Source organism: Ranitomeya variabilis, chromosome 3 (genome assembly GCF_051348905.1).
Source record: "Ranitomeya variabilis isolate aRanVar5 chromosome 3, aRanVar5.hap1, whole genome shotgun sequence".
Classification (NCBI taxonomy): domain Eukaryota; kingdom Metazoa; phylum Chordata; class Amphibia; order Anura; family Dendrobatidae; genus Ranitomeya; species Ranitomeya variabilis.
In genome coordinates, this window is record NC_135234.1 from 227,226,764 (window position 1) to 227,298,852 (window position 72,089).

A 72,089-nucleotide genomic window follows, 5' to 3' on the forward strand; every position below is an offset into this window, starting at 1 on the left:
CCAATATTTGGATCAAAACAATAGCGGAGAGGTCTCAGCTTCGATTTTAAGGGAAGCACATAAATCTGTAATTAAGAGAGAACTAATCTCGATCTCATCGTATCTCAATAAGCAGAGACAACAGCAGTTAAGAACCCTATACGATGAGATACACGATCTAGAAACTCAACATAAAAAACAGGTAGAGCAGCAGTTATTAATCTAATTAACCAAAACAACACAACATCTGAAAGGAATTTTAAACTTAAAATCAGTGAAATGGTACACCTCGTGGCGAACCAGAATGTTTGTGCATGGCCCGTACTTACATACACTCCATCAAATCTTCAAGTGGCCTAAGCATTCAAAACTATAAACAAATAGAGGCAGAATTCTTAAACTATTACAAACAACTCTATAATTTACGTCCAAAAGAAACTAACCCCGATAAATCCAAAAGAAAACATACTATTAAAGCCTTTTTAACCCGTTTGAAATTACCCCAACTAACAGCCCCTCAACAACATCATCTTGTGTTGCTTTAATTATTGTATTGTTAACATTGTTACTTATGACTGTTGTGTTTGAAACTGTTAAACTGTAAAGCGCTGCGGAATATTTTGGCGCTATATAATTAAAGATTATTATTATCTATTAACCAAACCATTCCGGCTGGATGAGCTTCGGTCCACCCTGTCAAAGAGCCCATTAGGTAAAGCCCCACATCCTAATGGATTACCAACAGTTTACTATAAAGGTACCTTCACACTAAGCAACTTTACAACGAGAACGACAGTGATCCGTGACATTGCAGCGTCCTGGATAGCGATCTCGTTGTGTTTGACACGCAGCAGCGATCTGGATCCCGCTGTGATATCGCTGGTCGGAGCTAGAAGTCCAGAACTTTATTTCGTCGCTGATCACCCGCTGTCATCGCTGGATCGGTGTGTGTGACACCGATCCAGCGATGTGTTCACTTGTAACCAGGGTAAATATCGGGTTACTAAGCGCAGGGCCGCGCTTAGTAACCCGATTTTTACCCTGGTTACCATTGTAAAAGTAAAAAAAAAAAAACTACATACTCACCTTCTGATGTTTGTCACGTCCCCCGCCGGCGGCTTCCCTGCACTGAATGTGTCAGCGCCGGCCGGCCGTAAAGCAGAGCACAGCGGTGACGTCACCGCTGCTGCCGGCGCTGACACATTCAGTCAGTGCAGGAAGCTCTCGGCAGCAGCGCATAACCCTGTGGACGCCGGGGAACGTGACAGACATCAGAATGTGAGTATGTAGTGGTTTTTTTTAACTTTTACAATGGTAACCAGGGTTACTAAGCGCGGCCCTGCACTTAGTAACTCGATGTTTACCCTGGTTACCCGGGTGCTGCAGGGGGACTTCGGCATCGTTGAAGACAGTTTCAACAATGCCGAAGTCGTTCCCCTGATCGTTGGTCACTGGAGAGAGCTGTCTGTGTGACAGCTCCCCAGCGACCACACAACGACTTACCAACGATCGCATCGCTGTTCGTGATCGTTGGTAAGTCGTTTAGTGTAACGGTACCTTAAGACCTTTCCTCTAGTGCTCCTCCCACGCCTGTTAAACATGTGCAACTCAGTACTGAATGGAGACCAATTTCCCACACAAGCACTAGAAGCTAAAATATCATTAATATATAAAGAAGGCAAGGACCAAGAGCAATGTAGTAGCTATAGGCCAATCTCACTGTTAAATGTTGATTTCAAACTATTTGCTAGTATGATAGCACGTAGAATAGCAGAGTTCTTGCCAGAACTGATATCTACGAACCAGACAGGCTTTGTTGTGGGTAGACAACGCCTATAAGATACTACATCTTATGCACTATGCGAAGCAAAGAAAGCTCCCCATAGTACTACTCGGGACTAATGCAGAGAAAGCCTTTGACAGGGTGGACTGGACCTATTTAGAGGAAACTATGGTTGGATTCGGCTTTCCACAACAATTCACAATAATGAAGATGTACAGTGATCCCATGCCCCGTATAAGAATAAATGGCTCACTGACCAAAACATTTACAATTAATAATGGCACACGTCAGGGTTGCCCCCTGTCGCCGATACTTTTCGTGCTGGCAATGGAGCCCTTGCTGAGGGCCGTACAGCAGAACTCAAATATTGAAGGCATCAAAATAGGTAAAATACAATATAAAACAGCGGCCTTCGCCAACGATCTTCTCGTACTGATGACGAGGCCACTCAGAAGCTTCCCTGCCTTGACGAAAAGTTTAGAGGAATATAGCATTCTTACAAATTTTAAAGTAAATTTGTCTAAGTCAGAGGCACTGGACCTCAATGTCCCCTCACATACTCTCGCTACATTAAAGAAATTATACCCTTATTTATGGCCCAAACATTCTATCACGTACCTGGGAATTAAAATATGCAGAAATCATAAAGAGCTATTTGCACTTAACTACTACCCTCTATTTGATAAAGTTAAATCTATCATAAAATCTTGGAGAGACCACTTTCTATCTTGGACTGGGAGGAAAAATCTAATAAAAAGCTTAATACTCCTTTAATGTATCTATTTGTTTCAATTGTTACCCATACATATACCAGACTCCTTCCTTGGTAAGATAAACTCTTTATTCCTCCAATATATATGGAAAAATGTTAAACCATTAATAGGTTATCGCACGCTGACACTATCTAAATCAGACGGTGGGATGGGTGCTCCTGACATAAGGAAATATTATTATGCCGCAGTACTGTCACGGACAGTTGACCTAATCCGAGGCACGCAGACTAAACAGTGGTGTGTGGTGGAGGGAGAACTTTCGCCTTTACCTATCAGACCACTTTTGTTGACTTGTGCTAGGGAGCAACCACCCCCCGCACACCCCAATCCGCTCACTAGAACACTTATTAAGATCTGGACGAAAACATATAATATCCTCCTCCCACCCTCGTCCCCATTACTAACTCTTTCGGACATTCTAACCCGCACAATTAAAACAACAGCAAAAAGGGAAAGCAACAGGCAATAAGGACTCGGTACACCTATAGACCAAGTAATGGCAGATGGAGTGCTTCTTCCACTATCAGACATTAAAAAACTAACAGGCTTTTCGAACCTTAATTTTATACAATACTCGACTCTTAAAAAGTCATTGAAACAACTACATTATAACACAGATCCTACTCGAAATCTTACACCTTTTGAAACTCTATGTGCTAAAATATCTAGACCCTTAAAAATATTTTCCACAATATACCAAACCCTTCTATCTGAGAATCTTTACTTAAAAAGAGCTTACATAACCAAATGGGAGAAGGACCTGGGCTACCTATTTTCTAATGAACAAGTGCTGCATATCTATAAACACTCACACGGTCCTACAAGCTGTGTGAAAACCCAGGCAAACTCCTATAAAATAATTTCTAGGTGTTATATATCACCGACGCAAATTCAGACCTGGAAAGTAAATACTCCAATCATGTGTTGGAGATGTGAAAAAGGAACTGGAGATTACATACACTTATGGTGGTCATGTCCGATTATAAAACTTTTCTGGTCATTAGTAGAGGCGGTCATCCGAGATATCACTGTGAAAAAACTGAAACTGACGACCGAGATTGCACTACTAAACTTCCCTATAGGGCCCGATCATCCTCGTTCCTCTGCTTTAGCCTACAATACTATAGCGGCTGCTAAACGTTTGATCCCGACATATTGGAAGTCAACAAATTTACCTACCCATTCTCAATTATGATCGAAAATAGACCAATTATACCGAATGGCAGAATTAGTTGCCTCAGTAAATCATACAAAGCCAACATTTGAGGAGATATGGCGCCCATGGGTTCTTTATAGGTCTAAACGTCATCTGGAAATGACTACTATCTAAAGTCATTATATGGTGCTTACCCCTCTCATCCCCCTCCCTCCCACTTTATCCTCTAAAGTTACCCCCCCCCTTATCTCCTCTCTAATCTCTTCTTTTTACTTCATTACTAATAATTTTCTCTTTGTTTTTCTAGCTGATAGTAATTTAAGGACAAGTTATAATGGGGACCTGGTCCCATTTTCCTTTGTCTCCCTTTGTTTAATGACGTGACTAATGACAGTTTTTTATGCTTGACACTTAAATGTCATCTGCCGAAAATACAGAGTACCAAATATAACAATTCATATTCATGCTCAAGATCCTCTGTATTTGATTTAAACTCTTATACCTGTCTGAATGTCAACAGTTACTACTGGTCACTACTCGTTATTACTTGTTGTTACTTGTTATTACTTGTTTAAATTTAATAAAAAGAACATTGAAAATAAAGAAAAAGAATGCTACTCTCGTGCATGCAGCACTACAGAAGCTGTGCACAACACACTTGTAGGAACTGTGCCCTGCTGGCTTTGTCTGAGAACTCGAGAACCTCAGTAACACCACAAAAAAATAAAAATTCCGGAAGGTAAATTTTACAGCCACACTGGACACTATCTAGCTACACTGTCTGACTGATATACAACTGTCTAACTAAATAGCTGAAATCTTGCTAGTAACAGTGGCAGCATCAGGAGCAGCCTCTCTATGCTGTTACAGTGTCAAAATGGCGCTAAAACCACATGTCAGATATTTATATGGAGAGGAACATGTGATTTCAGCAGCCAATGACACAAGCCATGGTGTCAGGATATTGTGAGTGTTTTCTGAGCCCTGATTGGCTGATTTGCTAGCCGCAATGTGCACACATAAAGTTAGGAGAAAAAAATGACTGCTGTGCGTGCTTACAAGAACGCCGCGCCTCTGAGCTCTGAAAACTCCCTCCCCTCATCAAACATGTGCCAAACACCCAGAAAACATCACCATTATCATTGCTAAAGTGCTGACATAGCTGAGCTAGAGTGGGTGCAGAGAAGAGTGAAAATGGTTATTAGAGTATTGGGGGGTCTGCAATACCAAGATAGGTTATTACACTTGCGGTTATTTAGTTTGGAAAACGAAGGCTTAGGGGTGATCTTATTACAATGTATAAATACATGAGGGGACAGTACAAAGACCTTTCTAATGATCTATTAACTCTTAGCCCTGAAACGGGGAAAATGGGGCATCCTCTACGTCTGGAGGAAAGAAGGCTTAAACATAATAGCAGACGCAAATTCTTTACTGTAAGACTATGGAACTCTCTGAAGAATGATCTTTTAATGAGTGATTCATTACTAAAATGGAAGAAGGGACTGGATGCCTTTCTTGAAAAGTGTAATGTTACAGGTTATATAAGTATATAAAGAAAGTAGCGGGCACCACAAAGCATAAGTGAGTCAGGGATCAACCATATGCATATGAGAAAAACTATCAAGGAAAACTAAGAAAAAGGATATGCATAACACTGGGATCGACCATCAAAAGATAACTTTATTCATACAAAAAGGCACATCAAAACAAGACATACATTTAAAAGCATTTAAAAACGGAAAAAACAGCACATGGCTAGTAAGCTACATGCAACCCCCCAGACAGTTGGAGACAAATATCATTTTAGCACTGAACAATATGACAAATATTTAGGGAAGGTGCGTGCATATGAATTGAAACACGTACACTAATATATACTCATATACCACCAACGTATACCCTACAGACATCAAACAGTATTGAGGACAAAGGTATAATATATACAAAATTTAGGCTCAGAGTATGCCCCCTCATGCACCCTAAAAATTCCAATGAAAGCAAAACAATATATAAGATGTTAACCAGAAAACTGGGGGTAGGATAATCATATACTAAATCAAGATATACCACCCAGAAACAATAGCCAAGTTATAAAGGAATATACCACCTAAAGACCAGGAGCGAGGCAGATAGTGAACTTCAAAGGAGCCTAAAGTGCAGAGATGCCAAGTAGAGATGAGGTAGTTCAAATATAAAGTGCTAGTACTGGGGAGAGCTTGAGCCCCACGCGTATCGATGCTACAAGGGCATCTTCCTCAGGGGAAATGTGAAGTAAACAGCCTAGACTTGTTTTAATATAGTCTAATAATCATGCAAAATAAATATCACCTGTGAGTATTGCTATGGCGTGCAGAGATCTGGAGGCATGTACCAGCCGGCATACACTTCCGGTTTACCAGGTTAATCCCACTGCACTTGCGCAGTGGAAGCAAGCAGGGAGAGGAGACCATAGAATGACTCACACGATCCCAGCTAAGTGGTTGTCATAGAAGCATTGGCTGAAGTGCCTGTATAGTTGAAGCAGGCTACAAAAGGAGACCGCAGAGTAATACAACAGACCCGGCTAGATGATTGCCGAAATGATATTAACACTCAAATGCCTGCACAAATAAGGCAGGCAAGGAGAGGAGACTGAAATACTGCACGCAATCCCAGCAGAGTAGTTTACATGCAGACAAAAGGCGCTAAGTTGATTAAAAGAGGAATATATATATATATATATATATATATATATATATATATATATATGCAAAGGTAGTAAAAAGAAGGCAGCACTCCAAGACTTTCCAGTAGAAAAAATGTGAAGTTTTAATCGACCCACATCACTGCGCGACGTTTCAGCTCCATTAGCCTTTTTCAGCCGAAACGTCGCGCAGTGATGTGGGTCGATTAAAACTTCACATTTTTTTTTATATATATATATATATATATATATATATATATATATATATATATTTTTTTTTTTTTTTTTTTCTATATATATACATATACATATACATATACATACATACACATACACATAGCTTAATGTAGTATAAAGGCGCATACACAAACAATGAGGAATCACAATCACATAAGACCAAAGGTAGAAGTCTAAACAGCGCTTTCTGCTGGTTTGAAGGGCACACACCATGCATGAAATTTGGAATAAAGTCAAAAAGATTATTTCCGTTGTTCTACTAAATTTACAAATAGGAGACGCAGTCCCAATTTACAGGTTACTAAGTTCACACACAAGAGACGCAGACCCAACTTACAAGTTGCTAAATTCACACATAAGAGACGCAGTCCCAACTTACAAATTTACCAAGTTCCCAAATAAGAGAAATAGTCCCAACTTACAAGTAACTAAGTTCTCAAATAAGAGACGTAGTCCCAGTTTGCAATTTGCTGAGTTTACGGACAAAAGACGCAGTCCCAACTTGAGGTCTCCCACAAATATGTGTATGGCAACTGCAAATGAATCAGGAATTGTGCATGTGTCAGTGCACCGAACCGTGATGAATAGGCTCACATCAAATATGGAGCCCAAGAGAATATATATATATATATATATATATATATATATATATATATATATAAGCGCCTGCGCAATATGGCAAACTCACTCACTCAGCTAGTGCACACATGGATACAATATGCTCAAAGTACTGAGTAAGTATATGCGTAAATTGATAGAAGAACGTACATATGGTCAAACTCGATTGATATACCCATTAAAGGTGAAGACGCACATACCATATGCTGTAATAGAGGAGAATATGCCCAAGAGGACCTACAACAGTCAACTCGCCCAGTGCCGGTGTATGCACATGCCATAGTTTAATTAGGACAATATGTCCAAAAGAAGCCCAAGAAAAATATAGATCAAACCCACCAGACTAAGTTGGTATGCCGAAGCATAGAAGAAGAACACAGCAAATAGGTTCATAGGGTCAGGGAGATGTATCCAGATCCCAGAAGGACATACTACTAGGACCCTTGACATTCATACCAATAGTTAGTGGTTATCAGTTATGAGCAACACTCACCTTCCCTAAATAGGCTGGGGATACTGAAGCAAACCCCTCTTGTCACCAAACTAGATACAAAAATGCATCTCACATAACATACATGTATTATTTATTACCCTAGAGCAAAAATATGCATGGTAAAAGTCCTATGACTCTAAGGCAGACAACAACCGTTCAGAGATGCATAATATGTAGCAAAAGCCAGAAAAGGACATTAATCTTTGATGAACAAGGTAAGCGGCTAATCACGAGATGTCCTGAAGCTGATGATCCGGTGAATGGGGGACCAGCGATTCTAGTAGTCCATGGTGTCTCTCCGTTTGCCGCCTAGGAGTGAATCAAGAATGCCCAACAGATCTAAAACAGGATATAAAAAACACCAAAGATAAGTACTGATGGAGGGAGAAGGGGTGGGAAAGCAGAGAGGGAGACCTATTATCTCATGCTTGCTTATAAAAACCCGTATATAGAAGTTCCTCGTTCATACCTGCTGGAGTCAAGGTGTTGAGATCATAGATCCACTTAGACTCCTTCCTTAGGAGTTTGGGTATTATACTCCCACCCCTGATGTCCATTTTGCCTTATTTGTGCAGGCATTTGAGTGTTAAAGAAGTTGTCCACTACTATAACCTTTTTTTTTTTTTTTCATAAATCTTGCTATTATGGGCCACTGAAAACATCTACTGTGTTTATTTTAGCAATATTACCTTTTATCATGCTGTAGCAGCACATCTTTAGTGCTGGATTCAGCTCTCATGGGGTTAATCAACAACTTCCTTTCTCCTGAGTTACTGTGCTCTAATACTACAAGTTCCATGATGCATTGCACTGCTACTAAGCACGAACCTACCACACCCACTCCAAAACACACCCCAACCCCTCCCTCCTCTCCCTCCTCTAGCTTCAGAAAGATTTGTGATGTCATTTCTGTCCAACCTCCTCTTTTACATTTGTCCAACCCACACTCCATTACACACAGATAGATGGACAGATAGATAGATAGATAGATAGATAGATAGATAGATAGATAGATAGATAGATAGTTAGATAGATATGGGATAGATAGATAGGTAGATAGATAGATAGATAGATAGATAGATAGATATGGGATAGATAGATAGATAGATAGATAGATAGATAGATAGATAGATAGATAGATAGATATGGGATAGATAGATAGGAGATAGATAGATAGATAGATATGGGATAGACAGACAGATAGATAGATAGATAGATAGATAGATAGATAGATAGATAGATAGATAGATAGATAGATACAGATATATCTATATATCTATGTCTATTTCTATACATATGTCCATATCCATGTTTCTAAACCCCTTCACCCCTGGAGCTTTTTTGTGTTCGTTTATCGCGTCCCTTCTTTCCAGAGCCATAATTTTTCCGTCAATATGGCCATGTGATCTTTTGCGTGACAAGTTCTACTTTTGAACGACACCATTGGTTTTACCATGTCGTGTAGCAGAAAATGTGAAAAAAATTCAAAGTGCAATGAAATGGCAAAAAAGTGCAATCCCACACTTGTTTTTTGCTTGGCTTTTTGGCTGGGTTCACTAAATGCTTAGGCTGTGTGCACCCGTTGCGGATCTGATTGCAGATCCGCAGCGTTTTTTGCTGCACTGAATTGCATCAAATCCGCAGTGTAGTGTACAACCAATGTAAGTCTATGGGAGCCGCAGACTTGTTGTGCACATGCTGCGGAAAAAGCCGCACCAAAACCACACCAAGAACTGCATCAAAACTGCACCAAAAACTGTATCAAAACCGCACCAAAACTGCAAAACTGCAAAACTGCACCAGGTTTTGATGCAGTTTTTGGTGCAGTTTTGATGCAGTTTTTGGTGCAGTTTTGATGCTTTTTTTGGTGCGGTTTATGCGCGGTTTTAATGCCGTTTTTGGAAATAAGTAAATAAACGGAAAATGTGCATGATTTGAATGGAAACGTGCATGAAAAAACGGATTCCAAGGCCGGATTCATCATTTAACAGCTCAGTTTCATATGTTTTTTTGCCGGATCCGTCGCTGTGCGTTTTTTCGCCGGACAGAAAAAACGTTCCTCTGTATGTGTTTTCCATCCGGCGGAAACAGCTTTTTTGACGGATCCGGCAAAAAACGGATGAAACTCTATGAGAAAAAAACGGATCCGAGGGAAAAAATGGATCCGTTTTTTTCAAAACTCGCCGGATTGTGCCTCACGGCAAAAACCTGATGTGTGAAAGCACCCAAATATATGGATAGATACATCTATGTATCTATAGATATATCTATAGATAAATATATCTATAGATAGATATATCCATAGATCTATAATAGAAAGGCCGATGTTTCTAAGGCTACTTTCACACTTGCGTTTTCCGCAATCCGTCTTTTTGGGAAAAAAACGGATCCTGCAAATGTGCTCGCAGGATGCGTTTTTTACCCATAGACGTGTATTAGTGAAGGATCGCGACGGATGGCCACACGTCGCGTCCATCGTGCAATGGATGCGTCGTATTTTGGCGGACCATTGGCACGTCCGTCGCGTCTGCCATTTTCTACCGCGCATGCACGGCCAAAACTCCGCCCCCTCCTCCCCGGACTTCAGAATGGGCAGCAGATGCGTTGAAAAACTGCATCCGCTGCCCACGACATGCACAAATTTCACAACGTGCGTCGGTACATCGGCCCAACGCATAGCGATGGTCCCGTGCCGACGCAAGTGTGAAACAGGCCTTAATGAGCGTTTAATTTAATAAAAAACTGAAAAAAAGGGCGTGGGCTCCCGCGCAATTTTCTGCACAAGAGGGGGAAAGCCGACGGCCGGGGGCCAATATTTGTAGCCTGCTATGAATATCAGCCCGCAGCTGTCTGCGTAGCCTTTACTGGCTATTAAAATAGGGGGACCCCCCCCAAAAAAATGACGTGGGGTCCCCCTATATTTTATAGCCAGAAAGGCTATGCAGACAGCTGCGGGCTGATATTCATAGCCTAGAGAAGGGCCATGGATATTGGTCCCCCCCTGCTACAAATACCAGTTCGCAGACACCCCAGAAATGGCGCCTTTTATAAGATGCGCCAATTCCGGCACTGAGGCTGGTTTCACACTTGCGTTTTTGGACGCTGCGTTTTAGCGCTAAAAAACGCATGCGTTTTTTTTCTATACTTAACATTAAATACGCATGCGTTGCGTTTTGACACGTTTTCGTCAACACATGCGTTTTTGTACGCGCGCGTTCATTTGCAGAAATGCAACCTGTAGTAATTTTTAGCGGCGTTTTTTGCCGCAAAAAAACGCATGCGTTTATTTGCGGCAAAAAAATGCATTGCTGTCTATGTAAAAACATGTGTTTTTAAGCACATGCATTTGCGTTAAAAACGCATGCGTTTTTATAGAAAAAAACAGAAAAAAACACTGAAACACCACCCACCACCATCAGGGTGATAAAGGGATCCAAACCCTAACCCTAACCCTACCCCTAACCTCACCCCTAACCGTTTAATGAACATTTTCTGACAGTCATAGTGCCACGATATTTCAGTGCCACGTATTTCAGTGCCACGTAAATAAGTGCCACGTATATAAGTGCCACGTATGTAAGTGCCACGTGCCACGTATATAAGTGCCACGTATGTAAGTGCCACGTGTCATGCATGTAAGTGCCACGTATGTAAGTGCCACGTATTTAAGTACCATGTGACACGTATTTCAGTGCCACGGATTTAAGTGCCACGTATTTCAGTGCCACGTGCCACATATTTCAGTGCCACGGATTTAAGTGCCACCTATGTAAGTGCCACGTATTTCAGTGCCACGTATTTAAGTGCCACGTATGTAAGTGCCATGTGCCACGTATTTCAGTGTCACGTATTAAAGTGCCACGTATTTCTGTCACGTTTACGGTTAGGGTTAGGGTTGATGTCACCGCTCTATAGGACTCTTAGTGACACTGACAGGAGACAATGGCTCCTGCAGTGTATCACTGAGGTTACTAAAGTTCACTGGTCTCACTTTATGGCAAAAAGCTGCGTGGGAACTTTCTCATACAGCATGCCATAAAGTGAGACTAGGGACTATTTTCTCACAGGGGCGTAGGAATACATTGTGGGGAATACATTGTGGAAGGATACCTTCCTCCCCTCATTGTGTTCCTGGTGCCCCTGTTGAGTGGTTGCGTCAGCTGATGCTCCTGCTCTCAACGGGAGATCGTCGAGGGACACTAGTTTTAATTGGATTTCTGCGGATCAGGGAGTATAGTGTTTGTTTATTATTTTAATATTTTTTACAGATGACAATGGCTTCGGGGATCAAAGTGACAAGTGATGGTGAGTATGTAATCTATGTTACATGTACTGTATGTCTATATGTATGTTGTATGTCTGTACTGTATGTATGTACTGTATGTATGTACTGTATGCGGCATGTCGCATGTTGTCGCATGCTGCATGTCGTCGCATGGCGCATGTCGTCGCATGGTGCATGTTGCATGCTGAATGTTGTCGCATGTCGCATGCCGTCGCATGCCGCCGCATGGTGAGTGTCGTCGCATGGTGCATGTCGTCGCATGCTGCATGTCGTCGCGTGGCGCATGTCGTCGCATGCTGCATGTCGTCGCATGGCGCATGTCGTCGCATGGTGCATGTCGCATGCTGCATGCCGTCGCATGCTGCATGCCGTCGCATGTCGCATGCCGTCGCATGTCGCCGCATGGTGAGTGTCGTTGCACGGTGCATGTCGCCGCATGGTGCATGTCGTCGCATGCTGCATGTCTCGCATGTCGCATGTCATCGCATGGCGCATGTCGTCGCATGGCGCATGTCGTCGCATGGCGCATGTCGTCGCATGCTGCATGTCGCATGTTGTTGCATGGCGCATGTCGTTGCATGCTGCATGTCGCATGTTGTTGCATGGCGCATGTCGCCGCATGTCGTGTGTTGTATGTATGTATGTATGTATGTATGTACTTTATATGTGTATTTTTTTTTTTTTAAGACTCAACACATTAGCTGGATGATGGGACTACTACTGTCCCATCATTGGCTAATGTGTCACTCACTGCCACTGTAGCAGGCAGAGCCCGATGGGACTTGTTGTCCCATCAGACGATGCCTGCACACAGAGACAGAGACAGACACACACACACACCACCCCCCAGCACATACCGGTCCGCACATCGCCGGCGCCCGGGACCGCACGGTGCCCGGGACCGCACAGCGCCGGGGACCGGGACCGCACAGCGCCGGCGCTCGGGACCGCACGGCGCCCGGGACTGGGACCGCACAGCGCCGGGGACCGGGACCGCACAGCGCCGGGGACCGGGACCGCACAGCCCCGGCGCCCGGGACCGCACAGCGCCGGCGACCGCCCGCACATCCCTGCCTAGTCCCGCCCGCCCCCAGCACAGCCCCGCAGGCAGCCTCAGCCCCGCCCACAGCCCAGTCACTCTTTATGAGTGACTGCTGTCTGTGGAGCCTGGGGACACGCCTGCTACTGACGTCACGTCAATTTCCAGAGTCTGGAAATTGACGTGACGTCGGCGGAAATAAGCGGTGGCTGAAGCCTGGGGGTCACATGACCCTGATTCAGGCACCAGCATAGCGCCGCTCACAGGGGAAAAAGGCAACGCAAGGTATTTACACAATTCATCAGGGGCCCCGGGGGGATACATTGGGGGGTTAATTGAAAGTAGTGGACAACCCCTTTAATATAATTTCGGCAATCATCTAGCCGGGTCTGTTGTATTACTCTGCGGTCTCCTTTTGTAGCCTGCTTCAACTATACAGGCACTTCAGCCAATGCTTCTATGACAACCACTTAGCTGGGATCGTGTGAGTCATTCTATGGTCTCCTCTCCCTGCTTGCTTCCACTGCGCAAGTGCGGTGGGATTAACCTGGTAAACCGGAAGTGTATGCCGGCTGGTACATGCCTCCAGATCTCTGCACGCCATAGCAATACTCACAGGTGATATTTATTTTGCATGATTATTAGACTATATTAAAACAAGTCTAGGCTGTTTACTTCACATTTCCCCTGAGGAAGATGCCCTTGTAGCATCGATACGCGTGGGGCTCAAGTTCTCCCCAGTACTAGCACTTTATATTTGAACTACCTCATCTCTACTTGGCATCTCTGCACTTTAGGCTCCTTTGAAGTTCACTATCTGCCTCGCTCCTGGTCTTTAGGTGATATATTCCTTTATAACTTGGCTATTGTTTCTGGGTGGTATATCTTGATTTAGTATATGATTATCCTACCCCCAGTTTTCTGGTTAACATCTTATATATTGTTTTGCTTTCATTGGAATTTTTAGGGTGCATGAGGGGGCATACTCTGAGCCTAAATTTTGTATATATTATACCTTTGTCCTCAATACTGTTTGATGTCTGTAGGGTATACGTTGGTGGTATATGAGTATATATTAGTGTACGTGTTTCAATTCATATGCACGCACCTTCCCTAAATATTTGTCATATTGTTCAGTGCTAAAATGACATTTGTCTCCAACTGTCTGGGGGGTTGCATGTAGCTTACTAGCCATGTGCTGTTTTTTCCGTTTTTAAATGCTTTTAAATGTATGTCTTGTTTTGATGTGCCTTTTTGTATGAATAAAGTTATCTTTTGATGGTCGATCCCAGTGTTATGCATATCCTTTTTCTTAGTTTTCCGTTACAGGTTATATACACTAGATTCCTTGATAGGGCGTTGATCTAGGGAACTAGTCTGATTGCTGTATGTGGAGTCAGGAAGGAATTTTTTTCCCCAATGTGGAGCTTACTGTTTGCCACATGGTTTTTTTTTGCCTTCCTCTGGATTAACATGTAAGGGCATGTTAGATTACAGTAGGATATTGGTTGAACTAGATGGACTAAAAGTCTTCCTTCAACCTTAAAAATTATGTTACTATATTACTATGTATTATCTACAAGCATGTTTCGATACTTCAACATGCACACGTCTATCCCTAAGAATATGGGCATCATGTTAAAGATAGTGCAGCAAGAAGATTCTCATGTGTGGAGTGGTTACATGAGGTCCAAGTCCATGGTGTGTTGGTGGCGGGGTAACACTCAAGTTGGCTTCCTCTATCCCCTCCACAGACAACAGAGAGGGGGTCATTATCCTCTTCATCACCTGACTATTGCAAGTAAATCACCTCTTCCTCCTCGTCTATTTGTTCCTCATCTTCTGCACTTTCACTAAACCTTTGTCTGGTACCATGAACCTCCCTTGATAGCTGTAATCCACCCTCCCATGGCACCCACCTGTTCGATAACAGTCCACAACTTAGAGATATTGTTATCCCTTCCGCATTCTTCTCTTATTCCACCTCTTCCTCTGGGACCACATGACCTCTTGCAGACTATTCACAGTGTGCTCTAGCATGTAGATGACTGGAAGATTGAAGCTGATGATGGCATATTCAGCACTAACCCGCTTAGTAGCCATTTCAAAACTGTACAGAAGATTGCAGAGGTCCTTCATCTGTGCACACTCTGCAAGTGTGATTTGCAAAATTTCCTTACTGTGTTGGCCTAGGCTATGCAAAAGGACATACTGCACGAGGGTTCGTCACTGTTGTCACAGTTACTGCAACATGGAATTCCACTGTAGTGGCACACCACAAATCAAATGGTTAACCAATAGGCTGAAAGACCTCTGCAGTGATGCAAGTCGATGACCTGTGCGGTGTGAACGGCAAAAGTGATCACACAGCAACCGCTCCTTGTGCAACAGTGCATCCAGGCCAGGATAGTGGCAGAGAAATTGCTGTACAACCAGGTTGAGGACATGAGCCGTGCAAAGTACATGTGTGAGATTGCCCCTGTGTAGGACCGCCACCAGGTTTCACACCGTTATCGCACATGACCTTCCCTGGCTCCAGGTTCTGTGGAGACAGCTATTGCTCTAATACAACCTGGATAGCTGTCCACAACTCTTGAGCTGTGCAAATGTGATCTCAGAGGCATAATAGTTTAAACACTGCCTGATTGCGTTGAGCCCTGGGTGTGCAGTATGGAGGTGGGAGATTCACTCTGCACTATTGGAAAGTGTGTCTCATTAAGAGAGATGTTGAGGGCACAGGCGGAGGCCCTAGAGGAGGGGGAGGAGCCCGAGTCAGTGGAGAAAATGATAGATACAGAAGTTTGTATAGCAAACCTTGGGGATTCCAAGACTTGGGGAGCAGCCCCTTGATCGCAAGCCCTCACAGCCACCAGAGTCACCCAGTGCCCAGTCAGCAAGATGTTAAGCCCCTATCCATGATTGCTTGTCCAAGTGTGTAAGTGGTGAAATGCACCCTGACAGACATAGATTTTTTTCTGGGAACGGTTGATGTTGTCAGCAGCATGCTGGTCTAGTGCAGACACAGCTTTCTTAGAAAAGTAATGGTGACTGGGCAACTAGTATTAGGGAATTGTGATGGCTATCAACTCTCTGAAACCATCTGTATTCACCAGACGGAATAGCAGCATTTCCATGGCCAACAGATTGTAGATGGTGGAGTTCAAGCTCTTAGCTTTGGCATGTGTAGGAGGAAACATACTTTACGTGACCACAATTGTGGGACTGCAGGCTGTCTGCTGTGCTGAGAGAGGGTGGAGAAGAGGCAACAGTACTAATTGCTGGACTGTGTGTATGGTGCAGGAGGAGATGTTATGGTAGTTTGAGAAAGATGTAGTGTGCTTGGTGAAACAAAAACAGCAGGCATCTCCACTTCTGTAACAGACAGGCTCTGAATAACCCCTACTGGAAGGTAAACAAATGGAGGTTGTAAACAAGTGGAGGTTCTGCGGTCGGAGACCTATGTGAGAACACTTGGTGCAGTGATGGAGGAGGAAGAAGCAGCAGATTCTGTTGATGGGATGGCCTGTGATTGGCGAGACCCGCTAATTCACATTTTAGCACAGTGTGGTTCCCAGACTGATATGTTGATTGCGCATATGCTGGTTAAAGCATGTAGCAGTCAAATTATTGCAATATTAGACTCTATTGAGTTGTTTTTTGCTAAGTTGGCAGATAACGTGAGTTGGATCATCCTTTGTGGTCTCAAAAAAGCCACAGACTAGGCAACCATTGCTGTCCCTGCAAGCTGCAGACTTATGACCAGTACTGGCTACAGCTACAGTTGTGGCTGAGGATACAGTGCTGTTGTGGTTGCATCACTCCATGTCTGTGCGAGATGCCACAAAGTAATCTCCTCATCTTCCTCCTCCTCCACCCTCTGTGCTGAGCTAATCAGCTGCATGCTTCTGGGTTCACACCAAGTGAGATCTACAACTCTTTCATCATCCTCTCTGTTCTCCCACTCCTCACCCTGAGAGTCACCCTTCTCCTGCCCACAGTCCTAGTGCTCCTTTGGTATCTGAGTCCCATCAGTATCACCTCCACTCCAGGGGTTAATGTCTGATGATGAGAGCCTGGAATCTGCTCAGACCCTTCCTTGTCCAGCTCCGGATACAACAGGCATTGGTGCAGATGATTTCCTCTTCTGGATTCTATGAATCTTTGGAGCAGACCTCTGATGCCCATGGAATAGAATGTGTGAACAGCTGTGCAAACTGGCCCATATGTGGTTCCCCATCATAAGTTGGGTGGTTGGAAATGTTTGATGTCAATGTGGAGAAAGAGGAGGAGAGGCCACTTGATGCAGCATTTGCCATCCACTAGAGCACATGCTCTTTCTGACTCTCATCTACAAGGTGTACCACTGTGCGGCTGCCAAAGAAAGGGAGTCGAGTAGCCCATCCAGTAACAGATGTTGTCAGTGGACTTCGGATAGGACGAGATGATGTTTGCTCAAGTGATCTTTCATTAACATTAACACCTAACCCACGTACACGTCGAACTCCAAGCTTTTTCCCCCTTCCAGAATCACCTCACTTTTTTGCACTCATGTTGTATGCACCATTCCCCTCTTTTAACCTGCTGTTTCTCAACCTTAAGGTACCTTCACACTAAGCAACTTTGCAGCGAGAACGACGTCGATCCATGACGTTGCAGCGTCCTGGATAGCGATCTCGTTGTGTTTGACACGCAGCAGCGATCTGGATCCCGCTGTGATATCGCTGGTCGGAGCTAGAAGTCCAGAACTTTATTTCGTCGCTAGATCACCCGCTGTCATTGCTGGATTGGCGTGTGTGACGCCTATCCAGCGATGTGTTCACTTGTAACCAGGGTAAATATCGGGTTACTAAGCGGCCCTGCACTTAGTAACCCGATGTTTACCCTGGTTACCCGGGTGCTGCAGGGGGACTTCGGCATCGTTGAAGACAGTTTCAACGATGCCGAAGTCGTTCCCCTGATCGTTGGTCGCTGGAGAGAGCTGTCTGTGTGACAGCTCCCCAGCGACCACACAACGACTTACCAACGATCACGGCCAGGTCGTATCGCTAGTCATGATAAGTTGTTTAGTGTAACGGTACCTTTAGGCCCAGACCTGTCACTAAATAAACAATCTGTATTTATTTTCTTAGATAATGTGTCTGAACAACACTCTTAGACCGAATGATTTAGGTTAGCAAATGGGGCCTCCTTATTCCTGACTGCAACATAGTTTTAGCCCAAACAATTTGAATTTTCACATTCAAAGCGCCATGGAGTAAATGGTCCTTTAATAATAAATAATAATAGTAATAATTAACAAATAGGACCTCCTGGCTTAAGCCTAATATTAGGCCTAACACTTTTGATTAGCAAATGGGGCCTCCTGATTCCTGACTGCAACTTACTGTAGTTTTGGCCAAACCGATTTGAATTATCAAATGGGGCCTCCTGACTGCAACACAATTTTAGCACAAACGATTTGGATTAGCAAATATGACCTCCTGGTTGAATCTCAATATTAGGCCTAACAATTTAGATTAGCAAATGAGGCCTCCTGATTCCTCACTGCAACACAATTTTAGTCCAAATGATTTGGATTAGCAAATGGGGCCTCCTGTTATGATCCTAGTGGCAAGGATCGCAGGTCGGACTAGCTAAGTAACTGAACAGACTACTAGCTCTGGGGAAGTGGTAACTAGATTGACCGCAACCTGATCCTATCCACAAACAACTATAGGCAGCCGTGGAACGTTACCTGAAAAATCCTAGACGTCTCATCACGGCCTGAGAAACTGACTATTCCTGGAGGGAAAGTAAGTCCTCACTTGCCTCAGTGGAAGACCCCAAAGATATAGAATAGCCCCCCACAAATATTAACGGTGAGTTAAGGGGAAAGCACAAACGCAGAGATGAAATCAGATTTAGCAAATGAGGCCCGCTAATACTAGATAGCAGAAAATAGGAAGGAAACTGTGCGGTCAATAAAAAAACCCTATTCAAAATATCCACGCAGAGATCGCTCGAGCCCCCGCACCAACTAACGGTGCGGGGGAAGCAACTCCGTACCCCAGAGCTTACCAGCAAAAAGAAATCACATGTTAGCAAGCTGGACTAGACTCATCATACACAGAAATCATATTGCAGGCAGATGAGCAAAAAATATTCAAACAGAACTTAGCTTATCCTGAAGAGGCAGAAAACGAGATAATCAGGAGTAATCAGAATAGCACTGAATATATTGACAGCCGGCAACAAGTGGAAGTGAAGCAGAGCTAAATAGGAGCCTCCCTGGTGAATAACGAGGCAGCTGATCCAGCAGACCCACAGGATAATAAACCAAACCACCAGGGGGAGCCAAAAAACCAAAGTCACACAATACCATCTGTGACCACAAGAGGGAGCCTGAAAACGGAGTTCACAACAGTACCCCCCCTTGAGGAGGGGTCACCGAACCCTCATCAAAACCCCCAGGGCGATCAGGGTGAGCCACATGGAAGGCACGAACCAAATCGGCCGCATGAACATCAGAGGCGACAACCCAGGAATTATCCTCCTGACCATAGCCTTTCCACTTAACCAAATACTGAAGCCTCCGTCTAGAAATACGAGAATCCAAGATCTTCTCCACCACGTATTCCAATTCTCCCTCAACCAGCACCGGGGCAGGAGGCTCAACCGAAGGAACCACAGGCACCACATACCTCCACAACAACGACCGATGGAACACATTATGAATAGCAAACGATGCCGGGAGGTCCAAACGAAATTACACAGGGTTAAGGACTTCCAAAATCTTATAAGGACCGATAAACCGAGGCTTAAACTTAGGAGAGGAGACCTTCATAGGAACAAAGCGAGAAGACAACCACACCAAATCCCCAATGCGAAGTCGGGGACCCACACAGCGACGGCGGTTGGCAAAGCGCTGAGCCTTCTCCTGTGACAACTTCAAATTGTCCACCACATGATTCCAAATCTGATGCAACCTATCCACCACAACATCCACTCCAGGACAGTCAGAAGACTCCACCTGACCCGAGGAAAAACGAGGATGAAACCCTGAATTACAAAAAAAAGGCGAAACCAAAGTAGCAGAACTAGCCCGATTATTAAGGGCAAACTCGGCCAATGGCAAAAAAGTCACCCAGTCGTCCTGATCAGCAGAAACAAAACATCTTAAATAGGTTTCCAAAGTCTGATTAGTGCGCTCGGTTTGGCCATTCGTCTGAGGATGGAAGGCCGACGAAAAAGACAAATTAATGCCCATCTTAGCACAAAAGGTCCGCCAAAATCTAGACACAAACTGGGATCCTCTGTCGGAAACAATATTTTCAGGGATCCCGTGCAAACGAACCACATTTTGAAAAAACAGAGGAACCACTCGGAGGAGGAAGGCAACTTAGGCAAGCGCACCAAATGGACCATTTTAGAAAAACGATCACACACCACCCAAATGACCAACATTCTCTGAGAGACAGGGAGATCTGAAATAAAATCCATGGAAATGTGCGTCCAAGGCCTCTTCGGGACAGGCAAAGGCAACAACAAGCCACTGGCACGAGAACAGCAAGGCTTAGCCCGAGCACAAATTCCACAAGACTGCACAAAGGAACGCAAATCCCGCGACAAGGAAGGCCACCAGAAGGACCTAGCCACCAAGTCTCTGGTACCAAAAATCCCAGGATGGCCTGCCAACACCGAAGAATGAACCTCGGAAATAACTCTGCTGGTCCATCTATCCGGGACAAACAGTCTCTCCGGTGGACAACGGTCAGGTCTATCCGCCTGAAACTCCTGCAGCCCTCGTCGCAAATCTGGGGAGATGGCAGACAAAATCACCCCTTCTCTGAGGATACCAGCTGGCTGTGAGTCACCAGGAGAGTCAGGCACAGAACTCCTAGAAAGAGCATCAGACTTCACATTCTTCGAACCAGGCAGGTGTGAGACCACGAAATCAAAACGAGAGAAAAACAACGACCAACGAGCTTGTCTAGGATTCAGCCGCTTGGCCGACTCGAGATAAATCAAATTCTTGTGATCAGTCAAGACCACCACACGATGCTTAGCTCCCTCGAGCCAATGTCACCACTCCTCAAATGCCCACTTCATAGCCAACAACTCCCGATTACCAACATCATAATTCCGCTCGGAAGGCAAAAACTTTCTTGAAAAGAAAGCACATGGCTTCATCACAGAGCCATCAGAGCTTCTCTGCGACAAAACAGCCCCCGCTCCAATCTCAGAAGCATCAACCTCGACCTGGAAAGGAAGGGAGACGTCTGGCTGACATAAGACCGGAGCCGAAGAAAACCGGCGCTTCAGCTCCCGAAAGGCCTCCACAGCCGCAGGAGACCAATTAGTAACATCAGAACCCTTCTTGGTCAAATCCGTCAATGGCTTAACAACACCAGAAAAATTAGCGATGAAGCGACGGTAAAAATTAGCAAAACCCAAGAACTTCTGAAGACTCTTAACAGATGTAGGCTGAGTCCAGTCATGAATAGCCTGAACCTTGACTGGGTCCATCTCAATAGCAGAAGGAGAAAAAATGAAACCCAAAAAAGAGACCTTCTGGACTCCAAAAAGACATTTTGAGCCCTTCACAAATAAAGCATTGGCACGCAGGACCTGAAACACCATCCTGACCTGCTTAACATGGGACTCCCAATCATCCGAAAAAACCAGAATATCATCCAGATACACAATCATAAATTTATCCAGATATTCGCGGAAGGTGTCGTTCATAAAGGACTGAAAGACAGAAGGAGCGTTAGAAAGTCCAAAAGGCATCACCAAGTACTCAAAATGGCCTTCGGGCGTATTAAATGCAGTTTTCCATTCATCACCCTGCTTAATACGCACAAGGTTATACGCACCACGAAGATCTATCTTGGTGAACCAACTAGACCCCTTAATGCGAGCAAACAGATCAGATAACAATGGCAAAGGATACTGAAATTTGACCGTGATTTTGTTTAGAAGGCGATAATCAATATAAGGTCTCAAGGAACCATCCTTCTTAGCCACAAAAAAGAACCCCGCACCAAGAGGGGAGGAGGAGGGGCGAATAAGTCCTTTCTCCAAAGACTCCTTTATATAACTCCGCATAGCAGCATGCTCTGGCACTGACAAATTGAAAAGTCGTCCTTTAGGAAACTTACTACCAGGAATCAAATTTATAGCACAATCACAATCCCTATGAGGAGGTAGAGAACTGAGCTTGGGCTCATCAAATACATCCTGGTAATCTGACAAAAACGCAGGGACCTCAGAAGGAGTGGATGAAGCAATTGACACCACAGGAGCGTCGCCATGAATTCCCTGACAACCCCAACTTGACACAGACATTGCTTTCCAATCCAGGACTGGATTATGAGTCTGCAACCATGGCAGGCCCAACACGACAACATCATGCAAATTATGCAATACAAGAAAGCGAATCACCTCCTGATGAACAGGAGTCATGCACATGGTCACTTGTGTCCAGTACTGAGGTTTATTCGTAGCCAATGGTGTAGCATCAATTCCCCTTAGTGGAATAGGGAATTTTAAGGGCTCCAAAACAGAACCACAGCGCCTGGCAAATGACAAATCCATCAGACTCAGGGCAGCACCTGAATCCACAAAAGCCATAACTGGGTAAGATGATAGGGAACAAATCAGGGTAACAGACAAAATAAACTTAGGCTGTAAAGTACCGATGGTGACAGATTTATCAATCTTTTTTGTGCGCTTAGAGCATGCTGAGATAACATGAGCTGAGTCACCACAGTAAAAGCACAACCCATTTTGCCGTCTATAATTTTGCCATTCACTTCTGGTCAGAATTCTATCACATTGCATAGACTCAGGTGTCTGTTCAGAAGACACCGCCAAATGGTGCGCAGGTTTGCGCTCCCACAAACGCCAATCAATCTGAATGGCCAGAGTCATTGACTCATTCAGACCTGCAGGCGTAGGGAACCCCACCATGACATTCTTAATGGCTTCAGAAAGACCTTTTCTGAAATTTGCAGCCAGGGCACACTCATTCCATTGAGTAAGCACCGACCATTTCTGAAATTTCTGGCAGTACACCTCTGCATTATCTTGCCCCTGAGAGAGGGCCAACAATGCTTTTTCAGCCTGGTTCTCAAGATTAGGTTCCTCATAGAGCAATCCAAGGGCCAGAAAAAACGCATCCACACTGAGCAACGCAGGATCCCCTGGAGCCAATGCGAAAGCCCAATCTTGAGGATCGCCACGCAAGAAAGAAATAATAATCTTAACTTGCTGAACAGAATTCCCAGAGGAACGAGGTTTCAAAGAAAGAAACAACTTGCAATTGTTCTTAAAATTCAGGAACCTAGATCTATCTCCAGAAAACAACTCCGGAATAGGTATTCTAGGCTCTGACATAGGACTGTGCACAACAAAATCCTGAATACTTTGTACCCTTGCAGCAAGATGATCTACACTGGAGGCTAAACTCTGGATATCCATATCAGCAGCTGAACTCAGAGCCACACCAAGATTAAGAGGAGGAGAGAAGCCAGACACACAGCAGCTAGACACACAGCAGCAAAAAAAAAAAAAAAAAATATCTCCAAGCTTCTTATCTCCTGCTTCTGCCATGCAATTAACACTTTATAGGCTGGCTGTACTGTTATGATCCTAGTGGCAAGGATCGCAGGTCGGACTAGCTAAGTAACTGAACAGACTACTAGCTCTGGGGAAGTGGTAACTAGATTGACCGCAACCTGATCCTATCCGCAAACAACTATAGGCAGCCGTGGAACGTTACCTAAAAAATCCTAGACGTCTCGTCACGGCCTGAGAAACTGACTATTCCTGGAGGGAAAGTAAGTCCTCACTTGCCTCAGTGGAAGACCCCAAAGATATAGAATAGCCCCCCACAAATATTAACGGTGAGTTAAGGGGAAAGCACAAACGCAGAGATGAAATCAGATTTAGCAAATGAGGCCCGCTAATACTAGATAGCAGAAAATAGGAAGGAAACTGTGCAGTCAATAAAAAAACCCTATTCAAAATATCCACGCAGAGATCGCTCGAGCCCCCGCACCAACTAACGGTGCGGGGGAAGCAACTCCGTACCCCAGAGCTTACCAGCAAAAAGAAATCACATGTTAGCAAGCTGGACTAGACTCATCATACACAGAAATCATATTGCAGGCAGATGAGCAAAAAATATTCAAACAGAACTTAGCTTATCCTGAAGAGGCAGAAAACGAGATAATCAGGAGTAATCAGAATAGCACTGAATACATTGACAGCCGGCAACAAATGGAAGTGAAGCAGAGCTAAATAGGAGCCTCCCTGGTGAATAACGAGGCAGCTGATCCAGCAGACCCGCAGGATAATAAACCAAACCACCAGGGGGAGCCAAAAAACCAGTCACACAATACCATCTGTGACCACAAGAGGGAGCCTGAAAACGGAGTTCACAACAGCCTCCTGACTTCAACACAGTTTTAGCACAATCTAGTTAGATGTAAGTTCACTTGCAGCAGCAGGAGCCTCTCTACACTTTTACACTGAGATAATGGCACTAGAAAAACAAGGTGTCCACTTCTTATATGGAGATATACATGTGACTTTGGCAGCCAATCACAGAAGCCCATGTGTTATGATGTTGTGGATGGTTTTTGCACCCTGATTGGCTGCCAAAATGTACACAAATTAAGTTATTAAAGAAAAAAAAATAAAATTACATTCTGCCGCTCCTCTGACCTAGACACACGCCCTTACCTCATAAAATGCGTCCGCCCTGCTCATCATACAGCACTACTATCCTAGACAAAGTCAAAACAAAGGCATTAGAGGAAACGTGATCATTTACCGATCTTTGACCAAATGTTACTGACTTTGAGGAAAAAAGCTCGGAAAGCCAAACACCAATCCGAATGTGCTACGTTCGTGCCGAATTTGAGATTGGCAAAACTTTTTTGAACAAGTTAGCTGATCTCTAATTGTACAGGCACGGCTGTGTTTACCATGCAAAATAAAAGTATGCGTGGGTTGGGTCACGTTATTTGACTAAGTCAGCTTCGGAAAATCTGTCATGGGCTTTTATTTTTGGCGAGATCTTTAGAATGGATCACTCCCTCTAGCCTGGGTCTTACTAGTGGTCCCACTGTTTTCATTTAAACCTACAGTAAAGGTTTGAGTGTGTCAGCTTTATGTTTGGATTGCACATGTAGCAGAGCTGAAGGTGCTGTGGACATATGCCTGGCTGTGTGAAGCTAACACAGACCAGAGCCAGCAACGTAGGCAACCATTATAGCCCCCGTGAACCTTCCCAGAGTGCAAGAGCCAGTGGCATGGACTTTATTTACATGTTCCCTGCTGCGATCCAGAGGTGACCAATTTCATATGTGCAGTTTTTGGACAATAAAGGACATTTATATGTATAAGGAATACTATTATAATAACTAGTATGTGTCATTCACAATAAATTATAAAAAAAATAAACTGATTTGTTGATTGCATTACTTGTTTTTCTTTATCTTTTTTTTACTAATGATGATGACAATACTATCTCTAGCAGTTTCCCCTGAGAAAAAAATGTGTTTGTAATTATTTCACACAGTTGATTGACTAACTTAATTGATCACATTATGGTAGATAATCCCAAGTGAAATAATGAAGTCAGTAAAGTATATATTGCATTCTAGTACATATAGTACTTGTATGGTGGAAGCTGGGTGAACAGGTAGGTTAAAAATATAACTCACAAGGTATAATCTAATTTATCATAAAATAATATTATGGTATAATTTAAGAGAAAACAAGGTACACTTCTATGAGAGCCCCAAAATTAGCAAATGATGGCATGTCCTCTTTATGTGTAGCAAGACACCTCTGTGGTATTTTTCAAAGGAAATGTAACATCAGAAATGTACTGCTGTGTAGGAAAAAATATAGTTATAAAGAACATGAGTATTGTCATAAAGGAAATATGTTAGCTGCAACCCGTGTATCAAAAATGTCTTTTAAATTTTCATCACTTTTCAAATAACAAGCTTTATTGAATATTTTTTACAGCTATAATAAAATACTATTTACCTTCATTTTTTTAATGGCAAATGTATACTACAGTATAGGCAGTATAGGCATAATGTTTCAGATGTGTAGAAGCAACAAAGGGCTAATAAACAACCTGTAGACTATATACCCTTTAAAATTGAATTATATTTAGAATAATTAAAATAAATAAGGAAATCGAATAATAACCTAGAGGTTGCTGTACAAACATGCAGGGAGATGCTGTTGAATACAAGCTGCATTAAAAAATTTGTGCTACATAAATAGTCCAGACATCAAAACTGAAGTAATGAAATACTAAGGGTTAAGGGTTTGATTTGAGCCTTAACTTTAACTTATTACTATACAACTCGTCACAATGTGTATTTAAAACTATTTTAATAAACTTTTATTGTGTTGGACAATTGAATGATTTTAAAATGTGTGAAACATTTCTATAGGAAATTTTTTGATATTGCAACACAAACACATTCATGCCCATGACGAGTAAAAATAAAGGCAATGAAACAATGCGCAGGTAGTGTCTTATAGGCTCCTGTGTATTGTAGACTTGCTCTGTGGCAGCCATTGAAAGTAATTTTGTGGTTCATACATTATTAAAAAATCATTTAGACTTTATGAGGCTGGTATACTTACTTTGGAAATGCCTTAATGGCAGCATAATTCCTTTTCCAAGCTCTCTTGTATGTGCCCCACAGAAAAGACAAAAAATAGGCTCCTGTTCGGCTGCAGCTTCATACCATCATACTCCTAATCACCCGGGACTGGAAATACTGGTATCCTGATTTTGTTCTTATAAATGAAACCCATTTTCCACTTCTTCGCTTCCTATCACAACCTCATCCCATGCATCCTGCCATAGTCTATTAATATTGGATTGCTCAGTTTTTAATTGTCCCCTTAACAGCAGCATAATCTTCTGCTATGTTACAGCCTGTAGACCTTTTCTTAGTAGTGATGAAGAACTTTTCAAGGTACAAAGGCAAAATGATAATCTATTAATTCAGAAAAATTTACCATAGAAATGTTTAGGTACCAGCAATGTTAAAAAGAATCATGGATTACACTCTCTTTTTTATAAAAAATTACAGATGCTGGATATCCATCTTGTCCTTAAGGCCTTTGGCTTTTTCATGATGATAGTGATTGGAATTCCGGGAAATCTCTATATTTTATTAAAGTTTACCTTCATCAGAATAAACGAGAAGAAACTTTTACCAACAAACACAATTCTTATGATGTTGGTTTTCATGAATTTCCTTATAGTAATATCACGGATCATCCCCCAGTTCCTTCATGCTTTAGGCATAACAAACCTAATGGATGACACAAGATGCCAGATTTTCCTATATACATACCGAGTGAGCAGGGCCATGTCTATCTGCATCACCAGCCTCCTCAGCTGCCATCAATGTATCCTTATCGCCCCATCAGCCAAACACTGGATATATTTCAAGCAGAAAATGACACTCAATGTTCTGACAATTATTATAACTATCTTGTGTTACAATCTCATTATATATTACTCTGCTATTAAGTATGCACAGTCTAACTACAATGCTACAACCTCTATTTACTCACTACACTTAATTTATTGTGATATGGACTATCAGACTTATTATACCTATATTATTAATGGAGCAATATTTGCATTTAGAGATTTTTTGTTTGTAGGGTTGATGGCAATAGCAAGCAGTTACATTGTGTACCGATTAATTCATCATGAAAGATCAATCAAAGGGATTCGCAGCTCAGACAGAGGCCAAGGAAGGACTGCAGAATACAAAGCTTCCAGAGCTGTCATCTTATTGGTTATTTTGTATGTAGTACTTTTTGGACTTGATAATTCCATGTGGATCTATACTTTGACTTTGTCCAATGTGACAACCAACATGAACGATGCCAGGATCGTTTTAGCTTGCTCTTATTCAGCCTTGAGTCCTATTGTAATTATCTGTAGCAATCCTAAACTCAAGCACTGTAGCAAATCTTTTCAGATGAGAAATTTACTATTATGGAATCATCAAAAAAATATGGAAAGGAATATCCCAGTTACTTGTATAAGTAAATAATTACTTGACAGCATAAATAATTTTCTCATGGTTATAGCCCTATTACATAGGATCATATTTATAGGGGATGCACACTACTATATAAAAAACTATGAAGGGAACAGGAAAAGGAGTGTCAGCTCACCACTTGTTTCAGCATCAGTCTATTTGTAGGTGCGCACAGACAAGCCTGGGGTACGGCTGAGCACAAGGAATCAAAAAAGAGAAAATCCAGCGCAGTTCTAGTAAATGCTGTAAAAGTCCAATATGTATTGTAGAAGTTAAAAAGTCAAAACATCGTAGATAGCCACTCTCCCCAGTGTGGACGAGACCAACGCATTTCAGCTCATACGAGCCTTATTCATAGTTGAATAAGGCTCGTATGAGTTGAAACGAGTTGGTCTCATCCACACTGGGGAGAGTGGCCCGCTACGATGTTTTGACTTTTTTACTTCTACAATACATATTGGACTTTTACAGCATTTACTAGAACTGCGCTGGATTTTCTCTTTTTTGATTCCTTGTGCACTACTATACATCCTCTTATTAACAGGTCCAATATGAAGGATAAAGTAAAAAAAAATTGTAAAAATAACTACCGGACATGTGCCATTACTGTAGTCCCAAAACTGTGAACTATTAACCGTCATATCACATTAAAAACAATAGCATGTGACCGCTGCAGGTATTCCGCGGTGGCTGGCAGGATGATGTTTTCTATATTTATTTTTTTACATTTTTATGTCACGTGACTGCTGGGACACAGTGTTTTGATCAGAGGAGCAGAGCAACTCTTGGAATTAATTCTAAATATTTTTTAATAGTCCATGCTGCATTGTGAAGGGATTATCCAGTAGTCGAAAACCCCATTAATATATGGTCAAATTATAAAAAAAATGATCCACAACTTTTAAGTGATGATTAGTGTGATGATTCTTCTTGACAGACAATAAAAATTCATGCTTTATTATTGTCTTTTTCTATAACTAGCACTTATCTGCCTGTTTGCGTATGGTACTGCAACTCAGCTCCATTAAAATGAATAAGGGCCATGCTGCCAAACCACACATAACCTGTTAACAGTTTCAACACTATTTTTCTATTCCTTGAAAACTCCTTTAAAGTGGTTGTCCAAGTAGTGGATAACCCCTTATTCCTCCTGCATGGCCCTGGTAAGATAAAAATACTTATACTGACCTCCCATGCTGGCATGTTCCTGTAGTGTCAGCACTCACGTTTCCTGGGTTCACATGAGGCTGTGACGTTACATGAACTCTACGCCCAATCAGCACTGGGTTCAAATGAAATTTCGGAGGGCAGCTACAGCCCTGGCTTCCTGTTGTTGTCCAATAAGCCAGAAATGCCAGCGCTGACTGAATGCAGGGCTCATATAGCATCACAACCTCATGTGAACCCCGGGAGAGCAAGTGCGGACACTGTTGGAATGGCACCAGCCCCGGAGAAGAGCATAGTTGTTTTTATTTAAAAAAAGCCAACCATGAGGAATGAGAACAAGTTGTCCTAGTAGTTGCTAACCACTTTAGAGCTCGTGGAAGAGCAGTAAAGATGGCTTGGCTGTCAGAGGCCAGGAAGCTGAATCCAAAAGAGGAGCACATTTTGTTGTTGAATCTTATTTTCTACCAAGTAGTCATCCACAGGCATTGCACAATAACCCTACTGTTCCTGGGTACAAATGTGGTCCATTTATTTCATATAATTTCTTTATTCAAGCTAGAAGAATTATTTATAGCCTTGTCATTGTTTTTGCTATATTTTAAATACCTTATGTAGTTTAATATTAGACTATTATTTTATTCATGAAAATTATAAAATTAGATTGATTCCAAACTTTTCAACACTAGCGTGTGTCTTTTGAGTTTCTTCACCTTTTTACACCATAAGTATTACAGTATGATTGCTTGTAATTGTGAACCTATGAAAAGAGAGCTCTAAAGTACAGTTGTGTGAAAAATTGTATACGCCCTTCCTGATTTCCTATTCTTCTGCATGTACAGTATGGCACACTTAAATGTTTCAGATCACAAAACAAACTTAAACATTAGACAAAGATAACACAAGTAAACACAAAATGCAGTTTTTAAATGAAGGTCTTTATTAGTAAGGTTAGCCATTAAAGGTATCACTCCTAGAATACTTCTGTCATCATTGGGCAGAAAAGTATTCACATCGATTAGTAAGGGAAAAAAATCCTAACTTACAAGACCTGGTGTGAAAAAGTGATTGCCCACTAAACCTAACAACTGGTTGGGCCACCCTTAGCAGCAGCAACTACAATCAAGCATTTGCGATAACTGTCAATAAGTCTTTCACAATGCTCTGGAGAAATTTTCACCCACTCATCTGTGCAGAATTGTTGTAACTCAACAGCATTGGATGGTTTCAGATCATGACTTGCCCTTTTAAGGTCATGCCACAGCATCTCAATTGGATTAAAGTCAGGACTTTGACTAGGCCACTCCAAAGTCTTAATTCTGTTTTTCTTAAGCCATTCAGAGGTGGACTTGCTGGTGTATTTTTTATCATTGTCCTGCTGCATAACACAAGTGTGCTTCAGCTTGAAGTCGCAAACAGATGACTGGACATTTCCACCAAGTCTTGGTGATCATCAAGATGTTTTCTTTCAAAACCGAGATGAGCCTTTATGTTCTTATTGCTCAACAGTGGGGGTTTTCTTGCAACTCTTCCATGCAGGCCATTTTTGCCCAGTCTTTTTCTTATGGTGGAGTCATGAACACTGACTTAACTGAGGCAAGTGAGGCCTGCAATTTGCTGACTGTTGTTGTGAGGCCTTTTCTGATGTCTTGGATGAGTCATCACTGTGCTTTTGAGGTAATTTTGATATGCCGGCCACTCCTGGGAAGGTTCACCACTGTTTCATGTTTTTGCCATTTGTGGATAATGGCTCTCACTGTGGTTCACTGTTGGCCCAAAGCTTTAGAAATGGCTTTATAACCCTTTCCAAACTGCTAGATCTCAATTACTTGGTTTCTCATTTGTTCCAGAATTTCTTTGAAACATGGAATGATGTCTAGGATCTTTTGGTCTAGTTACATTTGTCAGGAAGGTCCTTTTTAAGTGATTTCTTGATAGAGAACAGTTGTGGCAGTAATCAGGTCTGGGTGTTGCTAGGGAATTTGAAATCAGCTTATCAAAATATGTTAAACCAGTTTATTTATGTTTTAGTGGGGGCGTCAAGCACTTTTTCACACAGGGTCCTTTGGATTTATTTTTCCCTTAATAATAAACACGTTATTTATAAAAACACTATAAAAACGCATTAAAAACACAGACATATGCATCCTACCATTTAGAATGCATTATGCAATTTTTGTGCACATGATGCGTTTTTTTCTGCGAAAAAAATAGCGCATCGCGGTAAAAAAAAGCAGCATGTTCATTAATTGTGCGTTTTTTTGCGTTTTTCCTGCTATTCTATGCATTGAGAAAAAACGCAAAAAAACATCAAAAACGCGCAAAAAATGCATCAAAAATGCATAAAAAAACACGAAAAAAACGCATGCGGATTTTTGGCAGAAATGTCCGGTTTTTGTCAGAAAATTTCTGCAAGAAATCCTGACGTAACCTGAACGTGTGCACATACCCTTAAGTGTGACAAACATGCAAAATAATGGGAAATCAGGAAGGGGCAAACACTTTTTCACACAAATGTATAATGAATAATGTTCCAATGTTTACTAATTAGTTGTGGGCTTTTTTGAAATTTTTATTAAATCCTGTATGTTGTCAGAAAAATACAAAACGTGACAGACTGACAGTAAATAAAATTTGCTAGACTTATAGAGCATATCTTTTGCAAATCCGATGATTTTCCTTATTATTAAAGGGATGCAAGTTTTACTTTCATTCATCCAAATGCAAATTCTAGCAAGATTTTCTTTTCTAAGAGGTACCAACAATGGAAGAAAGCTGATTATTTACAGCATCCAAATAGTAAAGTGAGCCTTCTGCTTGGACCTGGAAGAATTCTGGGAATAGATCAATTTTGTTTATTTTGCTGCTTTGTTGCTTAAATTCAATAGGAGAAACAATGTACCTGTTTTTCTCATATACTGTATTTCAATAGCTTAAATCACAAAAGTAAAAATTGAACTCACCAGTGCATCCTAATTATAAGCAAATCATCAAAATAAAGATCAGACAATCAGAAAAAACATTTTTTTAGCTGCAAAGCTTATTTTGACCCTTAAGACAAACCCCGTTTTACAAATTTGATATGTGTCACTAATAGAGATGAGCGAACCTGAACTGTAAAATTCTAAGTTTGTACAGCATATTTGATGCTGAATTCCAAACACATACCTCTCCTGGAAGTTCGTTTTAGTGTCCATATTTCAGATGCTGAGAGATTTGGTTGGGATACTAGTCTTTCTTTGGCAGCCCCTTTGCCCGCACCATGACCATGAGCAGCAAAGTTCGGGTCCCCATTGACTTCTATGGGATTCTGGTTCAAGTTCTAATACCCGATTCAAACTTTGGACTGAAGTTCGGTTGAACCCGACCACCCCAAACATTCATGAGTCCAGTCAATCCCAGTCAATGGTTGTGACTAGTGATGGGTGAGCACTAATATGCTCGGGTGCTCGTTGCTCGGGTTGAGCAAATTGGAATACTTGGGTACTTGACCTGAGCAATGACCCCAATGTAAGTCTATGGGAAACCCAAGAATTTTTACTGCGAACCCCCCTGGGGGTCCTTTTTAGGTCTAAAAATGTCTGAAAATGATGGAAACACTGCTCAAATGACACAGGGACATCATGGGGGTCACCCCTGGAAGCATTTCTGACACCTAGGTCACAGCTGTAAGCAATGTTGTCAGAGTTTCACAACATTTTTACAGAAAAATGAAACCAAAATGGATTTTGCTGGGAAATATGTTAAGATACATCTTTTCCAGGGTAATGACTTGTTTGTAAGGCAAAATAATTAACCCCAGACCAAAATGTTCCTCCCCCACTTGGGCTATGTTCACTTGCAGCATTTTTGATGCGTTTTTCAACTTTAGCATTGCTTTCAACCACTACAAATGCATTCACTGGGTAATGTAATTGTAACATTTAACAATCCTAGCTGGCCATGTGTTGTGTGACACATAAGGAGAAACATCTTGTTTCATTTATGAAGGAGGGACTCAGTCTTAAAGTCACAAAGCTTATTTTTAGAGGGGCATCAGGCGGCATTAATATTCTTAAAGGGACATTATTAAACAGTGGATCTCTAATGCTGTTATTGCCTATGCAGTGAGTGGCGGGGCTGCCAAGAATTACGACGCATTGCAATCCCCCTTTCATGAGAGGTACAGCTTCCTGAAAAATGTTGCATTGAATGCAAGGCCTGCCCTGCTATCAAGTCATATGCACCCCAACAATCCTTTTAACCCAGGCACTAGATGGCCACGGGAAAATCCACTTCACATTATTCATTTTGTAATCCCATACTGTTTTCTTATGTATTGACTGCAAGGCCTGCCCTGCTACCAAGTCATATGCACCCCAATAAGCCTTTGAACCCAGGTACTGGATGGCCACAGGAAAACCCACTTAACATTATTCAGTTGGTCCTGCCATACTGTTTCCTTATGCATTGAATGCAAGGGCCGCCTTCACCAAAATTTTAACGCACCGCAATCCCCCCTTGGAAGAAACATCATAAAAAAACTGTCTCATTTCAAAGGAGCGTGTCCCCTAGACTTATAATGCCCATACACTAAGTGCATGGGCTGACAAACATTTCCCCATGTGGGGTACCTTTTTTAAAAATATTTTATGCGGATCATAGACACTCTTGTCCAAAAATTGACTGGCTGTAGCAGAAAGGAACACGTTAACCCTGGTGATCTAGTAAATTTGAAAAAAACAGCCACACTGGATTTTCAAATGCGTATCAAAGCAAATATTTATTGTGATCACCATAGTAGAACATAGGGGTATTGAAGTAATTTGGTGATCTAGTGGCGGAGAATGATGGGACGTGGAGGAAGGCCTCATTAAAACTTAGGCCCAATTTAAAGGAGCGGGTCTCCTAGACTTTCAATGCCCATATACTAAGCGCATGGGCTGACATAACTTTCCCCATGTGGGGTACATTTTTCACAAATATTTTATGGGGATCAAAGTCTCCCTTGCCCAAATAGTGACTGGCTGTAGCAGAAAAGAACATGTTAACCCTGGTGATCCAGTGGCAGAGAATGATGAGACGTTCAGGAAGACCTCATTAAAAACTAGGCCCAATTTAAAGGAGCTGGTCTCCTAGACTCGTAATGCCCATACACTAAGTGCATGGGGTGACAAACATATCCCCTTGGGGGTACATTTTTTAATTTTTTTTATGGGGATAATAGATACCCTTGAGGAGCAGGTGTGGAGCGCTATGAAATCCGCACAAAGAATGGACATGCTGCGTAAAATTAACTGCAGCGTTTCCGCACGGTATTTTCCGCAGCATGGGCACTGCAGATTTGGTTTTCCATGGGTCTACATGGTACTCTAAACTGCATGGAAAACTGCTGCGAAGCCGCAGCGGCTAATCCGCTGCGGATCTGCAGCCAAATCCACAACGTGTGCACATACCCTAACTCCTCCTAAAGTTGGATAAGAAATGCATGAAAGAGATAATACACTTTTTTATGAGTATGTATCAATTAACTGCTAGTGTTTTACCCGTGAAAATGTGCAGCAGTTTGCTAGTTTGTTATACCTTGTAACTAACTCACCATGGTCTTATATGAGACAAATGGTTTTTGTTTGTTTTTTTCTGTGTAGAAAGAATCCGCTTTAGGCCGGTTTCACACGTCAGTGGCTCCGGTACATGAGGTGACAGTTTCCTCATGTACCGGAGCCACTGACACACGTAGACCCATAAAAATCAATGCATCTGTGCAGATGTCATTGATTTTTTGCGGACCGTGTCTCCGTGTGCCAAACACGGAGACATGTCAGTGTTCGTGGGAGAGCACGTATTACACGGACCCATTAAAGTCAATGGGTCCGTGTAAAACACGGACCACACACGGACCTTCTCCGTGTGCAGTCCGTGTGGCGTGCAGGAGTGTTGTGAACTGTGTTTCTGGGCTCCCTCTGGTGGTCACTAACGGTATTGTGTTAGGTATGTCTTGTTGCAGGCCTGAGCTCCAGCTGTGTCGTTAAGCAGCGGGTGTTTCCTATTTGAGTGTCCTCTGGACTCAGTCTCTTGCCTGGCATCGTTGTATCCAGACCTATTTGGTCTCCTCCGGATTCCTTTCAGTCTGCCTCATGCAAGAAAAGCTAAGTCTGTTTTGTACAATTTGGATCGTTTGCATTATTCAGTGATTTTGTCCAGCTTGCTTTACATTTGATTTTTGACTCGCTGGAAGCTCTAGGGGGCTGATATTCTCCCTCCACACCGTCAGTCGGTGTGGGGGTTCTTGAATGTTCAGCATGGATGTTTTGTAGGGTTTTCTGCTAACCGCATAGTCCACTATCTATTTTCTGCTATCTAGACTATTGGGCCTCACTTTGCTGAATCTAGTTCATCTCTACGTTTGTGTTTTCCTCTTGCCTCACTGTTATTATTTGTTGGGGGCTTTCTATATCTTTGGGGTTCAATTTCTCTGGAGGCAAGCGAGGTCTTATTTTTTCCCTCTAGGGGTAGTCAGTTCTCCGGCTGGCTCGAGACGTCTAGAACCAACGTAGGCACGTTCACTGGCTACTTTTAGTTGTTTGTGTCAGGATCAGGTTTGCGGTTAGCCCAGTTTCCACCTCCCTAGAGCAGTATTTATATTTTTGCTATCTTGCCGGAATATCAGAGATCCTCTGCCATTGGGATCATAACAGAATGCCAGGCCAAAAGAAAATGTTTAATGCATCGCAGAAGCGGGATTAAAAAGAAGTTCTGAGGTTTTTTTTTTTGTTTTTTTTTGCTGCAGTTTGCCTAGCTTCTTCCATCCCCTTTTTCTCTGAGTGGCTGAAACTCTGCTGTAGATATGAATGTCCAGACTTTGTTTCTAGTGTGGATCAGCTTGCTGCTAGGGTGCAAAGCATTCAGGATTTTGTTATCCATAGCCCTATGTCTGAACCAAAAATACCTATTCCTGAGCCGTTTTTTGGAGATAGATCTAAATTCCTGAATTTTAGGAATAATTGTAAATTGTTTCTGTCTCTGAAACCTCGTTCCTCTGGTGATTCCGCTCAGCAAGTTAAGATTGTTATTTCCTTCTTGCGCGGCGACCCTCAGGATTGGGCCTTCTCTCTGGCGCCAGGAGATCCTGCATTGGTGAATGTTGATGCGTTTTTTCTGGCACTTGGTTTGCTTTATGAGGAGCCTAATCTTGAAAATCAGGCTGAAAAAATGTTGCTGGTAGTGATGAGCGAACGTGTTCACTCGAACCTGGTGTTCGATCGGACATTAGGGCGTTCGAAGGTGTTCGGTATTCGGCCGAACATCTCGCGGTACTCGAGTGAAATCTCGTTTTTGTTTTTCTCATTTTTGGCGGTTTTTCAAGGAGCCAATCATGTTAGGTGAGCCTTCTAAGCTACTAGCATGACGTAGGGACATGTACAAGACGAGAGCAGTGAGTGGCTGGCCAGATCAGGTGACCTGACCAGCCAATAGACTGCTTTCATTATGTTCGGCGCTTTCAGCCATTTGCAGTGTGAAAGAGCATAGGGACAGACGTGCTGGGGGGACTGGGAATTGATAGGGACTAGAGCAGGGACAAAGACCAGAATTAATCAGGCAGGCAGGGTGCAGAAATCAACAGCCCTTGTCAGGGCTAATCTACGTTTACTACTACTAGTCCTCTCTTGTATTTGCTGGCTAGCTGTGTGGCAGCTGGGACCAGGAGTGCAGCGGCCGCCATCTTAGCTGCGCACTCACTGTCTCAGTGCCAAGTCTCAATCTCAGTCTCCAAGTCAATCTTTATAGGCATTAGGCATTAGGCAGGGATCGTGTGTGCATTAGGCTGGGCTTTATAGTGCGGCGTCCACCATTTTGGGCGAACGCCGCACTATTAGAATATCGGCTGCTGGATGTTCCTCAGACTCCATTTAGCCTCCAGCACACGCTGTCTGTAACCTCATTTGTGCTGCTGTCTGGGACTTGTAGTGCCTCAGACTCCAGCACACGCTGTAACCTCATTTGTGCTGCTGTCTGGGACTTGTAGTGCCTCAGACTCCAGCACACGCTGTAACCTCATTTGTGCTGCTGTCTGGGACTTGTAGTGCCTCAGACTCCGTAGAGTGGTACAGCACACGCTGTCACCTCATTTAATAATAATAATATTAATTAATAACAATAATTAATAAATTAAAAAAGGAAATATTTGCGGCCTAAAAATAAAACCGCATAAGATATAAAAATGCATTTTTGAGTGATACAGATATACCACACCTGGCCCAAAAATATTTGTTTAGCGTACACATAAGCGCAGTGTACAGAATACGCAATTCTGCCACATATATAGTATATATATATAGTATAGAATACCCTACATTCTAATCCAAGGTTTTGTGTGTCCAAAAAACCGCATTAGATAAAAATTGCATTTTTATAGCACGCCATATCTAATAGTTAAAGAAATAAAGGGTATTTGATGTGAAGAAATACCACAAATATAAACACAGTTTTATATCTGTTACTGGTACCCAAGTTTTGTGGTTCAAAAATACGCTCTGTATTTAGTGACTAGGCCTGTTGCCAGATTTGTGCACGCCATATCTAATAGTTAAAGAAATAAAGGGTATTTGATGTGAAGAAATACCACAAATATAAACACAGTTTTATATCTGTTACTGGTACCCAAGTTTTGTGGTTCAAAAATACGCTCTGTATTTAGTGACTAGGCCTGTTGCCAGATTTGTGCACGCCATATCTAATAGTTAAAGAAATAAAGGGTATTTGATGTGAAGAAATACCACAAATATAAACACAGTTTTATATCTGTTACTGGTACCCAAGTTTTGTGGTTCAAAAATACGCTCTGTATTTAGTGACTAGGCCTGTTGCCAGATTTGTGCACGCCATATCTAATAGTTAAAGAAATAAAGGGTATTTGATGTGAAGAAATACCACAAATATAAACACAGTTTTATATCTGTTACTGGTACCCAAGTTTTGTGGTTCAAAAATACGCTCTGTATTTAGTGACTAGGCCTGTTGCCAGATTTGTGCACGCCATATCTAATAGTTAAAGAAATAAAGGGTATTTGATGTGAAGAAATACCACAAATATAAACACAGTTTTATATCTGTTACTGGTACCCAAGTTTTGTGGTTCAAAAATACGCTCTGTATTTAGTGACTAGGCCTGTTGCCAGATTTGTGCACGCCATATCTAATAGTTAAAGAAATAAAGGGTATTTGATGTGAAGAAATACCACAAATATAAACACAGTTTTATATCTGTTACTGGTACCCAAGTTTTGTGGTCCAAAAATAAGCTCTGTATTTAGTGACTAGGCCTGTGGCCAGTTTTGTGCACGCCATATCTAATAGTTACATAAAGAAGGGGTATTTGATCTGAAGAAATACCACAAATATAAAACACAGTTTTATATCTGTTACTGATACACATCAGTTTGCTGTAAACCAAGGTTTGGTTGCATAAAATACGCTCTTTACCGAATAGTCCTTTTTGCAACACGCAATATATCCTCTGTTTGGACAAATAGAGTGTATTTCACCTTCATAACTAGCTTTTCTAGCATAACCTTTACAATGGTGAACCCCAGGGGTAAGGGACGAGGACGAGGACGTGGTCGTGGGCGTCAAAGTGAGGTTGCAGGCAGAGGCCGTAGTCCTGGGCAGGGTGACACAGTACCTGCTTCTGATGGAGCACTGGAACGCCGCAGAGTACCCTTTTCTAGCTTCCTGTCCCAATTTACAGTGTCACGTGGCACACCCCTATTGGATCTCCAGCAGTGCGAACAGGTGATCAACTGGATAGCGGATAATGCATCCAGTAGTTTATCCACCGCCCAGTCTTCCACGCAGTCCACCAACGCTAGCCAAGGGAGTGGACCTCAGGATCTTTCAGCTCAACCTCCTCCCGCCCAGCCTGGCCCCTCCTTGGAAATTAGTGATTCAAATCCTGCATACTCCCAGGAACTGTTTTCCCAACCCTTCCTAGATTCACAAAGCACTGCTGAGCAGCAACCTGACCAGTGGGTCTGTCCCGATGCCCAAAATAGAGAGCTTTCCCAGTCTGTGGGTGATGAAAGTGGGGATTTACAAATAGTCTGTGGAGAGGTGTCTGAGGATGAGACACGGGTGTCAGACAGTGAGGTGCTTGTCAGTGCAGTAATTCCCAGGGGGGAGCAGGCTGATGAATGGGAGGAGGAGGAGCCGGTGGATGATGAGGTGACTGACCCCAGCTGGGTTGTTAGGCCTAGTCAAGAGAGTGCTTCGGAGGGGGAGGCAAGTGTAACATCAGAAAACGTTGCAAGAGGTAGACGTGCGACCAGAGGGAGAGGCAGGGCCAGAGTAATTTCATCAGACAGAGGTTCAACAAGTGAACCAGTTTGGTCGAGGCCTCGGTGTTCTAAAGTCTGGAGCTTCTTTAAAGAAAGTGAGGAGGACCGACGGACTGTGTTGTGCAACCTGTGCCACACCAAGCTCAGTAGGGGAGCCACCACTAGCAACCTAAGCACTACCAGCATGCGCAGGCATATGAGTGCTAAACACCCAACTCATTGGAATCAAGGCCGTTCACCTCCTTCTGGTCGCACCGCTGCTCCTTCCCCTGTGTCACATGCTGGCTCTGCCAGTAACTCCCCAGCCCAGGAGCCAGGCACCAGCGACTCCCGCCATGCAACCACCCCTGCACCTTCACCATCCCCCCCACAATCCACCAATGTGTCCCAGCGCAGTGTTCAGCTGTCTTTGCATGAAACATTTGAGCGCAAGCGCAAATATGCCTCCACCCACCCACATGCACAGGCCTTAAATGTCCACGTCTCCAAACTCCTGAGTTTGGAGATGCTGCCCTACAGGCTGGTGGAGACGGAGGCATTCCGCAACCTGATGGCGGTGGCTGCCCCTCGCTACTCCGTCCCAAGCCGCCACTATTTTTCTCGATGTGCCGTCCCAGCACTACACCAGCACGTGTCTCAGAACATCAACCGTGCCCTGACCAACGCGGTTACAGAAAAGGTCCACTTAACCACGGACACGTGGACCAGTGCTGGGGGGCAGGGACACTATATCTCCCTGACGGCACATTGGATTAATTTGGTTGAGGCTGGGACAGAGTCTGAACCGGGGTCAGCTCATGTGTTGCCCACACCCAGGATTGCGGGGCCTACCTCGGTGACTGTTTCCCAGGATTACTATACTTCTCCCCCCTCCTCCTCCTCCTCCTCCTCCACAAACACCACTTGTAAATTTCCATCCGTGGACACGCCACCTTCAGTCGGCAGCTTCAGTCGCAGCAGGACCGCAGTGGGCAAGCGCCAGCAGGCGGTGCTAAAACTGCTGAGCTTAGGTGACAAGAGGCACACTGCCCAGGAGCTGTTACAGGGCATGACGGCTCAGACGGATCTTTGGCTGGCGCCGCTGAACCTGAAAGCAGGCATGGTCGTGTGTGACAACGGGCGTAATCTGGTGGCGGCTCTGCAACTGGGCAGACTCACACACGTTCCATGCCTTGCCCACGTGTTCAATCTGGTGGTTCAGCGGTTCCTCAAGACCTACCCCAATCTGTCAGATTTGCTCACCAAGGTGAGACGCATCTGTGCCCATTTCCGCAAATCCACCACTGATGCTGCCACCCTGAGGGCAGTGCAACGGCGCTTACAACTGCCAGCTCACCGACTGTTGTGCGACGTGCCAACGAGATGGAATTCCACCCTACACATGTTAAACAGGGTTTACCAGCAGCGCAGAGCCATTGTAGACTGTCAGATGACCACTTCCACCAGAACCGGTAGTCAAGTTAGTCAGCTTCCTCAAATCTACAATGAGGAGTGGACGTGGATGTCTGATATATGTAAGGTGTTAAGCCACTTTGACGAGTCAACACTGATGGTCAGCGGGGATGACGCCATAATCAGCGTCACCATCCCGCTGCTTTGTCTGCTGAAAAAATCATTGCTCAGCATGAAGTCTGAGGCGCATCGATTGTCACAGGAGATGGGGGAAGAAGAGTTGACTGAGAGCCAGAACACCAGCCAGTCTGTTTCTCAGAGTGTAACTGAGGAGGGGGAGGAGGAAGATGAGGATGAAGAGGAGGAGACTGTGGGCGAGACTGAAGACGGTACCTGTCATGTTCTCAATGGCAAGAGAACATAGCTTCAGTATATATAGGAACTAGCTCTTGGAAGATGGGAACTGAGCTGACCATGAACTAAACCTAACGCACAACTAGCAGTGGCCGGGTAGCATGCCTACGTTGACTCTAGATGCCCAGCACCAGCCGGAGGACTAAATAATGCTAGCAGAGGAAAATATTAGTCCTAGCTCACCTCTAGAGAAATACCCCGAAAGGAGACAGAGGCCCCCCACATGTATTGGCGGTGAATTAAGATGAAATAACAAACGTAGTATGAAAATAGGTTTAGCAAATTTGAGGTCCACTTACTACATAGCAGAAGACAGAAAGGACACTTTCATGGTCAGCTGAAAACCCTATCAAACACCATCCAGAAATTACTTTAAAACTCTGGCATTAACTCATAACACCAGAGTGGCAATTCCTGTTCACAAGAGCTTTCCAGACACAGTAACGAAACTACAGCTGTGAACTGGAACAAAAATGCAAAAACAAACATGGACAAGAGTCCAACTTATCTAGTAGTTGTCTAGGAGCAGGAACAAGCACAGAGAGGCTTCTGATAACATTGTTGACCGGCAAGCAACTAACAGAGAAGCAAGGTTATATAGCGACTCCCACATCTTGATGGGAACAGGTGAACAGAGAAGATGAAGACACCAGTTCAATTCCACCAGTAGCCACCGGGGGAGCCCAGAATCCAAATTCACAACAGTACCCCCCCCCTCAAGGAGGGGGCACCGAACCCTCACCAGAACCACCAGGGCGATCAGGATGGGCCCTATGAAAGGCACGAACCAAATCAGAGGCATGAACATCAGATGCATTCACCCAAGAATTATCCTCCTGGCCGTATCCCTTCCACTTGACCAGATACTGGAGTCTCCGTCTGGAAACACGAGAGTCTAAGATTTTCTCCACAACGTACTCCAACTCACCCTCAACCAACACCGGAGCAGGAGGCTCAACGGAAGGCACAACCGGTACCTCATACCTGCGCAATAATGACCGATGAAAAACGTTATGAATAGAAAAGGATGCAGGGAGGTCCAAACGGAAGGAAACAGGGTTAAGAATCTCCAATATCTTATACGGGCCGATGAACCGAGGCTTAAACTTAGGAGAAGAGACCCTCATAGGGACAAAACGAGAAGACAACCACACCAAATCCCCAACACAAAGCCGAGGACCAACACGACGGTGGCGGTTGGCAAAAAGCTGAGTCTTCTCCTGGGACAACCTCAAATTGTCCACCACCTGCCCCCAGATCTGATGCAATCTCTCCACCACAGCATCCACTCCAGGACAATCCGAAGATTCCACCTGACCAGAGGAAAATCGAGGATGAAACCCCGAATTACAGAAAAACGGGGACACCAAAGTGGCAGAGCTGGCCCGATTATTGAGAGCGAACTCTGCCAATGGCAAAAAAGCAACCCAATCATCCTGGTCAGCAGACACAAAACACCTCAGATATGTCTCCAGGGTCTGATTAGTCCGCTCGGTCTGGCCATTCGTCTGAGGATGGAAAGCGGACGAAAAAGATAAATCTATGCCCATCCTAGCACAGAATGCCCGCCAAAATCTAGACACGAATTGGGTCCCTCTGTCAGAAATGATATTCTCAGGAATACCATGCAAACGAACAACATTTTGAAAAAACAGAGGAACCAACTCGGAAGAAGAAGGCAACTTGGGCAGAGGAACCAAATGGACCATCTTAGAGAAACGGTCACACACCACCCAGATGACAGACATCTTCTGAGAAACAGGCAGATCTGAAATAAAATCCATCGAGATGTGCATCCAAGGCCTCTTAGGAATAGGCAAGGGCAACAATAATCCACTAGCCCGAGAACAACAAGGCTTGGCCCGAGCACAAACGTCACAAGACTGCACAAAGCCTCGCACATCTCGTGACAGGGAAGGCCACCAGAAGGACCTTGCCACCAAATCCCTGGTACCAAAAATGCCAGGATGACCTGCCAACGCAGAAGAATGCACCTCAGAGATGACTCTACTGGTCCAATAATCAGGAACAAACAGTTTATCAGGTGGGCAACGATCCGGTCTATCCGCCTGAAACTCCTGCAAGGCCCGCCGCAGGTCTGGAGAAACGGCTGACAATACCACTCCATCCTTAAGGATACCTGTGGGCTCAGAGTTACCAGGCGAGTCAGGCTCAAAACTCCTAGAAAGGGCATCCGCCTTAACATTCTTAGAACCCGGTAGGTATGACACCACAAAATTAAACCGAGAGAAAAATAATGACCAGCGCGCCTGTCTAGGATTTAGGCGCCTGGCGGTCTCAAGATAAATCAAGTTTTTGTGGTCAGTCAATACCACCACCTGATGTCTGGCCCCCTCAAGCCAATGGCGCCACTCCTCAAAAGCCCACTTCATGGCCAAAAGCTCCCAATTCCCAACATCATAATTCCGCTCAGCGGGCGAAAATTTACGGGAAAAGAAGGCACAAGGCCTCATCACGGAGCAGTCAGAACTTTTCTGCGACAACACTGCCCCAGCTCCGATCTCAGAAGCGTCGACCTCAACCTGAAAAGGTAGAGCAACATCAGGCTGACGCAACACAGGGGCAGAGGAAAAACGGCGCTTAAGCTCCCGAAAGGCCTCCACAGCGTCAGGGGACCAATCAGCAACATCAGCACCCTTCTTAGTCAAATCGGTCAATGGCTTAGCAATATCCGAAAAACCAGCAATAAATCGACGATAAAAGTTAGCAAAGCCCAAAAATTTCTGAAGACTCTTGAGAGAAGAGGGCTGCGTCCAATCACAAATAGCTTGAACCTTGACAGGATCCATTTCAATGGAAGAGGGAGAAAAAATATATCCCAAAAAGGAAATCCTCTGTACCCCAAAAACACACTTAGAACCCTTCACACACAAAGAATTAGACCGCAAAACCTGGAAAACCCTCCTGACTTGCTGGACATGAGAGTCCCAGTCATCCGAAAAAATCAGAATATCATCCAGATACACAATCATAAATTTATCCAAATAATCGCGAAAAATATCATGCATAAAGGACTGGAAAACTGACGGAGCATTTGAAAGACCAAAAGGCATCACTAAATACTCAAAGTGGCCCTCGGGCGTATTAAATGCGGTTTTCCACTCATCCCCCTGCCTGATTCGCACCAAATTATACGCCCCACGAAGGTCAATCTTAGAGAACCACTTGGCCCCCTTTATGCGAGCAAACAAATCAGTCAGCAACGGCAATGGGTATTGATATTTAACAGTGATTTTGTTCAAAAGCCGATAATCGATACATGGTCTCAAAGAGCCGTCTTTTTTTGACACAAAGAAAAAACCGGCTCCTAAGGGAGATGACGATGGACGAATATGTCCCTTTTCCAAGGACTCCTTTATATATTCTCGCATAGCAGCATGTTCAGGCACAGACAGATTAAACAAACGACCCTTTGGGTATTTACTACCCGGGATTAAATCTATGGCACAATCGCACACTCGGTGCGGAGGTAACGAACCAAGCTTGGATTCTTCAAAGACGTCACGATAGTCAGACAGGAACTCAGGAATTTCAGAGGGAATAGATGATGAAATGGAAACCACAGGTACATCCCCATGAGCCCCCTTACATCCCCAGCTCAACACAGACATAGCTCTCCAGTCGAGGACTGGGTTGTGAGATTGCAGCCAAGGCAATCCTAGCACCAAATCATCATGTAGATTATGCAGCACCAGAAAGCGAATAATCTCCTGATGATCCGGATTAATACGCATAGTTACTTGTGTCCAGTATTGTGGTTTATTATTAGCCAATGGGGTGGAGTCAATCCCCTTCAGAGGAATAGAAGTCTCCAAAGGCTCTAAATCATACCCACAGCGTTTGGCAAAGGACCAATCCATAAGACTCAAAGCGGCACCAGAGTCGACATAGGCGTCCGTGGTAATAGATGACAAAGAGCAAATCAGGGTCACAGATAGAATAAACTTAGACGGTAAGGTGCAAATGGAAACAGATTTATCAAGCTTTTTAGTGCGCTTAGAGCATGCTGATATAACATGAGTAGAATCACCACAATAGAAACACAACCCATTTTTCCGTCTAAAATTCTGCCGCTCGCTTCGGGACAGAATTCTATCACACTGCATACTCTCTGGCGACTTCTCAGTGGACACCGCCAGATGGTGCACTGGTTTGCGCTCCCGCAAACGCCTATCGATCTGAATAGCCATTGTCATGGACTCATTCAGACCCGCAGGCACAGGGAACCCCACCATAACATCCTTAATGGCATCAGAGAGACCCTCTCTGAAAGTCGCCGCCAGGGCGCACTCATTCCACTGAGTAAGCACAGACCATTTACGGAATCTTTGGCAGTAAATTTCCGCTTCATCTTGCCCCTGAGATAGGGACATCAAAGTTTTTTCTGCCTGAAGCTCCAAATGAGGTTCGTCATAAAGCAACCCCAAGGCCAGAAAAAACGCATCCACATTGAGCAACGCAGGATCCCCTGGTGTCAATGAAAAAGCCCAGTCTTGAGGGTCGCCCCGGAGCAAGGAAATCACAATCCTGACCTGCTGTGCAGGGTCTCCGGCAGAGCGAAATTTCAGGGACAAAAACAATTTGCAATTATTTCGAAAATTCTGAAACCCAGATCTATTCCCCGAGAAAAATTCCGGCAAAGGAATTCTCGGCTCAGATACAGGTGCATGACAAACAAAGTCTTGCAAATTTTGTACCTTCGTGGCGAGATTATTCAAACCTGCAGTTACACTCTGAAGATCCATTACAAACAGGTGGACACAGAGCCATTCAAAGATTAGAAGGAGAAAAAAAAAAAAAAAAAAAAATCTCAGCAGACTTCTTATTTCTCTCCTTTCTCAGCCAAGGATTTTAACCCTTTAGTGGGCCGGTCAAACTATCATGTTCTCAATGGCAAGAGAACATAGCTTCAGTATATATAGGAACTAGCTCTTGGAAGATGGGAACTGAGCTGACCATGAACTAAACCTAACGCACAACTAGCAGTGGCCGGGTAGCATGCCTACGTTGACTCTAGATGCCCAGCACCAGCCGGAGGACTAAATAATGCTAGCAGAGGAAAATATTAGTCCTAGCTCACCTCTAGAGAAATACCCCGAAAGGAGACAGAGGCCCCCCACATGTATTGGCGGTGAATTAAGATGAAATAACAAACGTAGTATGAAAATAGGTTTAGCAAATTTGAGGTCCACTTACTACATAGCAGAAGACAGAAAGGACACTTTCATGGTCAGCTGAAAACCCTATCAAACACCATCCAGAAATTACTTTAAAACTCTGGCATTAACTCATAACACCAGAGTGGCAATTCCTGTTCACAAGAGCTTTCCAGACACAGTAACGAAACTACAGCTGTGAACTGGAACAAAAATGCAAAAACAAACATGGACAAGAGTCCAACTTATCTAGTAGTTGTCTAGGAGCAGGAACAAGCACAGAGAGGCTTCTGATAACATTGTTGACCGGCAAGCAACTAACAGAGAAGCAAGGTTATATAGCGACTCCCACATCTTGATGGGAACAGGTGAACAGAGAAGATGAAGACACCAGTTCAATTCCACCAGTAGCCACCGGGGGAGCCCAGAATCCAAATTCACAACAGGTACCCATTCCCTCTTCTCAGTTCAGCGTGTTTGGGCTGAGGAGGAGGAGTTGGAGGAGGAGGAGGAGGAGGAAATGGAGAGTCGGCCTGTTGCGGAGGGGGAATTCTTACGTGTTGGGACTCTGGCGCACATGGCTGACTTCATGTTAGGCTGCCTTTCCCGTGACCCTCGCGTGAGAAAAATATTTTCCACCAGCGATTACTGGGTGTTCACCCTCTTGGACCCCCGGTACAAGCACAACTTTTCCACTCTAATTCCTATAGAGGAAAGGAGTATGAGACTGCATCAATACCAACTGGCCCTGGTGCACAAGCTGAAAATAGCCTTCCCATCTGACACCGCTAGCGGCAGAGGACGTGGTTCTGAGGGCCAACAAGCGAGGGAGAGGAGGGGAGCAGGCAGCTTGTCAAGCGCTGGCAGAGGATCAATCTCCAAGGCCTTTGCCAGTTTTATGTCACCCATGCAAGAGTATGCCACCAATCCACAGTCTAGACAGAGTAGAGGCGAGATTTACAGAAAGATGGTGAAGGACTACCTAGGTGACCATACCAACGTCCTGCATGATCACTCTGCTCCATACAACTACTGGGTTTCAAAGCTGGACACGTGGCCAGAACTGGCACTGTACGCCTTGGAGGTGCTGGCTTGCCCTGCCGCTAGCGTGTTGTCAGAGCGGGTCTTCAGTGCAGCTGGTGGCATCATCACCGATAAGCGTACACGCCTGTCAACTGACAGCGCTGACAGGCTGACGCTTATCAAGATGAATAAAGCATGGATTTCTACAGATTTCCACTCGCCACCGTGTTAAAGCAGCTCAAACTGAAGTCTGTCATGTCACCGTGCCACTCTCCGTGCTGACGCTGCTGACGCCTCCACATGCTGGGTCTTCGCTACCTCCAAACTATGTAATTGTGCCACTCTGTGGCCTCAATGTGTAAGGAATGATGCTGCTGCCGCCTCCTCAAGGGTCCGTCACCGTGCCACTCTCCGTGCTGACGCCTCCACATGCTGGGTCTTCGCTACCTCCAAACTATGTAAATGTGCCACTCTGTGGCCTCAATGTGAAAGGAATGATGCTGCTGCCGCCTCCTCAAGGGTCTGTCACCGTGCCACTCTCCGTGCTGACGCCTCCACATGCTGGGTCTTCGCTACCTCCAAACTATGTAATTGTGCCACTCTGTGGCCTCAATGTGTAAGGATTAAGGAATGATGCTGCTGCCGCCTCCTCAAGGGTCCGTCACCGTGCCACTCTCCGTGCTGACGCCTCCACATGCTGGGTCTTCGCTACCTCCAAACTATGTAATTGTGCCACTCTGTGGCCTCAATGTGTAAGGAATGATGCTGCTGCCGCCTCCTCAAGGGTCCGTCACTGTGCCGCTCTCCGGCCTGATGCTGCCTCCGCATGCCGTGCCCATAGCTGCCATGCTGTGTCAGGCTCAATTTCGGTGTGTTTCACCTGCTACCTCATCAAAGTGGGTCACTCTGTCACCACAAAGCTGTTGGCCATAATTTGGCGTAATGGTGCATTTGGGCAGCCTCAGAGGCAACTATGCATGCTGCCCCTGCTGTTTCCTGTCCATTCCAGTGTTGTTTCCATCATTTTCTGAGCTTCCCAGGTTTTTAGGCGACCTTCCCTGTGCAGAGCTTTGGTCCCGCTGAAAAATGTTCGAGTCTCCCATTGACTACAATGGGGTTCGTTATTCGAAACGAACACTCGAACATCGGGAGATGTTCGACTCGAACAACGAGCACCCGAACATTTTAGTGTTCGCTCATCACTAGTTGCTGGTTATCTCTCAGGGTCAGGACTGCTGAGGTATATTGCCAAAAATTTCGGAAATGGTCCGTGCTTACTCAATGGAATGAGTGTGCACTGGCCGCAAATTTCAGAAATGGTCTTTCTGAAGCCATTAAAGATGTGATGGTGGGGTTTCCTATCCCTACAGGTCTAAATGATTCAATGGCTCTAGCCATTCAAATTGATCGACGTTTGCGGAAGCGTAAATCTGATCCTTTGGCGGTGCTGTCTGAACGGTCACCTGATTCTATGCAATGTGACAGAATTCTGACCAGAGCCGAGCGACAAAATCATAGACGTCAAAATGGGTTGTGTTTCTACTGTGGTGATTCAACACATGTTATCTCAGCATGCTCTAAACGTTTAAAGAAAAAAGTTAATCCTGTCGCCATTGGTACTTTTCAGCCTAAGTTTATTTTGTCTGTGACTTTAATTTGTTCATTATCTTCTTACTCAGTTATGGCTTTTGTGGATTCTGGTGCTGCTTTAAGTCTGATGGATTTGTCGTTTGCCAAGCGCTGCGGTTTTGTCCTGGAGCCTTTGGAAAATCCTATTCCTCTTAGAGGAATTGATTCTACGCCATTGGCAGAGAATAAACCTCAGTATTGGACGCAGGTGACCATGTGCATGACTCCTGTACATCAGGAGGTGATTCGTTTTTTGGTACTGCATAAAATGCATGATGTTGTCGTTTTGGGTCTGCCATGGTTACAGGCCCATAATCCAGTTTTAGTTTGGAAAGCTATGACTGTGTCTAGTTGGGGGTGTCAGGGGATTCATGGCGATTCTCCATTGGTGTCTATTGCTTCTTCTACTCCTTCTGAGATCCCTGAGTTTTTGTCAGACTTTCAGGATGTATTTAATGAGGCCAGGTCCAGTGCCCTTCCTCCTCATAGGGACTGTGATTGTGCTATAGATTTGATTCCTGGTAGTAAGTTTCCTAAGGGACGACTCTTTAATTTATCTGTGCCAGAGCATGCCGCGATGCGGAGTTATATAAAGGAGTCTTTGGAGAAGGGACATATTCGCCCATCCTCGTCCCCTCTTGGTGCAGGATTCTTTTTTGTGGGCAAGAAAGACAGGTCTCTGAGACCTTGTATTGATTATCGTCTTCTGAATAAGATCACTGTTAAATTTCAGTATCCTTTGCCATTGTTGTCTGATTTGTTTGCTCGGATTAAGGGATCCAGTTGGTTCACCAAGATAGATCTTCGTGGTGCGTATAACCTTGTGCACATAAAGCAGGGAGATGAATGGAAAACGGCATTTAATGCGCCTGAGGGTCATTTTGAGTACCTGGTGATGCCTTTCGGATTATCTAATGCTCCTTCTGTGTTTCAGTCCTTCATGCATGACATCTTCCGGAAATATCTGGATACATTTATGATTATTTATCTGGATGATATTTTGTTTTTTTGTGATGATTGGGAGTCCCATGTGAACCAGGTCAGGATGGTGTTTCAGGTTTTGCGGGAGAATGCTCTATTTGTGAAGGGCTCAAAATGTATCTTTGGGGTACAGAAGGTTTCTTTTTTGGGTTTTATTTTTTCCCCTTCTACTGTGGAGATGGACCCAGTTAAGGTCCGTGCCATTCATGACTGGACTCAGCCCACGTCTGTTAAGAGCCTGCAGAAGTTCTTGGGCTTTGCTAATTTTTACCGTCGTTTTATCGCTAATTTCTCCAGCGTGGTTAAACCTTTGACGGATATGACCAAGAAGGGTTCTGATGTTGCGAATTGGTCTCCTGCGGCCGTGGAGGCATTTCGGGAGCTGAAGCGTCGGTTTACTTCATCGCCAGTCTTGTGCCAGCCGGATGTCTCTCTTCCCTTCCAGGTTGAAGTTGATGCTTCTGAAATTGGTGCAGGGGCTGTTTTGTCGCAAAAAAGTTCTGATGGCTCCGTGATGAAGCCATGCGCCTTCTTTTCAAGGAAATTTTCGCCTGCTGAGCAGAACTACGATGTTGGTAATCGGGAGTTGTTGGCCACGAAGTGGGCATTTGAGGAGTGGCGACATTGGCTCGAGGGAGCTAGACATCGTGTGGTGGTCTTGACTGATCATAAAAATCTGATTTACCTCGAGTCTGCCAAGTGCCTGAATCCTAGACAGGCCCGTTGGTCGTTGTTTTTCTCCCGTTTTGACTTTGTGGTCTCGTACCTGCCTGGTTCGAAGAACGTGAAGGCTGATGCACTTTCTAGGAGTTTTGTGCCTGATTCTCCGGGAGTCTCTGAGCCGGCTGGTATTCTCAGAGAGGGAGTAATTTTGTCTGCCATTTCCCCAGATTTGCGACGAGGGCTGCAAAAATTTCAGGCTGATAGGCCTGATCGTTGTCCACCAGAGAGATTGTTTGTCCCTGATGGATGGACCAACAGAGTTATTTCTGAGGTTCATTCTTCGGTGTTGGCGGGACATCCTGGGATTTTCGGTACCAGAGATTTGGTGGCCAGGTCCTTTTGGTGGCCTTCCTTGTCACGGGATGTGCGTTCTTTTGTGCAGTCCTGTGGGATTTGTGCTCGGGCTAAGCCTTGCTGTTCTCGTGCCAGCGGGTTGCTTTTGCCCTTGCCTATCCCAAAGAGGCCTTGGACACACATTTCCATGGATTTCATTTCGGATCTTCCGGTGTCTCGGAAGATGTCTGTCATCTGGGTGGTGTGCGATCATTTTTCTAAAATGGTCCATTTGGTGCCCTTGCCTAAGTTGCCTTCCTCCTCTGATTTGGTTCCTTTGTTCTTTCAGAATGTGGTTCGCTTGCATGGCATCCCTGAGAATATTGTATCTGACAGAGGATCCCAGTTTGTGTCCAGATTCTGGCGATCCTTTTGTGCTAAGATGGGTATTGATTTGTCTTTTTCGTCGGCTTTTCATCCTCAGACTAATGGCCAGACCGAGCGAACTAATCAGACGTTAGAGACTTATTTGAGATGTTTTGTTTCTGCTGATCAGGACGACTGGGTTACCTTTTTGCCACTGGCCGAGTTTGCCCTTAATAATCGGGCTAGTTCTGCCACCGTGGTTTCACCCTTTTTCTGCAACTCTGGTTTTCATCCTCGTTTCTCCTCGGGTCAGGTTGAACCTTCTGACTGTCCTGGGGTTGATTCTGTGGTGGATAGGTTGCAGCGGATTTGGAACCATGTGGTGGACAATTTGAAATTGTCACAAGACAAGGCCCAGCGGTTTGCCAACCGCCGCCGCGGTGTGGGTCCCCGACTACGTGTTGGGGATTTGGTTTGGTTGTCTTCTCGGCATGTTCCTTTGAAAGTCTCCTCTCCTAAGTTCAAGCCTCGCTTTATCGGTCCTTATAAGATTTTGGAAATCCTTAACCCGGTGTCTTTTCGCTTGGACCTTCCAGCGTCTTTTGCTATTCATAATGTGTTCCATAGGTCCTTGTTGCGGCGGTACGTGGTGCCTATGGTTCCTGCTGTTGAGCCTCCTGCCCCGGTTTTGGTTGAGGGCGAGTTGGAGTACGTGGTGGAGAAGATTCTGGATTCTCGTATCTCTAGACGGAAACTCCAGTATTTAGTTAAGTGGAAAGGCTATGGTCAGGAGGATAATTCCTGGGTTGTCGCCTCTGATGTTCATGCGGCTGATTTGGTTCATGCCTTTCACGCTGCTCATCCTGATCGCCCTGGGGGTCTTGGTGAGGGTTCGGTGACCCCTCCTCAAGGGGGGGGTACTGTTGTGAACTGTGTTTCTGGGCTCCCTCTGGTGGTCACTAACGGTATTGTGTTAGGTATGTCTTGTTGCAGGCCTGAGCTCCAGCTGTGTCGTTAAGCAGCGGGTGTTTCCTATTTGAGTGTCCTCTGGACTCAGTCTCTTGCCTGGCATCGTTGTATCCAGACCTATTTGGTCTCCTCCGGATTCCTTTCAGTCTGCCTCATGCAAGAAAAGCTAAGTCTGTTTTGTACAATTTGGATCGTTTGCATTATTCAGTGTTTTTGTCCAGCTTGCTTTACATTTGATTTTTGACTCGCTGGAAGCTCTAGGGGGCTGATATTCTCCCTCCACACCGTCAGTCGGTGTGGGGGTTCTTGAATGTTCAGCGTGGATGTTTTGTAGGGTTTTCTGCTAACCGCATAGTCCACTATCTATTTTCTGCTATCTAGACTATTGGGCCTCACTTTGCTGAATCTAGTTCATCTCTACGTTTATGTTTTCCTCTTGCCTCACCGTTATTATTTGTTGGGGGCTTTCTATATCTTTGGGGTTCAATTTCTCTGGAGGCAAGCGAGGTCTTATTTTTTCCCTCTAGGGGTAGTCAGTTCTCTGGCTGGCTCGAGACGTCTGGAACCAACGTAGGCACGTTCACCGGCTACTTTTAGTTGTTTGTGTCAGGATCAGGTTTGCGGTTAGCCAAGTTTCCACCTCCCTAGAGCAGTATTTATATTTTTGCTATCTTGCCGGAATATCAGAGATCCTCTGCCATTGGGATCATAACACAGGAGACAGCGCTACACATAGATCTTTATTTTAAACACTATTATTCATATTTTCTCTGCAGCAAATGCTGCTGCAGGGAACATATGAATCGCGGATTCAGCACCAGATGCTGGTAGTACGTGTGGTACCCAGCACGGTGCGTGTGGTACCCAGTGGGCACACGGGCGGCACACGTGTGCCACACTGATGTTCACCAGAAACGCAGGGGCACACGGACACGGATAATTCCAGTACCGATTGTTTCCGGTACCGGAATTATCTGGACGTGTGGGACAGCCCTTAAAAAGCTGCCGGAACAGCATGGTAAATGAGATGTTATAACCTTTTGCAAGCCACGTCTGAAGTCAAGTATGCAATCATGAAGCTTTTGGAGAACGACGTGAATAATTTCTAAACTGTGCTTTAAAGAGCAGTATTATATGTATGTCATGTTACATTTGTGTAATTTAACAATATTGAAAAGCATAGTGTCAACTTTGTATGTTTCAATAGCATATATACATATATGATACATTTATTGCATAAGGTATTTCAGCAAGTTTTTTTTTTTTTTTTTTTTTGCGGCTAGTGCATTAAAAGTTCCTTGATCATGTTGCCTTGTAATAATGTTTTCCATTTTATGGGAGGCATTCATATTTATTTATAAATGCTTGTATTTTGTTTTCACTTTATATTTTTTCTTAAAAATGTTGGCATAAGGAATTAGAAAAATTACAATAATTGAAACACCAAAGTTACACATTTTTATATATATACAATAAAAATAATTTTTTAATTAAAAAAAAAATATTTGGTAGAATTCACATTCACCTTCATAACATGCTTTAATTATATCATGTCATTATTAAATACACTTTGTTTTTTTTTTAGTGTATGATTTAATTTTTCTTATTTCAACATCACACTATTGCATTTTATAACTTTGGTGTGTGACTTTATATATAATTTTTTCACCTGCACTGTGGAAAAAATCATGGACACTAATAATTTGCAGTTTTGTAATGTCACTCTAGTATTTGCTACATTGCTTGCTATATTTAACACCCAATTGTTAAGTGAATTAAGAACATCTGTGTTATACCTTGTAAAAAAAATATATAAATGACGACTGCATGTTATTTGGCCATTAGTCATGAGTAAGACTGCCCAGTGCAGTCAAAACGCGTCGACTGGGTCATGTCGACCATGTACATTTTTTCTTTTGCATGCACTATATTTTCTTTTGAAAAATAAAAAGAAAAAGAAAATCCAGTCCTGTTGAGCCGAACTTCAATTTTTTCTATTTTCCTTGATGTGAGGCCAGGGCGAGGCCAGTGTCTGAGCCCCAGGTGGTTGAGCATAGAGCAACTGGGTGAGCTGGAATCAAGTTTCTATAATTGTTATAACGCCATCCAAGCTCCCCACAGATCTACTGTTTTTTAGTGCTACAAAAGTTTTGATGATTTTTTTCACATTCACTGATTTTCACGAAGAATTACGTCACACTTCACTTATTTTTAGAAGCAAGATTTGACAATGGCAACAGGGAAGATGCCGGTCCACGGAAGTGAGAAGGCAAAACAGCTTTTTTCTAACTTACAAAAATCACCTGCAGACGTCACGAATGCTGATGGCACTGTAAGTAAAATCATTAAGTTATCTATTAAAGAAAATCGCATGTGGTGGGATGTAACCTCATTGAAAAAGTATGTGGATTTATCCATTTTACCCTGAGGTTTGAGAATTAAAAAGATTCCTTGTACCGTGTACAGTGACACCTTCATTACAGCTTGGAATGAAATTTTATCCGAATGCTCTCTAAAAGTCATGAAGCTTATTATTGAAAATGAGGAGAGCAATTTGGAATTAATGCAAGAACAATTAAAAGAGCTGAAAAATGAAGCTATGTCCAGCTTGACGGAAAAGCAACCTGATGATCATATGCAGGTGATTGATAAAGCTGTAGAAAAGCAAGAAAACAAAATTATGGATATCAAGAAAAAGAAAACGGAAAGAGATTTACTTGACTATGAAAATGAACAAATCTATGATTGACGAAAATGGCAAAAACCTTTTCAGCATAAGAAACTAAATAAGCCGAAAAATCCCAAACAAATCCTGAAGAAAAATAAAAATCCTAATGTTGTCCTTGCTACTCCAGGAAAAGTGGGATTTAGTTCATCTGACCCAGAAACATCCATGGAACATAACACAGAGGAATCTGAGGAGGAAGCACATTTTTCAAAACATGTATATTTCCACAAGGGGAAAAGACATTATTCAGAAAGCAATGCCGAAGAGGTGGAAGAAAACATAGGAAAAAGACAACAGGGGGATCGTCACCAACTGAGACGGAAAACTTAAGCAAGTACAATGTCATTAATTTATCTGACTCTATTCTTACTAAGGAACAAATTGAAGTTCTTTTGTTGGGACTCAATTTTGTTCCTGATTGTAATTTTGACCTTTTTTTCTACAACTTGTGATATTAATAAGTTTATCTATAATGTAGTAGTGAGAAAGCATTTTTCTAATGAAAAACCTTTGGTTGAAAAATCTGACAGAGCAAAAATCACAAATGATTATGCATAGTGTTAAGCATTATGATACTGCAAATATCGGGTATCAGTATTCGCTGTATCGGAGTTCTGATACTGAGTTCCGATACTTTTGCAATATCGAATACCGGAATCAAAAGTTCCCATAATGCAATGATGCACTACAATGGAGTGTGTGTGGGGCGTGGGCGGAGACGGTGTGACTGTGAGTGCGGGCGGGGTCTGTGCATGACCATGGGGGATCTGTGCGGGCCTGCCGGGGGTCTGTATGGGCCTGCCGGGGGTCTGTGCCGGCTGCCGGGGGTCTGTGCAGGGCTGCCAGGGGTCTGTGCGGGCCTACCGGGGGTCTGTGCGGGCCTGCCGGGGGTCTGTGCCGGCTGCCGGGGGTCTGTGCGGGCCTCTCAGGGGTTGTGTGTGTGTGCAGGCATCGTCCGATGGGACTACAAGTCCTATTGGGCTATGCCTGCTACAATGACGGTGATTGACACATTAGCCAATGATGGCACAGTAGTAGTCCCATTATCCGGCTAATCTGTTGCATGTAAAAAAAAACACAAACATACATACTACATACTACATACATACAACATACTACATACATACATACAACATACATACATCATACCACATACATACAACATACATAGAACATACTATATACTACATACATACATAGATACAACATACATACATACAACAAACTACATACATATTACATACATACATACAACATACATACAACATACTACATACATACTTCATACATACATACTACATACATGCATACAACATACTGCATACATACTACATACATACTACATATGTACATACTACATACATACTACATACATACATACATAAATACATACTACATACAGTACAGACCAAAAGTTTGGACACACCTCATTTAAAGATTTTTCTGTATTTTCATGACTATGAAAATTGTAAATTTACACTGAAGGCATCAAAACTATAAATTAACACATGTGGAATTATATACTTACCAAAAAAGTGTGAAACAACTGAAAATAGGTCTTATATTCTAAAAACAAAAAACACTGGCGCTCCTAAATAGAAATGAAAATTTATTGAGGAAAGACAGGTAGTCCTTTGTGTAGAATGCTGCTACAGTAGTAGTCCCATCATCTGGCCAATGTGTTGAATGTAAAAGAAAAAACACATACATACAACATACATACTACATACATACAACATACATACAGTAGAACATGCATACTACATACACTGTGTTCCAAATTATTATGCAAATCATATTTCCTCATATTTTCTCCAAATTACCTATCTGAATTGCAGTCATTGTTATTTTCCAGTCATCTACTATTCTAGTATAATTGCAATGTTTTGGAACAAACTGCCTATGAAAACAGTATCTTTTAAAAAAATAAAAAAACACTCAAAATGCATGTTCCAAATTATTATGCACAGCAGAGTTTTCAACCTTTTTTTTATTTTGAACAAAAAAAATGGTCAATTGTGAAGTTATAAGCATTATCAGCTTATTACAAAATGAAATCAAACAGTTTTCAAGTGAAAACTTTATTCTAGGTGATGTTACATTTGCACATAGGACCCCTTGTTCCAAAGAAGCTTCTGAACTCTCTCGTTCATTCAATTTGTCAGTTTTTGGATGGTTTCTGCTTCAATTGTTTTGCATATGGACAGAATACCCTCCCAGAGCTGTTGCTTAGATGTGAACTGCCTCCCGCCATCATAGACACTCCTTTTGATGAGGCTCTAGAGGTTCTCAATGGGGTTGAGGTCAGGGGAAGATGGTGGCCACACCATAAGTTTGTCCTCTTTTATGCCCATAGCAGCCAGAGATGCAGATGTGTTTTTTGCAGTATGAGACGGTGCATTATCATGCATGAAAATGATCTTGCTGCGGAAAGCACGGTTCTTCCTCTTGAACCATGGCAGGAAGTTTTGTTTTAGAAACTCCACATAGATTACGGAGTTCATCTTTACCCCTTCAGGGATCATAAAGGGGCCGACAATCTCTCTCCCCATGATTACAGCCCAAAACATTACTCCGCCTCCTCCTTGTTGGCGCCTTAGCCGTGTTTTCATGGGGTGTCCATCAACCAGCCATCCTCCACTCCATCCATCTGGACAATCGAGCGTTGCACGGCAATCATCGGTGAGCAAAACTGTTTGGAAGTCAGTCTTCATGTATCGTTTGGCCCACTGGAGCCATTTCTGCTTGTGTGCAGTGGATAGAGTTGGTCGACAGGATGGCTTATGCACCTCTGAAGGACCCTGCATCTTTTTGTTTTGGGGACGTTGGAGGCACCAGCAGCTTCAAAAACTTGTCTGCTGCTATGACAAGGCATTTTTGCAGCTGCTCTTTTAACCTTACACAATTGCCTGTTGGAAAGAGCCCTCAATTTTTCCTTATCAGCACGCACACGTGTGTGCTGGGAATCAGCTACATACTTCTTGATTGCGCGATGATCACGATGAAGTGTCTTGGCAATGTAGATTGTAGTCATGCCTTGACCTAAATACTCCACAATTTGTTGCTTCTCAGCAGCCGACACATCCTTTTTCTTTCCCATTTTGGCAAAAAATGTAGTCTGCTTAATAATGTGGAACAGCCTTCTTAAGCAGTCTTGCCTTTATTTGGACACACCTGCCAAACTAATTTGCACAGGTACCTGCAATTGCTTTCAGTGATATAAAGAGCCATGGCACACATCACCATCAATGAGTTTAAATGACAAACAAAAAAATTCCAACCTTATCACTCCTAAACTCTTTCTGCATAATAATTTGGAACACAGTGTACATACTACATACACGCAACATACATATATACATACATACAACATACTACATGCATACAACATACATTCAACATACATACATACCACATACAACATACATACAAAATACTACATACACACTACATACATGCAACATACATACTACATACATGCAAACATACTACATACATACAACATACATACTACATACATACAACATACAATACATTCATACATTACATACAATACATACATATAGACATACAGTACACATAACATAGAGTACATACTCACCATCACTTGTCACTTTGTTCCCCGAAGCCAGTGTCATCTGTAAAAAATATTAAAATAACAAACAACAATATACTCCCTAATCCGCAGAAATCCAAGAGTGTCCCACTATGATTTCCCGTGGAGAACAGCAGCATTAGCTGATGCGACCGCTCTCTAGGGGCTCCAGGAATACAATGACGGGAGGAAGGTATCCTTCCGCACTGTACTCCTCCGCCGCTGTAAACAAAATAGTCCCTAGTCTCACTTTTGGCATTGTGTGAGAAAGTTCCCATGCAGCTTTTGCCAAAAAGTGAGATCAGTGAACTATAGTAATCTTTCAGTGATGCACTGCAGGAGCCATTGTCTCCTGTCAGTATGTCACTGAACGTCCTATAGAGCAGTGTCATCACCCAATGTCACTGTTCTATAGGGGAGATCGTCGTGGGACACTCATTATTAATTGGACTACGGCGGACAGGTAGTATACGTTTTATTATTTTATGTTTTTTGCTGGCGCTGAAGTATGGTAAGTATGGTTAAATTAAGAATATTAAAATACTTTTTTCTGGCTGTGTCTTTATTTTTTTTTTTAACTCTTTCACTACTGTAGGATTAATAATGGATAGGCATCTTATTGACGCCTCTCCATTATTAACCCGGCGTAATGTCACCCCCTTATTACCCCACATCCCACCGCTACACGGGAGTGGGAAGAGAGGGGCTAAGTGCCGGAATTGGCGCATCTTACAGATGCGCTATTTCTGGGGTGGCTGCGGACTGGTATTTGTAGCCCGGGGGGCCAATTTCCATGGTCCCTCTCTAGGCTATGATTATCAGCCCGCAGCTGTCTGCGTAGCCCTTCTGGCTATAAAATATAGGGGGACCCCACATCATTTTTTGGGGGTCCCCCTATTTTATTAGCCAGTAAAGGCTACGCAGACAGCTGCAGGCTGATATTCATAGCCTGGGAGGGGCCATGGGTATTACCACCTTCTCAGGCTACAAATATTGGCCCCGGCCATCGGCTTTCCCCCTCTGGCGCAGAAAATTGCGCAGGGGCCAACGTCGTTTTTTTTCCTGTTTTTTTCTTTATGTTCATTTATCAGCATCGGCTTATCTATGGATGTATCTATCTATTGATATATCTATAGACACATAGATGTTTCTATCCATATATCTACCTGGCTAATTTCACACATCAGATTTTTGCCGTCAGGCACAATCCGGCAAGTTTTGAAAAAAAAATGATCTGTTTTTTTTTTTCTGCTGGATCCGTTTTTTCTCATAGAGTTGTATTAGCGCCGGATTGAGCCTGATGGCCTCACGTTTCATTCGTTTTTTGCCAGATCCATCAAAAAAAGCAGTTTCCGCCGGACGGAAAACACATACAGAGGAACAGTTTTTCTGTCCAGCGAAAAAACGCACAGCGACAGATCCGGCGAAAAACGTATGAAACTGAGATGTGAAATGATGAATCGTTTTGATGCGTTTTTGATGCAGTTTTGGCACATTTTCCGTTTGTTTATTTATTTCCAAAAGCTGCATCAAAACCGCACAAAAAGCACAACAAAAACTGCATCAAAACTGCACCAAAAACTGCATAAAAACTGCTTCAAAACTGCTTAAAAAGCTGCATCATAACTGCACCAAACACTGCATCAAAACTGCACCAAAACTGCTTCAAAACTGCTTCAAAAACTGCATCAAAAACCGTACCAAGAATTGCATCAAAACTGCACCAAAACTGCATCAAAACATGCATCAAAAAGTGGTGCATTTTGATGCAGTTTTTGGTGCGGTTTTTGATGCAGTTTTGGAGCAGTTTTTGGTGCAGTTATGATGCAGTTTTTGAAGCAGTTTTGGTGCAGTTTTGGTGCGGTTTTTGCACGGTTTTGATGCAGTTTTTGGAAATAAATAAATAAACGGAAAATGTGCATGATTTGAATGGAAACATGCAAATGGATTTGGAGGCCGGATTCATCATTTCACATCTCAGTTTCATACATTCTTTGCTGAATCCGTCGCTGTGTGTTTTTTCGCCGGACAGAAAAACGTTCCTCTGTATGTGTTTTCCATCCGGCGGAAGCCGCTTTTTTGATGGATCCGGCAAAAAACGTATGAAACATGAGGCCATCAGGCGCAATCCGGAGCTAATACAACCCTATGAGAAAAAAACGGATCCAGCAGAAAAAAACGGATCTTTTTTTTCTAAACTCGCCGGATTGTGCCTGACGGCAAAAACCTGATGTGTGAAATTAGCCAGATAGATATATGGGTAGAAACATCTATGTATCTATAGATATATCTATAGATAGATACATCCATAGATAAGCCGATGCTGATAAATGAACATAAAGAAAAAAACAGGAAAAAAAACGACGCCCCCTGAGGAAGCGGCAACACGGTGAACGCGAAACGCGCGTTGGGGTACGGTACCAGGATGCAGACTAGGCACTTTGCTGAATATGGGTAAATAACATGTCCATTCCCCTTACCCTTTTTCCTTTTGGATATGTCATGGTCAGTATGGACCGGGCGCATGGTGCTCTATGGCTTTAACTTGCATAGCCTTTTAAGTATGGATATTTACACCATGTGCTAGATGTGAACTTTATGGTATAGGGGACAATATTGGATAACCCTAAGTAAGATTGGATATACCTGTTGTCCTATCTGCATACCTGGATCTTTGGTTGCACCCAGGGATTGATCACTGTGCACAATCCTATTTATCATCATTAATTATATGATTTATGTATGTTTTAGCTACTATTGTCTAAAAATCAATAAATTATAAACCTTCTTTATATCAATTTGGGCTAATTTTGACTCATTTTTTCTCCTGTCTTCAAGAATATGTGATTGAGTCGCCATATGTTTATTATTTGTCTGACATCTGTTTTATATACATCCATAGATAGGCTGATGTTGATAAATGAACATAAAGAAAAAAATGGGAAAAAAAACGACGTGGCCTCCTGCGCAATTTTCTGCGTCAGAGGGGGAAAACCGACGTCCGGGTCCAATATTTGTAGCCTGGGAAGGGGGTAATACCCATGGCCCCTTCCAGGCTATGAATATCAGTCCGCAGCTGTCTGCGTAGCCTGTCCTGGCTATTAAAATAGGGGGACCCCCCAAAGAAATGAAGTAGGGTCCCCCTATATTTTATAGCCAGAAAGGCTATGCAGACAGCTGCCGGCTGATATTCATAGCCTAGAGAGGGGCCATGGATATTGGCCCCCCCGGCTACAAATAACAGTCCGCAGCCGTCCCAGAAATGGCGCATCTGTAAGATGCACCAATTCCATCACTTAGCCCCTCTCTTCCCACTCCCGTGTAGCGGTGGGATATGGGGTAATAAGGGGTTAATTTCACCTTGCTATTGTAAAGTGACATTGAGCCGAGTAAATAATGGAGAGGCATCAATAAGACGCCTATCCATTATTAATCCTACAGTAGTGAAAGAGTTTAAAAAAATAGACACAGCCAGAAAAAAGTATTTTAATATTCCTAATTTAACCATACTTCCCATACTTCAGCGCCTGCAAAAAAATGTAAAATAATAAAACGTATACTAGCTGTCCGCCGTAGTCCAATTAATAACGAGTGTCCCACGACGATCTCTCCTATAGAACAGTGACATCGGGTGATGTCACTGCTCTATAGGACCTTCAGTGACACACTGACAGGAGACAATGGCTCCTGCAGTGCATGACTGAGAGGTTACTATAGTTCACTGGTCTCACTTTATGGCAAAAGCTGCATGGGAACTTTCTCACACAGCAATGCCAAAAGTGAGCCTAGGGACTATTTTTTTTTACAGCGTTGGAGGAATACAGTGCGGAAGGATACCTTCCTCCCGTCATTGTATTCCTGGAGCCCCTAAAGAGCGGTCGCATCAGCTGATGCTGCTGTTCTCCACAGGAGATCGTCGTGGGACACTCGTGGATTTCTACAAATCAGGGAGTATATTGTTTGTTTGTTATTTTAATATTTTTTACAGATGACACTGGCTTCGGGGAACAAAGTGACAAGTGATGGTGAGCATGTGCTCTATGTTATATGTACTGTATGTCTATATGTATGTATTGTATGTAATGTATGAATGTATTGTATGTACACTGTGTTCCAAATTATTATGCAAATTGGATTTAAGTGTCATAAAGATTTAATTGTTTTGTTTTTCAAATAAATTTGTGGATGGTATTGTGTCTCAGGGCTCAATGGATCACTGAAATCAATCTTAAACACATGTGATAATTGGTTTTCCAGGTGATTCTAATTAAAGGAAAACTACTTAAAAATGATGTTCCACATTATTAAGCAGGTCACAGTTTTCAAGTAACATGGGAAAGAAAAAGGATCTCTCTGCTGCTGAAAAGCATCAAATAGTGCAATGCCTTGGTGAAGGGATGAAAACATTAGAAATTTTCCAAAAACATAAGCGTGATCATCGTACTGTTAAGAGATTTGTGGCTGTATCTGAGCACAGATGTGTTTGTGCTGATAAAGGCATAATGAGGAAGATTTCTGCCAGGCAAGTTCATAGGATTAAGAGAGCAGCTGCTAAAAAGCCATTACAAAGCAGCAAACAGATATTTGTAGCTGCTGGTGCCTCTGGAGTCCCTCGAACCTCAAGGTGTAGGCTCCTTCATAGGCTTGCTGTGGTGCAAAAACCTACTATTCGGCCACCCTTAAACAGTGTTCACAAGCAGAAATGATTGTATTGGGCCCACACATACATGAAGACTAATTTCCAAACAGTCTTGTTTACTGATAAGTGTTGAGCAACCCTGGATGGTCCAGATGAATGGAGTAGTGGATGGTTGGTGGATGGCCGCCATGTCTCAACAAGGCTGCAATGTCAGCGAGGAGGTGGAGGAGTCATGTTTTGGGCCAGAATCATGGGAAACAGCTGGTAAGGCCCTTTAAGGTTCCTAAAGGTGTGAAAATGACCTCTGCAAAGTATATAGAGTTTCTGACTGACAACTTTCTTCTATGGTCTAAAAAGCAGAAACGTGCCTTCAGGAGCAAAATCATCTTCATGCTGACAATGCCCATCTCATGCTGCAAAGAATACCTCATTGGCTGCTATGGGCATAATAGGAGATAAACTCATGGTGTGGCCACCGTCTTCCCCTGACCTCAACCCTACAGAGAACCTTTAGAGGATCATCAAGCAAAAGATCTATGAGGGTGGGAGGCAGTTCACATCCAAACAGCAGCTCTGGGAGGCTATTCCAACTTCATGCAAAGAAATACAAGCAGAAACTCTCCAAAAACTCACAAGTTCAATGGATGCAAGAATTGTGAAGGTGACATCAAAGAAGGGTCCTATGTTAACATGTAACTTGGCCTGTTGGGATGTTTTGGCGTTAAATAGCTTTTTTGTTCAGTGAATGTGACCTCCTAATGCTGCAAATTTCACAAATGAGCTTTTTCAGTTCTTTAAAACATATCAAATGTTTAGAAATTCTACTGTGCATAATAATTTGGAACAGTGCATTTTGAGTTTTTCTTCATTTTGGAGATTATACTGTTATCATTGGGAGGTTTTTTCAATAAAATTCGATGTATAATCTAACAGGTGGTGACTTTTATTGGACTGACTGTCATTTGCACCGACCATTTAGGAAAATCTGATAAAAATGTAATTTGCATAATAATTTGGAACATAGTGTAGTATGTATGTAGATGTAGTATGTATGTAGTATGTATGTAGTATGTTGTATGTATGTAGTATGTATGCAGTATGTATGTAGTATGTATGTTGTATGTATGTTGCATGTTGTATGTATGTTGCATGTATGTGGTATGTTGTATGTATGTTGTATGTATGTAGTATGTATGTATGTAGTACGTATGTAGTATGTTGTATGTATGTTGTATATATGTACAGTACAGACCAAAAGTTTGGACACACCTTCTCATTTAAAGATTTTTCTGTATTTTCATGACTATGAAAATTGTAAATTCACACTGAAGGCATCAAAACTATGAATGAAAACGTGGAATTATATACTTAACAAAAAAGTGTGAAACAACTGAAAATATGTCTTATATTCTAGGTTCTTCAAAGTAGCCACCTTTTGCTTTGATGACTGCTTTGCACACTCTTGGCATTCTCTTGATGAGCTTCAAGAGGTAGTCACCCGGAATGGTTTTCACTGCACAGGTGTGCCCTCTCAGGTTTAATAAGTTTGATTTCTTGCCCTATAAATGGGTTTGGGACCAGCAGTTGTGTTGAGCAGAAGTCTGGTAGATACACAGCTGATAGTCCTACTGAATAAACTGTTAGAATTTGTATTATGGCAAGAAAAAAGCAGCTAAGTTAAGAAAAACGAGTGGCCATCATTACTTTAAGAAATGAAGGTCAGTCAGTCCGAAAAATTGGGAAAACTTTGAAAGTGTCCCCAAGTGCAGTTGCAAAAACCATCAAACACTGCAAAGAAACTGGCTCACATGAGGACCGCCCCGGGAAAGGAAGACCAAGAGTTACCTCTGCTTCGGAGGATAAGTTTATCCGAGTCCCCAGCCTCAGAATTCTCAGGTTATCAGCAGCTCAGATTAGAGACCAGGTCAATGTCACACAGAGTTCTAGCAGCAGACACATCTCTGCAACAACTGTTAAGAGGAGACTTTGTGCAGAAGGCCTTAATGGTAAAATAGCTGCTAGGAAACCACTGCTAAGGACAGGCAACAAGCAGAAGAGACTTGTTTGGGCTAAAGAACACAAGGAATGGACATTAGACCAGTGAAAATCTGTGCTTTGGTCTGATGAGTCCAAATTTGAGATCTTTAGTTCCAACCACCGTGTCTTTGTGTGACGCAGAAAAGGTGAACGGATGGACTCTACATTCCTGGTTCCCACCGTGAAGCATGGAGGAGGAGGTGTGATGGTATGGGGTACTTTACTGGTGACACTTTTTGGGATTTATACAAAATTGAAGGCATGCTATTCCATCCGGTTTGTGTTTAGTTGGACAATCATTTATTTTTCAACAGGCCAATGACCCCAAACACACCTCCATGCTATGTAAGGGCTATTTGACCAAGAAGGAGAGTGATGGGGTGCTACGCCAGATGAACTGGCCTCCACAGTCACCAGACCTGAACCCAATCGAGATGGTTTGGGGTGAGCTGGACCATAGAGAGTAGGCAAAAGGGCCAACAAGTGCTAAGCATCTCTGGGAACTCCTTCAAGATTGTTGGAAGACCATTTCCAGTGACTACCTCTTGAAGCTCATCAAGAGAATGCCAAGAGTGTGCAAAGCAGTCATCAAAGCAAAAGGTGGCTACTTTGAAGAACCTAGAATATAAGACCTGTGGGTTACTAGTAGGAGTACTATTCACCTGTGCTAACTACAATAGGGTGAAAATGTGGAAATCAGATATGGGTTAGAAATATGGGTTAAAAACCACTTACAATTTGCTAATGTCGGAAAAGGTATGGATAGACTCCGGATCCTGTTTGAGCATCCTCAAACACCTGAGCATCTGCAAACAGCACAGTACCCATATTGGCACCAATAAATGATTACGCCACTCGCAACAGGCATCAAACAAGATCCGGAGTCTATCCATACCTTTTCCAACATTAGCAAATTGTAAGTGGTTTTTAACCCATATTTCTAACCCATATCTGATTTCCACATTTTCACCCTATTGTAGTTAGCGCAGGTGAATATTACTCCTACTAGTAACCCACTTTTTTTTGACAGGTGTACACAGAACCTGTGCCAATCACCAGCAGCATTCTACACAAAGGACTACCTGTCTTTCCTCAATAAATTTTCATTTAGGAGCGCCAGTGTTTTTTGTTTTTAGAATATAAGACCTATTTTCAGTTGTTTCACACTTTTTTGGTAAGTATATAATTCCACATGTGTTAATTTATAGTTTTGATGCCTTCAGTGTAAATTTACAATTTTCATAGTCATGAAAATACAGAAAAATCTTTAAATGAGAAGGTGTGTCCAAACTTTTGGTCTGTACTGTATGTAGTATGTATGTATGTATGTATGTAGTATGTATGTAGTATGTACATATGTAGTATGTATGTAGTATGTATGCAGTATGTTGTATGCATGTATGTAGTATGTATGTAGTATGTAGTATGTATGTATGAAGTATGTATGTAGTATGTTGTATGTATGTATGTTGTATCTATGTATGTATGTAGTATATAGTATGTTGTATGTATGTTGTATGTATGTATGTAGTATGTTGTATGTATGTAGTATGTATGTTTGTGGGTTTTTTTTACATGCAACAGATTAGCCGGATAATGGGACTACTGTTGTGAACTCTGTTTTCGGGCTCCCTCTTGTGGTCACTTGTGGTATGGTGTGACTTTTGCTTTGGGCTCCCCCTGGTGGCTTTGTTTGTTATCCTGCTGGTCTCTGGCTATCAGCTGGTTCGTTATCCTCTGGGAGGTTCCTATATAGCTCTGTTTTACTTTCACTTGTTGCCGGCTGTCGATGTAATCAGTGCTACTCAGATTCCTTCTGACTACCTTGCTCCCAGTCCATCCAGGACAAGCTAAGTTTTGTTTGCTCATTTTTTGATCAGCAGTGTTTATCATGTTTTCTTGTCCAGCTTGCTAAAATGTGATTCCCTCGCTTGCTGGATGCTCTAGTGGACTGAGTTTCTCCCCACACACCATTAGTTGGTGCGTGGGTTCTTGAAATCTCAGGATGGATATTTTGTAAGGGTTTTTTATTGATCGCATAGACCCCTGCTCTATTTTCTGCTTTCTAGTATTAGCGGGCCTCTTTTGCTGAATCTGATTTCATCCCTACGTATGTGCCTTCTTCTTACTTCACCGTTAATATTTGTTGGGGGCTTCTATATCTTTGGGGATTATTTCTCTGGAGGCAAGCGAGGTCTTTCTTTCTCTTTAGGAGTAGCTAGTTCCTCAGGCTGGCTCGAGACGTCCAGGAATTTTTTAGGCACGTTCACCGGCTACCTCTAGTTGTGTTGGATAGGTTCAGATTTGCGATCAGTCCAGTTACCATCTCCCTAGAGCTTGTCCTTAGTTTATTCACTTGCTGGTCTATTCGTGATCCTCAGCCACTAAGGATCATAACAGTACAGCCGGCCTATAAAGTGTTAATTGCATGGCAGAAGCAGGAGAAAAGAAGCCTTGAGAATTTTTTTTTTTTTTTTTTTGCCGTGTGTCTAGCTGCTGTGGCTAGCTTCTCTCCTCCTCTTAATCTTGGTGTGGCTCTGAGTTCAGCTGCTGACATGGATGTCCAGAGCTTGGCTGCCAGTCTGGATCATCTTGCTGCTAGGGTTCAAAGTATTCAGGATTTTGTTGTTCACAGTCCTATGTCAGAGCCTAGAATACCTATTCTGGAGTTGTTTTCTGGAGATAGATCTATGTCATGATCTCTGCAGGCAGAGATCATAGCAAGCCTATAGAGGGACAAGCTCTCGGAAGATGGAACTATACTGACCATGAACTAAGCCTGCCGCGCAACTAGAAATAGCCAGGTAGCATTTCCTATTTATTGCTAGATGCCCAGCTCTGGCCTAAGACCTAAATAGCTAGCAGAGGGAAATATAAGACCTGGCTCACCTCTAGAGAAATATTCCAAAGAAGACAGTAGCCCCCCACATATAATGACGGTGAGTTCAGATGAAACAACAAACGCAGCAGGAAAATAGTCTTAGCAAATTTGAGGTCCGCTTACTAGATAGCAGAAGACAGATAGTATACTTTCATGGTCAGCAGAAAAACACTAACAAAACACCATCCAGAGATTACCTTAAACTCTGGCATTAACTCATAACACCAGAGTAGCAATCCCTGATCAACGAGAGCTTTCCAGACACAGTAACAAAACTTCAGCTGTGAACTGGAACAAATAGGCAAAACGAAACATGGACAAAAGTCCAACTTATCTAGTAGTTGTCAGAAGCAGGAACAAGCACTGAGAGGCATCAGATAACATTGTTGACCGGCAAGAAACCACCAGAGAAATGAGCTTAAATAGCGACACCCACTACTGATGGAAACAGGTGAAACAGGAAAGAGGATGACAAGTCCAATTCCACAAGCGGCCACCGGGGGAGCCCAGAATCCAAATTCACAACAGTACCCCCCCCTCAAGGAGGGGGCACCGAACCCTCACCAGATCCACCAGGGCGACCAGGATGAGCCCTATGGAAGGCACGAACAAGATCAGAAGCATGAACATCAGATGCATTGACCCAAGAATTATCCTCCTGGCCGTAACCCTTCCAATTGACCAGATACTGGAGTCTCCGTCTGGAAACACGAGAGTCCAAAATTTTCTCCACAACGTACTCCAACTCACCCTCAACCAACACCGGAGCAGGAGGCTCAACTGAAGGTACAACAGGTACCTCATACCTGCGCAATAACGACCGATGAAAAACGTTATGAATGGAAAAGGACGCAGGGAGGTCCAAACGGAAAGAAACAGGATTAAGAATCTCCAATATTCTATAAGGGCCGATGAACCGAGGTTTAAACTTAGGAGAAGAGACCCTCATAGGGACAAAACGAGAAGACAACCACACCAAATCTCCAACACAAAGCCGAGAACCAACACGACGATGACGGTTGGCAAAACGCTGAGTCTTCTCCTGGGACAACTTCAAATTGTCCATAACCTGCCCCCAGATGTGATGCAATCTCTCCACCACCGCATCCACTCCAGGACAATCCGAGGATTCCACCTGACCGGAGGAAAATCGAGGGTGAAACCCCGAATTACAGAAAAACGGGGACACCAAGGTGGAAGAGCTGGCCCGATTATTGAGGGCGAACTCTGCCAATGGCAAAAAAGCAACCCAATCATCCTGGTCAGCAGAGACAAAACACCTCAGATATGTCTCCAGGGTCTGATTAGTCCGCTCGGTCTGGCCATTAGTCTGAGGGTGAAAAGCAGATGAAAAAGACAAATCTATGCCCATCCTAGCACAGAATGCCCGCCAAAATCTAGACACAAATTGGGTACCTCTGTCAGAAACAATATTCTCAGGAATACCGTGCAATCGGACAACATTCTGAAAAAACAGAGGAACCAACTCAGAAGAAGAAGGCAACTTGGGCAGAGGAACCAAATGGACCATTTTAGAGAAACGGTCACAGACCACCCAGATGACAGACATCTTCTGGGAAACAGGCAGATCTGAAATAAAATCCATCGAGATGTGTGTCCAAGGCCTCTTAGGAATAGGCAAGGGCAACAGCAGTCCGCTAGCCCGAGAACTACAAGACTTGGCCCGAGCACAAATGTCACATGACTGCACAAAGACTCGCACATCTCGTGACAGGGAAGGCCACCAGAAGGATCTTGCCACCAAATCCCTGGTACCAAAAATTCCGGGATGACCTGCCAATGCAGAAGAATGTACCTCAGAGATGACTCTACTGGTCCAATCATCCGGAACAAACAGTCTATCAGGCGGACAACGATCCGGTCTATCCGCCTGAAACTCTTGCAAGGACCGCCGCAGATCAGGAGAAACGGCCGACAAAATTACTCCCTCCCTAAGGATACCTGTGGGTTCAGCATTACCAGGAGAGTCCGGGTCAAAACTCCTAGAAAGGGCATCTGCCTTAACATTCTTAGAACCCGGTAGGTATGACACCACAAAATTAAAGCGAGAAAAAAATAAAGACCAGCGCGCCTGTCTAGGATTCAGGCGCCTGGCAGTCTCAAGATAAATCAAATTTTTGTGGTCAGTCAATACCACCACCCGATGCTTAGCCCCCTCTAGCCAATGGCGCCACTCCTCAAACGCCCACTTCATGGCCAAAAGCTCCCTATTCCCAACATCATAATTCCGCTCTGCGGGCGAAAATTTGCGAGAAAAGAAGGCACAAGGCCTAATGACGGAGCAGTCGGAACCTTTCTGCGACAACACTGCCCCAGCTCCGATCTCCGAAGCGTCAACCTCAACCTGAAAAGGCAGATTCACATCAGGCTGACGTAACACAGGGGCAGAGGCAAAACGGTGCTTAAGCTCCTGAAAGGCCTCTACAGCATGAGGGGACCAATTAGCAACATCAGCGCCATGTCTGGTCAAATCAGTCAGTGGTTTAACGACATCCGAAAAACCAGCAATAAATCGGCGGTAAAAGTTGGCAAAGCCCAAAAATCTCTGAAGACCCTTAAGAGAGGAGGGCTGAGTCCAGTCACAAATAGCTTGCACCTTGACGGGATCCATCTCAATGGAAGAGGGAGAAAAAATATACCCCAAAAAGGAAATTTTCTGGACCCCAAAAACGCACTTAGACCCCTTCACACATAAAGAATTAGACCGCAGAACCTGAAAAACTCTCCTGACCTGCTGGACATGAGAGTCCCAGTCATCAGAAAAAATCAGAATATCATCCAGATATATTATCATAAATTTATCCAGAAAATCGCGGAAAATATCATGCATAAAAGACTGGAAGACTGAAGGGGCATTAGAAAGACCAAAAGGCATGACCAAATACTCAAAGTGGCCCTCGGGCGTATTAAATGCGGTCTTCCACTCATCCCCCTGCCTGATCCGCACCAAATTATACGCCCCACGAAGATCAATTTTAGAGAACCACTTAGCACCCTCTATACGAGCAAACAAATCAGTAAGCAATGGCAATGGGTATTGGTACTTAACAGTGATCTTATTCAGAAGCCGATAATCAATACATGGTCTCAAAGAGCCGTCCTTTTTTGAGACAAAGAAAAACCCAGCTCCCAAGGGAGAAGAAGATGGACGAATATGTCCCTTTTCCAAAGACTCCTTTATATATTCCCGCATAGCAGCATGTTCCGGCACAGACAGATTAAACAAACGACCCTTTGGATATTTGCAACCCGGTATCAAATCTATGGCACAATCGCACTCACGGTGCGGAGGTAACGACCCAAGCTTGGGTTCGTCAAAGACGTCTTGATAATCTGAGAGGAACTCAGGGACTTCAGAGGGAATGGACGACGAAATAGAAACCAAAGGTAAGTCCCCATGAATACCCTTACATCCCCAGCTCAACACAGACATTGCTCTCCAGTCCAAGACTGGATTGTGAGACTGCAACCATGGCAATCCCAGCACCAAATCGTCATGTAAATTATACAGCACCAGGAAACGAATAATCTCCTGGTGATCCGGATTGATACGCATGGTTACTTGTGTCCAGTATTGTGGTTTATTATTAGCCAATGGGGTGGAGTCAATCCCCTTCAGAGGAATAAGAGTC

General features: G+C 43.4%; 1 protein-coding gene across 1 annotated transcript; it reads left to right on the forward strand.

The window, feature by feature from the left end:
• The first annotated feature begins 27,163 nt into the window (after positions 1 to 27,163).
• Positions 27,164 to 28,144, forward strand: LOC143817660 (olfactory receptor class A-like protein 1). The gene has a single exon (XM_077299153.1). The coding sequence runs from the start codon at positions 27,164 to 27,166 to the stop codon at positions 28,142 to 28,144; it is 981 nt and encodes a 326-aa protein (XP_077155268.1).
• The last annotated feature ends 43,945 nt before the right edge of the window (positions 28,145 to 72,089 follow it).

Excerpts from the sequence above, each read along its gene's own strand:
- LOC143817660 (XM_077299153.1), top strand. The coding sequence starts at position 27,164 with ATGCTGGATATCCATCTTGTCCTTAAGGCCTTTGGCTTTTTCATGATG.